Source organism: Acipenser ruthenus, chromosome 45 (genome assembly GCF_902713425.1).
Source record: "Acipenser ruthenus chromosome 45, fAciRut3.2 maternal haplotype, whole genome shotgun sequence".
In the NCBI taxonomy this organism is placed as follows: Eukaryota; Metazoa; Chordata; class Actinopteri; order Acipenseriformes; family Acipenseridae; genus Acipenser; species Acipenser ruthenus.
Genome location: NC_081233.1, coordinates 3114654 through 3186742, shown reverse-complemented (window position 1 = coordinate 3186742; position 72089 = coordinate 3114654). Strand labels below are relative to the sequence as shown.

At 40.5% G+C, this 72089-nt stretch overlaps 5 non-coding genes and 1 pseudogene across 5 annotated transcripts; 1 reads left to right on the top strand and 5 right to left on the bottom strand.

Moving 5' to 3' along the window:
• Nucleotides 1-40745: 40745 nt before the first annotated feature.
• Nucleotides 40746-40818, bottom strand: trnar-ucg (transfer RNA arginine (anticodon UCG)). The gene has a single exon. It is a non-coding gene; the product is annotated as a tRNA-Arg (tRNA).
• A 2126-nt stretch (nucleotides 40819-42944) lies between these two features.
• On the bottom strand, nucleotides 42945-43017 carry trnar-ucg (transfer RNA arginine (anticodon UCG)). Its single transcript has one exon. It is a non-coding gene; the product is annotated as a tRNA-Arg (tRNA).
• A 970-nt stretch (nucleotides 43018-43987) lies between these two features.
• On the bottom strand, nucleotides 43988-44060 carry trnar-ucg (transfer RNA arginine (anticodon UCG)). The gene has a single exon. It is a non-coding gene; the product is annotated as a tRNA-Arg (tRNA).
• Nucleotides 44061-46188: 2128 nt separating this feature from the next.
• On the bottom strand, nucleotides 46189-46261 carry trnar-ucg (transfer RNA arginine (anticodon UCG)). The gene has a single exon. It is a non-coding gene; the product is annotated as a tRNA-Arg (tRNA).
• Nucleotides 46262-46701: 440 nt separating this feature from the next.
• On the bottom strand, nucleotides 46702-46774 carry trnar-ucg (transfer RNA arginine (anticodon UCG)). Its single transcript has one exon. It is a non-coding gene; the product is annotated as a tRNA-Arg (tRNA).
• A 5099-nt stretch (nucleotides 46775-51873) lies between these two features.
• LOC131720948 (U2 spliceosomal RNA) lies at nucleotides 51874-51971 on the top strand (annotated as a pseudogene).
• Nucleotides 51972-72089: the final 20118 nt, after the last annotated feature.

Here is a 72089-nt window from a genome sequence, read left to right as displayed (position 1 = left end):
ACCATGTACGGAATTAAAATGAATGGACTATAGAATAGTCTTTTTTTTGTAACAATTTAATTGGTTTAAAAGCAAACAAGATTATCCATAAACGGGAGACGATTATCCAGTGCGGGACGACGAGGAGGAGGAGAAGGACCCAGAACTCACGCTGGAGGAGCTCACCCAGGCGGCTAAGGCCATGAACACCGGTAAGATGCCAGGTCCAGATGGCATCCCAGGTGAGTATTACCATCTTTTTTGGGACACGCTAAAAGTCCATTTAGCGGAGGGCTACAGAGCGGTCTACTGTGAGAAGCGGTTGGGCCCTTCTATGCGGGAGAGTGTAATTACTCTCCTTCATAAGAAAGGGGAAGTTAAAGATTTACGGAATTGGCGCCCAATCAGCCTCCTTCGCGTGGACTACAAGATCCTAGCCAAAGCTCTGATGCTACGGCTACAAGTACACCTCCCTTTGGTCATTGGCCCCGACCAGGCTTGTGGGAGGTCCATCACCGATATTTTAATGTTAACAAGGGACATTCTGGCTTATTCTAGAGAACGGAACCATCCCCTCTGCCTGTTCAACCTTGACCAGGAGAAGGCATTTGTTAGGGTAAGCCATGAATATATGTACAAAGTGATGGACCAGATGAAATTCGCTCCTGGACTTAGGGAGTGGGTTAAAACTATTTATACCAACATTAGTACCCGAGCCTTGGTGAACAGACACCTGACTGGTAAAATACCTATCCGGTCAGGGGTCAGACAGGGTTGCCCACTATCCCCACTGCTATATGTTGTGTGCATTGAACCCCTCCTGCAGGCAATTCGTAGGGATACCAATATAACTGGTTTCCAGCTGCCTGGATCCAAAGGGGTCCAGGTCAAAACAACAGCATATATGGACAATGTGTCACTATTTTGCACCAACACATCGTTGGTATCTCGGATTAGTAATATCCAAAGGAATGCAAAGGAATGGCGGAGAATGCAGCAAAGCCCCCGGGACCTCATCTGAGGAACACTATTTGCTTATTGAAGAAGGAAGGAACGCCTTGAGGAAGGATTTCGTCAAGCAAGTGCTGAGAAGGATAAAGGTGGACCTCGACAAAGTGTTCTGTCTGCAGGACTTTCAGGCAAGAGGAATTTTTGATTTAACTTTTAAATCAGAAGAATATTGTAGGGATGTTTGGCAATGTTTTAGGACTAATGAAAAGAAGCAGCCTTTTTTGGATTTTGTTTTTGAAGTGCTTTTTAGGCAAGAAGTTAGGGTGGTGAATGTGCTTATGTACAACCCGTTTGTGCCTGCAGAAGATGTGTCTACTTTTTTGGGACAATATGTCAATGTGGTCAGGCCGCCAGAGAAATCTTTGGACGAGTTCGGGATGTGGAACGGGACTTGGAGAGTGTGGGCGAGGTTCCGCCCTAGTGAAAAGGGGTATGAGGGGGTGAGGCATCCGCCTTCCTCCTTCTCGATAGGATCGAATAGAGGCTATTTGTTTTATTTTGGACAGCCTGAAGTTTGCAGGAAATGCAATGAGATGGGGCACAAGGCTGAAGATTGTAAGGACTGTTTTTGCAGGAACTGTAACCAAAAGGGACATAACACGAAAGAATGCAAAGAAAAGAGATTTGTGTGGGAGTGCTAACCATTTGTTCTATAAGTGTCCACACAGGGCCAAAAGCTATGCTGGGGCTGCTGGTGTAGGGAGCAGTGAGGAGGGCAGCAGTGATGAGGAGGACAGCAGTGATGGAGTGGTCAGCATGACAGCAATCCCTGAGATTAACTACAAAACCACTCGAGTCAGCATGACAGCAATCCCTGAGAGTAACTACAACACCACTCAAGTCAGCATGACAGCAATCCATGAGATTAACTACAAAACCATTCGAGTCAGCCAGCATGTGTGTGTGTGTGTGTGTTTTTGTGTGTAGGGGAATGTTAAAGCCAAAATAACTCATTTCTGTACAAAGTTCAAGGCTGCAGACAGTGAAATTAGCCTAACAATTAGAATTGTTTTTTTCCCTTGTACTATGATGATACTAGAATTGATGCTGTTTTGAAGGCAAAGGGTGGTCACACCAAATATTGATTTGATGTAGATTTTTCTTCTGTTCACTCACTTTGCATTTTGTTAATTGATAAATATAAACTATTAACATGTCTATTTTTGAAAGCATTCTTACTTTAAAGCATTTTTTCACACCTGCCTAAAACTTTTGCACAGTACTGTATATTGAAGTGCTTGATGTCTATGGGCAGACCTAGTCTGTCAATTTGCTTGAATTGTACTTCTCCTGAGATCTCAGAATAAACACAGCTTGATTGAAATCTCCACTTCTGACCTCGTCTTTAATCCCTACAGGTGCTAAATTCAATAAAGATGCAATATTATTAAAGATATAAGGATGCAAACAGAGGTGATGTCACAATCCATGGAACACAATTACATCAATAGGAATTTGCCTTCGACCAACTTTAAACAAAAACAAATGGTTGTCATGCCATCAAAAACCTAAACCTACAGTAAGCCTCATGGTGATATCTTTATGACATCATTGTGACATCATATGAGACAACATTCTATGCATCCTAGCTACAACATTGTAATGTTAATCATCCGCAACAGTTTCGTTTCACTTGAAGGTCACTTTTATATTTATTTTGTAACATCTCATATTATTATTACTATTATTTATACTAAGAATTATTATTTTAAACGTATTTTATTGATAGAAAACGCATTGTTGTGAGAGAAATCTCGTCCCTGGACTGTTGAGTTTTTCTATTTTCTCAATGGATTCCAAAGGAGACAGCTCTCCACACTATGTGGCAAAGGGACCGTTATCTGCCCTCCATTCAGTGCTGGTCAGGACAGTAATTGAGGTATGTTCAGTGCTGGTTAGGACAGTAATTGAGGTATGTTCAGTGCTGGTCAGGACAGTAATTGAGGTATGTTCAGTGCTGGTTAGGACAGTAATTGAGGTATGTTCAGTGCTGGTCAGGACAGTAATTGAGGTATGTTCAGTGCTGGTTAGGACAGTAATTGAGGTATGTTCAGTGCTGGTTAGGACAGTAATTGAGGTATGTTCAGTGCTGGTTAGGACAGTAATTGAGGTATGTTCAGTACTGGTTAGGACAGTAATTGAGGTATGTTCTGTGCTGGTTAGGACAGTAATTGAGGTATGTTCAGTGCTGGTTAGGACAGTAATTGAGGTATGTTCAGTGCTGGTTAGGACAGTTAACCACACCCTAATCCATGTGCATGCATTTCCTTGAATCCCTACTGCGTTCAGTTTGAGAATTAATCTTTTATGCGGGACTTTGTCGAAAGCTTTCTGGAAATCTAAATAGACCATGTCGTATGCTTTGCAGTTATCCATTTTCAATGTTGCATCCTCAAAAAAGTCAAGTAGGTTAGTTAGACATGACCTCCCTTTCCTAAAACCATGCTGACTGTCTCCCAGGATATTGTTACCATATAGGTAATTTTCCATTTTGGATCTTATTATAGTTTTCATAAATTTACATACAATAGAAGTCAGGCTTACTGGTCTGTAGTTACCTGGTTTTGTCTCCCTTTTTGTGGATCGGTATTATGTTTGCTATTTTCCAGTCTGTCGGTACAACCCCTGTGTCAAGAGACTGTTGCATGATCTTGGTTAGCGGTTTGTAAATAACTTCTTTCATTTCTTTGAATACTATTGGGAGGATCTCATCTGGCCCAGGGGATTTGTTTATTTTAAGAGCTCCTAGTCCCTTTAACACCTCTGCCTCTGTTATGCTAAAGTTATTTAAAATTGGATAGGAACAGGTCGACATGTGGGGCATGTTGTCCGTGTCCTCCTTTGTAAAAACCTGTGAAAAGTAATCATTTAATATATTTGCTATTTTTTTTTCTTCATCTATGATTTTGCCATTTGTGTCTCTTAGACATTTAACCTCCTCTTTGAATGTTCTCTTGCTGTTATAATATTGGAAAAACATTTTGGAATTGGTTTTAGCCCCCTTAGCAATGTTGATTTCTATCTCTCTCTTGGCAATTCTAACTTCCTTTTTGACTTGTGTTTGCAGTTCCAAGTACTCTTTCTGTGTGCTTTGTTTTTGGTCCCTTTTAAACGCTCTGTAAAGAGCCTTTTTTCACTGAATATTTTTTTTAATTGATCTATTAAACCATTTTGGCCATTTTGTTTTAGATTTAGATTTGTCTACTTTTGGGATGTAATTGTTTTGTGCCTCTAGTACTACATTTTTAAAAAACAGCCATCCTTTTTCTGTGGATGTTTTCTCTATTTTACTCCAATCTACTTCTATTAGTCTCTGTTTCATTCCTTCATAGTTTGCTTTTCTAAAATTGTAAACCTTAGCTTTAGTCATTACTTTTGGGGTTTTAAAAAATATTTCAAATGAGACCACGTTTGCCAATGGCTCTCTGACCTCTGTTTTAGTTATTCTGTCTTCATTATTTGAAAAGACTAAATCAAGGCATGCCTCCCCTCTAGTCGGTGCCTTGACAAATTGCGTTAGGAAGCAGTCATTTGTCATTTCCACCATTTCAATTTCGTCCGTCGTGCCCCCCATCAGGTTTTCCCATTTTATACGGGGGAAGTTGAAATCCCCCATTAGTATGGATTCTCCTTTCCGACACGCATTTCGAATGTCATTGTACAACAGATTATTTTGCTCAGCGTCTGAATTTGGCGGTCTATAGCATGCTTCTATTATTATGCCCTTTGAATTTGTGTCCATTATTCTGACCCATATTGATTCTGCATTGTTTTCTTTGTCCTGATTTAACACCGGGGTTCAAGGCTATTTCTTATGTATAGCGCTACCCCTCCGCCTCTTCTGTCCTGCCTGTCTTTCTATACAGTGTGTACCCACTAATATTATATTCGTCTCCATCACTCTCAGACAACCAAGTTTCTGTAACACCTATCACATCGTAGTTACTTGTTAGTGCAGTAGCTTCAAGTTCTACATTTTGTTTCTGAGACTTCTAGCATTAAGATAAATACATTTAATAGTGGTCTTACCTGAGTTGTTGCCCTTGTTTTGATATGGTCTCCCTTCTGTTTTTTTGTTTTCTCCCCCCTTCCTTTCTAGTTTAAATGCTTCTGGACCCCCTGAAGGATCCTTTCTCCGAGTAGATTGGTTCCCTTTCTGTTTAAGTGCAGTCCGTCCCACCTGTATAGATAGTCCTTGTTGTAGAAAGTGCTCCAATGTTCAAAAAAGGTGAAGCCTTCCTGTGTGCACCACGATTTCAGCCATGCATTTTGATTTTGTATTTCCAGCTGTCCATATGGTCCTTTGCAAGGCGCCGGCAGTATCCCAGAAAATACCACAGTTTTGGTCTTGTCTTTTAATTTCCTTCCTAGCTCTCTGAATTTGTTTTGCAGGGATCTTGGCCTGTCTCTACCAATGTTGTTTGTACCAATGTGGACGACTACTACCGGGTCATCACCTGTTCGTTGCAGGAGCCTGTCCACATTCTCAGTGATGTGCTTGACTGAGGATCCTGGAAGGCAGCACACTGTTGTAGTAAGGGGGTCCAAACTGCAAACTGAACTTGCTGTGTTTCTCAGTATGGAGTCCCAAACAATCATGACCTCCCTTCTTTTTGCTGCCTGGTCAGCACTGTTTATAGGGTCCTGGGTATTGTTTCTTTCATTCTCTTGATGTTGGTTTTGGTCCTCAAGCTCCTGTTGCTGTCTCATTTCCTCCAGCTCCTTTTCTAGCAGGCTTAATCGCTGAAGCAAGTCCTGGATCGTGCAGCACTTTACACAAACTTGGTTGAGCTCTGTTGGGTTTTCTCGGATTTCCCACATCATGCAGTTGTCACAGATTACTGGCTTGAAGACCTTTTTTTTTTTTTAGTTTAGTGTAGCTTCTGCAACTGTCAACCTGCTTTCAACCTGCTTTCAAACTGCGCTGTACTTGTCCACGACTGTACTTCTCCCACGATGTCGCTTCCACACGCTGTCGCTGGGAAGTCTGCCTGCAATCATTGTTTTGATATGGTTTACTGTCATTTGTTTTTTAACTCAACTGTAATAATTAATAATCATTTATTAAAATGATAGAGCGCTTTTCAACGAATCACAAAGTTGTACAATAGCAAACAGCACTTAAAAGTCGTATTTTAAGTCAGAATAAAAACAAAAGCACAACAAAACAAACACAAGCATTAAAAACAACAGACAATAAGAAACATTTAAAAAGCCAGAAGGGATGTTAAAGTATTAATAGAAGGAGCCTTGTAAATTGTTGCATTAAGTGCTTTGAAACACTATACTATTATTATTATTATTATTTTTATTTCTTAGCAGACGCCCTTATCCAGGGCGACTTACAATTGTTACAAGATATCACATTTTTTTTACATACAATTACCCATTTATACAGTTGGGTTTTTACTGAAGCAATCTAGGTAAAGTACCTTGCTCAAGGGTACAACAGCAGTGTCCCCCACTGGGGATTGAACTCACAACCCTCCGGTCAAGAGTCCAGAGCCCTAACCACTACTCCACACTGCTGCACTATCAAAGGATCTATCAAAGTAAACCTTATTGGCTGGTTTCCCAGACCCCAATTAGCACTAATCCGGGACTACTCAATGTTAGTTTAGGTTGGGAAGTCCAAGATTAGTGCTAGTCGGGGTTTGTGAAACCAGCCCTATGTTTAATAGCCATTTTTCAGTAAATGTTTTCCATTACCAGTACCTGATTACCTGATTTAGTTACCTATTCAAATGTAAAAGTAACCTGAAATATCCAACATTGTACAAGCCAAAACCACTCGAGTCAGCATGACAGTGATCCCTGAGATTAACTACAAAACCACTCGACTCAGTCAGTTTGACAGCAATCCCTGAGATTAACTACAAAACCACTCGAGTCAGTATGACAGCGATCCCTGAGATTAACTACAAAACCACTCGAGTCAGTCAGCATGTGTGTGTGTTTGTTTGAGTATGGGGAATGTTAAAGCCAAAATAACTAATTTCTGTACAAAGTTCAAGGATGCAGACAGTGAAATTAGCCTAACAATTAGAATTGTTTTTTTCCCTTGTACTATATATATATATATATATATATTGAAGTGCTTGATGTCTATGGGCAGACCAACTCTGTCAATTTGCTTGAATTGTACTTCTCCTGAGATCTCAGAATAAACACAGCTTGATTGAAATCTCCACTTCTGACCTCGTCTTTAATCCCTACAGGTGCTCTATTCAATAAAGATGCAATATTATTAAAGATATAAGGATGCAAACAGAGGTGATGTCACAATCCATGGAACACAATTACATCAATAGGAATTTGCCTTAGATCAACTTTAAACAAAAACAAATGGTTGTCATGCCATCAAAAACCTAAACCTACAGTAAGCCTCATGGTGATATCTTTATGACATCATTGTGACATCATATGAGACAACATTCTATGCATCCTAGCTACAACATTGTAATGTTAATCATCCGCAACAGTTTCGTTTCACTTGAAGGTCACTTTTATATTTATTTTGTAGAATCTCATATTATTATTACTATTATTTATACTAAGAATTATTATTTTAAACGTATTTTATTGATAGAAAACGCATTGTTGTGAGAGAAATCTCGTCCCTGGACTGTTGAGTTTTTCTATTTTCTCAATGGATTCCAAAGGAGACAGCTCTCCACACTATGTGGCAAAGGGACCGTTATCTGCCCTCCATTCAGTGCTGGTTAGGACAGTAATTGAGGTATGTTCAGAGCTGGTTAGGACAGTAATTGAGGTATGTTCAGTGCTGGTTAGGACAGTAATTGAGGTATGTTCAGTGCTGGTTAGGACAGTAATTGAGGTATGTTCAATGCTGGTCAGGACAGTAATTGAGGTATGTTCAGTGCTGTAGTACTTCTTTAGTTAAGGGGGGGGGGGGGATTTAAGTATGGACAGAGGTAGTAGGAGGGTATGGAAAGCTATAGAAAGTTGTACTGATGTAATAATACTGATGTATTTTATAATTGTTTGCTTAATTCTATTATAATTCATTGTATTACATTGCCATTGTTTTATTGTTACTGCAATCATTGTTTTTATATGGTAATTGATTTTACCGTCATTTGTTTTTTAACTCAACTGTAATAATTAATAATCATTTATTAAAATGATAGAGCGCTTTTCAACGAATCACAAAGTTGTACAATAGCAAACAGCACTTAAAAGTCGTGTTTTAAGTCAGAATAAAAACAAAAGCACAACAAAACAAACACAAGCATTAAAAACAACAGACAATAAGAAACATTTAAAAAGCCAGAAGGGATGTTAAAGTATTAATAGAAGGAGCCTTGTAAATTGTTGCATTAAGTGCTTTGAAACACTATACTATCAAAGGATCTATAAAAGTAAACCTTATTGGCTGGTTTCCCAGACCCCAATTAGCACTAATCCGGGACTACTCAATGTTAGTTTAGGTTGGGAAGTCCAAGATTAGTGCTAGTCGGGGTTTGTGAAACCAGCCCTATGTTTCATAGCAATTTTTCAGTAAATGTTTTCCATTACCAGTACCTGATTACCTGATTTAGTTACCTATTCAAATGTAAAAGTAACCTGAAATATCCAACATTGTACTAGCCAAAACCACTCGAGTCAGTATGACAGCGATCCCTGAGATTAACTACAAAACCACTCGAGTCAGTCAGCATGTGTGTGTGTTTGTTTGAGTGTGGGGAATGTTAAAGCCAAAATAACTCATTTCTGTACAAAGTTCAAGGCTGCAGACAGTGAAATTAGCCTAACAATTGGAATTGTTTTTTCCCTTGTACTATATATATATATATTTAAGAGCTTGATGTCTATGGGCAGACCTACTCTGTCAATTTAATTCTATTATAATTCATTGTATTACATTGCCATTGTTTTATTGTTACTGCAATCATTGTTTTTATATGGTAATTGATTTTTACCGTCATTTGTTTTTGAACTCAACTGTAATAATTAATAATCATTTATTAAAATGATAGAGCGCTTTTCAACGAATCACAAAGTTGTACAACAGCAAACAGAACTTAAAAGTCGTGTTTTAAGTCAGAATAAAAACAAAAGCACAACAAAACAAACACAAGCATTAAAAACAACAGACAATAAGAAACATTTAAAAAGCCAGAAGGGATGTTAAAGTATTAATAGAAGGAGCCTTGTAAATTGTTGCATTAAGTGCTTTGAAACACTATACTATCAAAGGATCTATCAAAGTAAACCTTATTGGCTGGTTTCCCAGACCCCAATTAGCACTAATCCTGGACTACTCAATGTTAGTTTAGGTTGGGAAGTCCAAGATTAGTGCTAGTCGGGGTTTGTGAAACCAGCCCTATGTTTCATAGCCATTTTTCAGTAAATGTTTTCCATTACCAGTACCTGATTACCTGATTTAGTTACCTATTCAAATGTAAAAGTAACCTGAAATATCCAACATTGTACTAGCCAAAACCAACTAGGCTAAGGTTGTATCTAGGATTCCATTGAAGGATAAGCTTGGCTCTTGAGCTGGAGTTAGAAAGGGTTGGAACTGACCCGCTGTTGACATATGGTAATATCTGTTATATCGTCATACTTTCTGTTGCTCATCCTAACAAAGTCTCTTGCAGTGCAGCGAAAATGATTGTACTTCCTGGGCCAATTGGATTTTAGCGTAAAAAGGCCAAACGTAAGACCTCTAAATAAGTCCGCTGCACAAAGCAAAACCTTGCAGGTCTCACGTAAGACTGGGCTTAAACTGCTGTTGCTAAGTAACGAAGACCAGTCTTGGTTTTTTGAGGTTGAATTGAAAAATAAACATGGCTGCTGGTGTAACTCGTATTGGAAATTACTTAAAATTAAGGGAAAAAAGGAAAACACTGCTGGCTAAATTGATATATTTTTGGGGGGAAATGTCTTGTTTGCAATGCAATTGTGGCAAGTGAAGAAATTGAATAGAGGATGCACGTTATTAGCAACAGGTACATTAAAAATGAGTCACTATACTGTAGTCTCTTCTTTGGCAACCACATGTTGAAACAGATGCTGTATGACAGACTCAGACAGCAGTTCAGCTTGTTCCCTCCATTTAAGCCTGCTGAGGAGGAGGTTTACATAATTACTTCAATTTAAGCCCAGGTTGAAAATAAGACTTTTTGTGCAACAGGTCTTATTTATTTTGGTCTTAAATATTTATTAAGTTGAAGCCCAGAAAGTGGTCTTAAAATATTTTAATAGCTTTTGTGCAACCGGGCCCCTTCTCCTAATCTTACAAAGCTAAGTGATGGTTCGATTCTGCGTGAGGCACGCAGAGTCTCTGTGACCTGGAACACTCCTTATGTTACTGGTTTGTAAAACTGCTGTCTAAAAGAGCAAGATTTATCAAGAGTTTTATTCCTACTTCAATTAACCTAAATAAATAATATAAAGAGAGAGAGAGTTATATATAAATAGAGAGAGATTTTTTGATTGCTTTGTATTCTTAATGTTATTTATGTATTCTTTTTAATGAGCTGTGAGGAAAAGCTAACTAACTTCAATGGTGATTCTCTGATTGTGTCCAGCGCTGATTCTCTGATTGTGTACAGCGCTGATTCTCTGATTGTGTACAGCGCTGATTCTCTGATTGTGTACAGTGTTGATTCTCTGATTGTGTACAGCCCTGATTCTCTGATTGTGTCCAGCGCTGATTCTCTGATTGTGTACAGCGCTGATTCTCTGATTGTGTACAGCCCTGATTCTCTGATTGTGTCCAGCGCTGATTCTCTGAGTGTGTACAGCGCTGATTCTCTGATTGTGTACAGCCCTGATTCTCTGATTGTGTACAGTGCTGATTCTCTGATTGTGTACAGCGTTGATTCTGATTGTGTCCAGCACTGATTCTCTGATTGTGTACAGCCCTGATTCTCTGATTGTGTACAGCGCTGATTCTCTGATTGTGTACAGCGCTGATTCTCTGATTGTGCACAGCGCTGATTCTCTGATTGAGTACAGCGCTGATTCTCTGATTGTGCACAGCGCTGATTCTCTGATTGCTGCTGATCACTGCTGAAGCAGCCTCAGATTTGAGAAGGTTTACAATGCTCTGTTCTCTGTTTTGTTTTAGTTTGTTGGGACCCTGCCTGCTGAATGGAGACCAGGACCTGATTTCTTTGGGGTTCCCTGGGAACCTGTGATGGTTACCTTCCTGATAGGATACATTTCCTTCCTTGTGGTGCTATGGAGGACTGTGCTCGCAGTGAGTAAAGAAACTGAATTCAGTTTGACAGAAGGGGTTCTCATGGTGATTCCTCATTTAACTAATGATACGATTCCAAAAAAAAAAAGGATTCAGACAACTACTGAAAATATCCCCAAGTGGTCTTGCTAATTTTTTTATTGGGTTAAAATCCAAGATGAGACACTGAGCAAGTTACTTTACCTCGATTGCTTCAGTAAAAGTTGAAATGATTGTATATTGTACTCTAAATTGTACTGTAATTCTTTGAATGTGCATATTTTGTAACAACTGTAAGTTGCCCTGGGTAAGGGGGAATTGTTATGTAAAATAACTCATTGTAAATTGCTTTAGTAACAAAATAGATTATTATAATTATTCAATTAACATATATGAATGTATCAGCAAAGACCGTATTTCTTACAAAAACAGTTGACAGAAAAATGAGTCATATTTTCCTTTATGTATTTATTTCAGATCAAAAGGCCAATGTACCAACGTAAGTGTTATTACAATAGTGTGAAGCAATAGGATTCAGGGTTCTTTGTTCTGTGTTTTTTTTTTTTTTTAAATAAACAATTGTATGTATTTATCTAATGGAAAAACAATGTACATTTTAAAATGATTTATTTAATGTCTATGTCTTGCTTGCAGTACTGAAATGGCTGTCAGCAAGTTATATTTTCTTGTTATTTCTGGTTTATTTTAGTGACAGAAATACAGCTTCACCAAAAAATTAGACAGCTGTCAGATGAAATTTGCCAAGCTGCTGGTCATTTATCAGATTTAAAACACACGGTAAGCACAGGATGGACTGTAAAGTGAAGGGCAGTAAGAGAAAAAGATTCACAATAATTAAACTGGTTAACCCTTTGAGGCACAGTAGCTTACATTTTTGTGATATAACTTAAAAAAAAATACAGCAAACTGTTGTAATTTCAGAAATGTTCAATGCTTCCCTACTCTAAACATTATTTCACATAAGAAACAAAACTCTGAAAAAAAGCGAACCTGTAACAGATATTGGATGATTTTGCATACATGCAAGAAAACACAGATTCTGCTAAACTTAGCAACTGTGAGGTCACTTATTTTGTCTGTTTCCAATTTTGTCCACTAGAGGGCACCACCAACACATACTAAACAATGGTTACAGCAAGAAATCACACTACATTTTCAGGAAAAAAAAAGAAGAATCTGTAGTTTCATAATTAAACCACTGCGGCTCAAAGAGCTAAAACCTCAATTATCCAAACACCTCTCTTATCCGAGCAATCCGATGGTAACCCGTCTAGCTGTCTGCAGTGCCTTTTTCTGACCAGCAAGAATGTGTGTGTGTTTAAAGGTAATGGATTTGGGTTTCTACATTTTGTTAGAAAGAGTTGGGAAAGTGCAACACTCAACTCACTGTGTCTGCTCACATATTCTAAACGGCTCACACATTTTAACAGTGGGTGCGTTAAGTAAGTGAGCCGCTCAGAAAGAACACTGATCTGATTTGAAATTGACTTAATGCTCTGCTACACGAAAGCGCTGAGCGATGTTTAAAATGGCGAATAACAATTCTTTACTCGTTTGTATTTCTGAGGTTATGGTAGATGAAATAGCCCTGAGTTTGGCGCTCTGTTTGGACTAAACCTCATATCTGGCTATCTGGTGTTTAATACCAACATTGCAGGACTGATCCAAAAACGAACAATAATCCCATACAGAAAGAAAATACATTTTCAATATATCTGTAAATATATGGATCATTGTAACAGGGCGAGGAGCCCTGTACATTTAAATGTGTTTTCATTTTCGTTATTGTGCATTGTCATGTTGTATTATGATTTTCTATAGGTATTTATTTATTTAAAAAGATGGCGTGTTTGCGTGCGTGCATGTGTGTACATTCTGGCAGAGGCGAGCTTTGGCAGCTCCTCTGCCTGTAATTCAAAAACTCGTGCAGAATGCAGCTATGGGATAATCAGCTGATTGGTAGCTGGTTAATCCCCCGGCTGAGTATATAAAAACCTGCAGCTCGCTGCGCTGGGGTGGGTGTTCAGAGTGAGAGCTATATTTAAAAGGAAAAGGATCAGTGAAGGCAGTTGCTCAGCCTGACCTTAGCGTTTGTTTGCGTTCGAGATTTATTTTTGTTGAAAACTTTTCTTTTGTGTTTTTTGTTTAAATATTTATTTTTATTATTGTTTGAATAAATGGCACCGCAGTGTCTTTTGCCCTGCAGTACTACTGCCTCGGTTCTGTGTCCTGCATTCTGGCCTGACGTCACCACTCGCCAGCCTGTCACAATCATATATGTTTCATATATATATATATATATATATATATATATATATATATATATATATATATATATATATATATGTATTTGATATATTTAAATATGTTTCATATATGGAAAATGTAGGAACAATGTATGCATTATAAAGCTATATATTTTAAATATATTAAATATATTTCCTTTCCATATGGGATATTAATGGCACCAGTAATAATAATTATAAAACAGCTCTAAATTTTGAAAAATGAAATAAAATGATAAAAACAGCCATTTGTACCATCTTATGTATTCACTTTATGAAGTCATACCAATTCATCATCGGTGACTTCAGTGTCAATTAGTCAACTCTTCCTATCGCCTCCACTTGTTTCCTGCAGGTGTCCGTTCCATCCACTCACTCTGATCTCTGATGAGAAATGCTCAGGAGCGCCCTGAGCGGCTCAGTGACAGCAGAACTGAGCAAACTGTTAAAGTGATTATTTTACTGAGCTGCTTTGAGGAGCTCACCTACATCACACACTCACTGTTCATGTGTTGCCTGCATGACCAACACCACTCAGTGTACCCTGCCAAAGTGACCAAGTCAAAAAAAATACCCAAACAAACGTGAATGAGTCTGAATGAAAATAAACCTAAACCAAGAACTCTACTAATGAACTGTATTGTTCTGATTAGATTCAGGAACATGGCAAACATCTGAAAGAAACTGAAGAGGCAACACAGTCTTCTACACGTGAAAACAAGAACCTGCAGGTAGGACATGAAGAATAATGGACAGCTCATTAGACGCCAGTGCACACATACCTGTTATTACCCTGTTATTACAATGTTATTACTGCGTAATAGTATGGTAATAACCCAAATTAATTGGATAAATGCCAGTTTCATTGGAACTACCAAGTGTTATTACTACTGCTGGAATAAGTATGTAATTAAAGGGGAACGTTTTTGTGTTTGTGTTACATGTTCCCATATGTTTAAGTTGGTTGTGTGTATTGTTTTTATTCATTTCTTCTGATATCCTGACCACTATTGAATTGCAGTCTCTGGTGCTCTGTTCGGAAGAACTCTTCAGAAAAACTTTAGAACTACATTTCCCATCACCCCCCTCATCCATACATGAGCATGAGAATGAAGATCTTCTGAAGGGTACATGTGAAGTCATCTTGGAAATAGAGCAAAGTGGACTGCAATTGAATAGTGCAGAAAAGTGGTCAGGATGTCAAAAAATAAAAACAATACACACACACCTTACTTAAACAGTTGTAGCAACATGTGGGAACACGTAACACACACACACACACACACACACACACACACACACACACACACACACACGAAAAACCTTGAGTTCCCCCTGAAATGCTGTGGAATTGGAGCACTGTTTGAATCTTTCTGTTTTGTCCTTCACCTAAAAGGGCATGTGTGAATATCTACAGCGTGTGAACGAATCCGCAGAGGAACAGCTCAGAGCCTCACAGTCTGCCCTAGAGCAGCACAAGACAAAGCGGGCCAATCAAGAACAACTGGTAAGTTTGATCAGTTAACAAGTTTACTGCCTAGCAATGTAGTTTCTATTCACTTACTCCGATATTAACATAAAGATGACACCTTGTTTCTTAGTTTCACTGTATCCTCTTTTATTTTGAATAGATTTCTGAGATTCAAACATCCATTCACAGATGCGAGAAAATCTTTGAATCATGGAATGCAGAACCATTGAAGGTATGACTGGTGTTATTCTGTTGCCCAGTTAAAACCCAGGGAATTGTGCACAGAAAAAAGCAAAATTATGCAAAATTATCCAAAATTAAATGTATGTTTTTTGTATTTTTTTTTACAAATTAAACGCAACGCTATGTAAGCCTTCTTTAGAAATATATGCAGGCATGTTGTGTGTGTGTATATATATATATATATATATATATATATATATATATATATATATATATATATATATATATATATATATATATGCATACTAGCACATATAGTACATCGTATCACAGTATCTACTGTGGTGCTCTATCTTGGAGTCAATGGGAGCTGCAGTGGTTAGACATGGTCTCCATCGCTCAATGTTCCCTTAATTGAACAAGAGTGACATAACACTTACTGGAAAAGCAACAAAAAACACATTAAAGGCATTAAATCTCCAACGCTACACTCATATTGCATATATCTAAGTTGGTTTGATGTTATCTAGAACAAGATAATTTGGAATACTAGCTATTTAAAAGATTTGATCTAGTTTTGTATCCGTATGTAAACTATACCATTTCTTGGATATGAAACCAATTTAGGAAGCAGGAGTTTGGGAAAAGGACAATCTTGAAGAGGCTGAATTCCGGGCTAAGCTGCAGTGGACTCTGGAAGAGAATGAAAGATTAAACCACGAGAAGGAGGAGGCAAGTAGAACTCTTGTATTCTGTACAAGAGAACACACCTGTATATGTGTAGAGCACTGGACTGCTCTGTGCTGGAACACAATGTTTAACACTGAAGGATTCTTGTTTTCTAGCTACTGAAAGAGGTGAAAGACGGGGAGAAACAACGCAGTAAGCTTACTGAGGAAATGAAAATGCTCCAAAAGATTTCCAAAGATATGGCAGATTCCATAGCCTGCAAAGACTGTGACATTGAGGTACACCACTGCTTAATATAATATATAAAAACAAAAGACTACTTCTTAAGTGACCTGCTGACAAAGCTGAAAAAGACAAACTCGTCAAATCACACTTTAATTCAATGTAAATGACTCATTTATGAAAACTGTGTACGACTTTGACTGCTTACAATCTACAGGCTTTATATGACCAGATAAGCAAGCTGGGAGGGCTGAAGGCAGATGCTCAGTGTGAGACTGTGACGATTCAGGAAGGAAATGTCAATGGTGAGACTCCAGGTGCAGTGTAATCCCCGAGCAATGCAGCAGATAACTGAATATTTAAGGGGGTGGGGGCTAGAGTAGTGGTGCTAAACTGGCCCTTAAGATCTAGTCCATCTAGTCCAGTGCAAGGATTTTACTCCATACTCTCTTTTCTAATTCTAATTCACTGAACCTGTTGATTAATATTTAATCCGTATTAGTTGCTTTTAAACCACCTAAAAGTGCTAAATACGGTTTGTGTCCACACTACCGAGCGTTTAATGCCGTCCTCGAGAACCAGACTTGAGACTACCTCAGGAGGTGGTTTACAGTCCGGTTCTAAATAAGGTTGCATCAGTTAGTGCGTATTATCATATGTCTGGACGTTGTAATACCGATCTACGTATTGTGTATCCTCCAATATCCCAGAATCCTCAGTTTACGTGTGTTGCATGGCTATTGCAAATATTTACATTTCTTAAATGATTTTGCGTGACGTTGAAAGCAGTTTGTTTATGAAAGATGGTTAATAATTGCATAGAAGACGGTCGTGGGTCCTGCATGATACAGCAATATTTTTTGTAACTTTTGAGAAACGGAGTTAATGTAGTGTGAGAGACAGATCATTTGAAATGTGTATAATTAAAGTATTAAGTTATAAACATGTAATGATATGGAGATAGACTGGAGAAATGTTTCATTTCCGTGTAGGCTATAACTAAAAATACCTCTTTGCATTATTTTTTTTTTTTTGTGTTATGGAAAAAATGATGCCTCGATGGTAAAAAAAAAATAAAATGAAATAAGTGAAATAGTCTTAAGATGTTTCATGCAAACAGGCACTGCCTTAGGGGAACTGGGTGTAAACTCTGGTGTGAGGTGGCGAGCTGTTGCTGTTAACATCAGAACATTGTAGGAAGCAGGTTTTAGGTCAAATAAACGTTAATTAACTTGTAAAATAAATGTTATTTAAATAAATTACATATAATAGGCCCTACTGCCATATGTGACTGCATTTTTTCAGGAAAGTCAGAAGCACAATTTGTTCTACTAGCATAAAATCCACATTTTCTTGTTTGCAAACACTAGCTAGTGCATGGTGGGATAGTGTATTAAGTCCTATTAGCCACTGCACTGCTAGAAATGAAACCACACTATTTTAATAATGTGTGAATGCATTAATACTGACTAAAGAGAAAGGGGTATTTCAGTGCGGGCACTCTGAGCTAGACTAATCAGAACGGTTTTGAGTTGGGTTCTCGAGATCGGTTTTGTAGTGTGGACCTGATTAGAATAAAGAGCAGGACTGGTATGGATGTCGAGGGCCAGAGCTGAGTACCACCAAACTGGAGTTTGAACAAACACATTTACTCTTTCAGAGAATCAAATGAAGAAGACAGGTAAACAGATCAACATCGTTTCACAGGTAAGTCTAATTCATTCAAATTCATTCTAGTCCATTTGAATTAACTGGCTTTTGTAATTAAATAGCTATCCTTTTTTTAAGCATTTGAAGGTGATTATTTTTTATGCTGCTTTTATTAAATTGCTCTGCAATTTTGCACTATTAATAGTTTCTTAGCAGACGTTCTTATCCAGGGAGACTTGCAATTATTACAAGATATCACATCATTTTTTACATAGAATTAGGCATTTCTACAATTTTCTTTTTTAACTGGAGCAATCTGGTTAAAGTACCTTTCTCAAGGTTACAGCAGCAGTGTGTCCCCCACCTGGAATTAAACCCTCCAGTCAGATTCCACAGTCCTAACCACTACTCCACACTGCTGCCCACTATTGAGATACATTATACATGTGCTGGGCAAAAACGAAATAAACTACACTAAGCATGCATTAAATAGGGTGGTAAAGACATGTTTTCTGAATGTGTATGATGTACCTCTCCATTCATTTTAATCTAGATCCAAATCACAGCAAAGGCAGAAGAACGAGACAGAAATCTGGCCAAACCAGCAGATGAAGAGAAAGCCAGACGTGAGATGGAAGGTACATGTCCTGTTCGCTTTCTTGCTTCTCTAATAATGAACTCCCTCCCAGTTATTACATTAGAATTACACTGGGGATCTGTGTTACAGAGAAAAGAAGAAACCTGGAGCACAGAAACCTCAAGACTGCCCAACACAAACTGGAGATACTGAGGGATCTGTATGAGCAAACATGGAACACTCTCCGACAGTGAGTATTCATGCTGCTGGGAGGGGCTACAGAGGAGACTCAACTGCCATTTTATGGACATCTGAAGTTGTGAAGCACTAAAGGAGACTTGAGATCAATGACAAATGTTTCAGCTCCAAGTCGATTTCAAGAGAGTCTTAAGAGTTGAACTTCACCTTGTTAAAGGGGAAATAAAGTTGTTTTGTGTGTGTTACTGTACATGTTCTCATGTGTTGCTACAACTGTTAAAGTAAGATGTGTGTATTGTTTTTTGACATCCTGACCAATTTTTGACACTATTAAATTGTAGTCTACAGTGCTCTGTTTCCAAAATGGCTTCACATGTACCCTTCAGAAGAACTTCAGAACTACATTTCCCATCACCCCCCATCACACATACAGCAGACGATGAAGGGTACATGTGTCTTGGAAACAGGGCACTGTAGACTGCAATTTAATAGTGTCAAAAAGTGGTCAGGTTGTCAAAAAAAAAAACTACTGTGGAGTATTGGGGGTGTTACCGCATATACTCTGCAGGTCAAAGGACAAAGGGCTTAGTAAGGTTGTGAGGGCGGGGTTTCAGTTAGTAATATGACGGTTTGTAATGGAGCTGGTGACACATGTGGGATGTTAATAAAGTCATAAAGAAAGAGTTCAACAAATAAATACCTCTGGCGTGAACAGTTTACAAATACACACACCTTACTTACAGAGCTGTGGGGAACTTGATTTCCCCTTTAATGAATTCAACTGTTTTGAGTGGTTAATAGCTGTGGATAACAAGTCTAAAATCTTTCAGAAAACTCCTTCAGGAAGAGCACAGGCATGGAGAAAAGGAGGAGAGACTGTTTGAAGGCAATGGAAATCCAGTACAGGCAAACAAGGAACTAAAGATTTACAAGGAAAGATTGCACAAAATCCAGGAGAAACTAAAGAATACACAGTATTCCTATGCATACCAGGTAGGGCAGAATATCAGATCTGAGCAGCTGTGGACTGCTATTAACCTTCCTGCTGCCTATCCCATGATTTCAACTTGCTGCACAGGTTGGTCAAAATCTGCCGATCCCCCCTGTGCAGAATAGTGTGGAATGCTCTGTGCATTTGCAAACTTTATTTAGCTTTTTAGTTTGCCTTTCTGCTGTTTTCAAAGAAATGAATGTTATAGTTTGTTTGGCAATCCGTCATGCCCTCCAACTAAATATTGGTTGTTTCAGCAGTATACGTATACCCTTTAATGGAAAAAATCTGTATACAGCACATGGGATTGCACTGCACACAGCACTGTATATACCTATATATCTTGCAATGAGAAAGCACCACGTTTGAAACTGCAATACACAAATGATGTTGTACAGTTTACGTGCAGTCATTGTTATGGAAAGTAGAATCATCTTTGTGTACAGTGTTACTATACTGCATGTTAAAATATAGCACTATGTGTTAATCATTGAACCTGTAAGAAATACAGATATACTGTAAACATGTATCATGTCAACAACAGAAACTATTGTTTTGAAAACTGTCCAAAATGTTTACCTGGGGGCTAAGAATGAAAAATCTGAATTAGAGAGAATCTTTATGTGTTACATGTCCCCATACGTTGCTACTGTTTAAGTAAAGTGTGTGTATTTTTAATTTGTTTTACATCCTGACCACCTTTTACATTATTAAATTTCGGTCTACATGCTCTGTTTCCAAGATGGCTTCACATGTACCTTTCAGAAGAACGTCAGAACTACATTTCCCATCACCCCCATCATTCATACATGAGCAAGAGGATGATGGGAACTATAGTTCTGACATTCTTCTGAAGGGTACTTGTGAAGCCATCTTGGAAACGAAGCACAGTGTAGTGCAATTTAATAGTGTAAAAAAGTGGTCAGGATGTCGAAAAAATAAAAACACACAACTTACTTAAACAATTGTAGCAGAATATGGGAACAAGTAACACACACACACACACACACACACACACACACACACACACAAACTACTTGAGATCCCCTTTGAATTGCAAAGTTCACATCTATGTTTTCGATGCCCTGACAGAAATGAATCTTCTCTCTTATAGAATCTGTCTTGTGAGAAGGCAGTGCATGAGAAATGGGTAAGTGTTTTGTGACTCCTCCATTTCACAGAACAGTGCTGATCTCTTTAAGCAGAGTTGCTTCCTAATGCTACCCTCTATCCCTCTCTGTATTGTCACAGCTTCAGAAACGAGCTGCTGAACGGGCTCTGCAAGTGCAGAAGGATGAAAATGCAAACCTTCGACAAAAGTGCGTCCGCCCTGAATTACATTTTGTATCATTTTACATTGTCCATTAAGGTTCCGTGGCTGAAATAGTTTCCTATTTTTCAGACTAGTCGAGGCTCACATCAGGCTTGGGAATGTGCAAAGAGCTTCTGCAATTCGATTGACCCCCACCCACCGAGTGACACAGAGCCTCCCCCAGCACAGCAGTGAGAGCTGTTTTTATTATTGTATTAATATGTACACATACTGCCTGTTGATTAAGAACTGCTGTATATCTTTTTCATTGCACACTACCGGTGGAAATGCAATGCATATTATGAATTGAATGGTTAAGTGGTGTGCACAATGTCTTTAATTCTATAAGTCAGGCCATGTTTTCATTCATTATTTCATACATGTATTTTATAAAAATTTAAGAATACAGTAAATGATCTCAAAATGTATCCCATCATCATGTGTCAGAGGAATGCAAAGCTAATCTGGGTGCCCCACATAATATGTAAATTTATTAGAATTCAACAGCTACAGTATATACAGAGCTTGAGGTCATCGTTCCTTTTGGTTCTTGGCAGATTATAGTTAAGGAGAATCTTTTTTTTTTCCCCCTCAGAGTGACTGCTTTTATTACTCTTTGGAATATAGAATTATTGAATGTTATCACTGCTAATCTTACAAGTTTACAAACTTCAGAAAGGTCTTTAAATCAATAAAAAGATATGTTCAGTTAAGCCTAAGGAGGTACTGAGCTGCTCTGATTGTCTGTAAGGAACTATTTTATCTGCTTAAAGAGTTAACTAGTTCACTTTTATTGCTTTAATGGATTTGAATTCTATTCTTTGCCCAGGAGCCTGTGTCCAACCTCTGACTGCAAGTGAAACTCCATTGGATGATCCGGTAAAGTCAAGAGATTATTAGATACTTATGGGAATGACTTTGTGTGGTTACTCTTTCATTCTGTCAGTCTTTATTAACTTGTTCTTCTGACAAGGCTTTGAACAAACTGTCTATTATTCAATCTAGAAATTGCTGCACATCTTTCTGGAAATGAAGTTGCTTTGTTTGCAAGGGGATGCATGTTTTTGTGAACTGCAGTTATTGATGCTGATGAGTGCTTTGTGTTTCAGAAGAATGCAGCAGCTGGAATCCCATCATGAAGTCCAGGCACACTGATGGCAGGATCTTCCTGTTCTGCTTCTTCTAAGAAGAGATCTGCCCCCCGACCAATAAATGCATCTGCTTTTTCATCTGTGAGTGGAACTGCTGCTAAACCAATGAAGGAAGCTGCATTTCCTCCAAATAGACCTGGCATTCGACCAATGAATAGACCTACTGGTCAACCAACGAATGAATTCCTATCAATGAATAGACCTTTCCATCCACCAATGGATCGATCTGAAATTCAACCAATGAATAGACCTCCTTATCCACCACTAGACAGACATACCTATCCACCAATGAATAGACCTCCTTATCCACCACTAGACAGACACACCTATCCACCAATGACTAGACCTCCTTATCCACCACTAGACAGACACACCTATCCACCAATGAATAGACCTCCTTATCCACCACTAGACAGACACACCTATCCATCAATGAATAGACCTCCTTATCCACCACTAGACAGACACACCTATCCACCAATGAATAGACCTCCTTATCCACCACTAGACAGACACACCTATCCACCAATGAATAGACCTCCTTATCCACCACTAGACAGACACACCTATCCACCAATGAATAGACCTCCTTATCCACCACTAGACAGACACACCTATCCACCAATGAATAGACCTCCCCCTCCAACAGTAAATAGATCCACCTAACTAACCACTCAACCAGTGACTAGAATGCCCCCCTCCTTCAATGAACAGACCCACACCTCCATCTTTCTCTAATGAAGCTCTACAAGGACAGATCTCCGCACCAAAGAGCAGCTCTTCCACAGCACCACCATCGCCAGGCAGATCTACTCCCCCAATGTGTTACTGGAGACACGGCAGCAGCTCCAGTGACTGCTCCAATTCCTCCACTTTCTTTCATTTCCACCCATGAATTACTCTGCAGATCTTCAGGCTCTGTATTCAACCAAGCACACTCAAGAGCTTTGCAGTAGAGTCTGACATGTTTATCAATTGTAATAATCTTGTTTAAATGAATAAATATACCATACCACTTCCTGTGTCAGACTGTGCAAACCCTTCAGCAAATATTGCCTTTCAAATTTCACAGTAATCCTAACCACATGCCTGTGTCATAAATGATGGTAGTATAGTAGTAATAAGGAGTGACAGCTGGTGTGAATGAGTGGTTATGAAGGACTTTTGATGTATAATTCTACAAAGTTATAGAATATAAAGAAAGACATTCCAAGTTCAGAAAAAGTAACTGCGTAAACCTGTTCCCTAACTGTGTGTGTAAAGCATAAGGGCTGGCTTTTGAAAGTCAAATTTCATCACATTTGGAAGTATTTGTGTAATACATTTCTATGTTTCCTTCAAATTATTCAATAATGTTCTGTAAGTGTCAGTATTTGGTTTTTACTACTGTTATAATAATAATATTGATCATTTAAAAGAACATATGGTATATGTTATTTCCATTTGACTTTCCAAACATTATCCATCTTGTACTGATGGGAAGCTCGTCAATCACAGTTAGGAGCATAACAAGTAGAAGGGAGTCAACATCATCAGTGAGGTGAGGTACAAAGCGAGCCCATTTATTTATTCGGTTTGTAGTAGGAATGAGACCATACATAGTCAGGTCACATGGCTCCTTTCTCTAACATACATATTAGAAGATTGGATTTTAGCTTTAGCAACTAAACCAGGAGGTACTGTATTAGAGTCTCCCGAAGGCACCTGGCTCTCCCTGCACGCGTCTCCCAACAGTATAAAAATGTATTAAGGAGTGACGATGTCATCAGACTACAGGATAGATGAACAGACAGTTCACAATTTAAAAATAAGAAAGATTTGTTTATTTCATACACATAACTAACTATTTATCGGCTAATCTGAAAAATCAATGAAAAACAATTATTTCAAAGAATTAGATAAAACAATGGTGGAGTGATTCAAAAACAAATAAACAGTACTGTACACTGGTGACTTGAAGTCCGGTATATTTAGTATTCCAAGTTATCGGTTTTCTTTTTCCAGCTCTTTACCTCCCTTTAAACATTAATTAACAGTTATTAAGTCAATAAATGGTATATTTGATAAGTGAAATGTTATTTAAATTAGCAGGAGAAAATGAACGCAATGAAATTCAGCAATGATTAGACTGAGCCCGAATGAAATGCAGGTCCGGAATCAGGCAAGATCAATGCATGTCCTTTTTAACTCAATCAAAACATAGAAGGGTAAATTGAACCAATGTCCTTTGGTAATTAAATATTGATTAAGAAAGTGAATCAGCTCAAATTATGTTTATAGGGACATCACAGGGTTATCAAAAATAAAAAAAGCAAAACGCGGAACACTAAGTATACTAGATGTGTTTTTCTATGTGTTTCTGTTTAATCCAGATCATCCTCCCCCATATTACTCTGAATAATGGAGAGTTGACTAGAATTGCTGCTTAACAATCCAAAGCAGAGACTACTAACCTGCACAGGGGCGCTGAGAGTTTGCACAGATCCTGTACTGGACACGGTCTCTGGATCCAAGTTCAAATCTGGAAGGGGATTCAAGAGAGATTTTGTGATGACAGGAACAATAGATTTGTTGTGTGTTTTAATAAAGGCCAACACATGCGGGACATCAGTAATTTCAATCACAGATTCTAATCTAGAAACCCACTATTCCACTCAAAACAACACAAACAATTGTATTTTTGTTATCCATATTAACCCTTCAGCTATGGCTGTACTGTAATTGCATGTGATCTAATGCATCACTATATAGGCAGGACGGAGGAAACTAGTAAGAACACTATAGACACCATTTCTAGTATATCTGAAGAGGATGAATATATAAGGAGAGGCTTAAAAAAGGTGAAAAAAACTTCATATTTCATAAAATTAAAAAGTCTCTTTTCATAACACCAATTTGTTTTCCATGTGGCAGGACTTTTATCAAGTGAGATGCTGGCTTGGTTTAAAATGTCATGACTTATCTTCTACTGTCATGACTTATTTAAGGTGGTATGGCTGACTTACAATTTTAGATAGTTTTGGTTTATATTTAATTTAACAATTCCTGCTTTGAAACTTCATGTTGTATTTGATTGTTTTTGTATAATTTGTTATATTGTTATTCAAACATAAACTAAACAGAAACCAAAACTATCAAAAATAGTAATCCAGCTGTACCACCTTAAATAAGTCATGACAGTAGACAAATGTCCTGAAAGTTTCCCCGCATGTAAATCAAGTCATTGTTTCATGGGGCTTCATCACCAGGCTGGATTCAGAACTTCCACCCTGAGACTGCTGATAGTTCACACATTACCCTTGCTTGTAGAACAGCAGGCTTGATAGAGAAATAGAATAATAATAATAACATGATGATGTGAGCAGCAGGCACCTGGCTCCAGCTGGTATCCTTCGTTGTGGAAACTGCCCTCCAGCTGCACACAGGGAAGAGTCTGCAGAGCGGGGAAAAAAAATATCACAATGGATTCCAGCATCGCTGTTCATTAATGGAGTGGAAACATTCAAGTGTACCATTCGAGGCTTGTGGTTTATTGGGAAATCTGTCCTGAGTGAAATAAAAGCTGTATAGCACAACCTATTGTTCAGGATCCTCTTTATACAAATCTTTACATACAACATGTAAATATGGTACTTAAAATATTAACATAACACTACTTGTTAATTACTACCTGTCAAAATGTAACTTCTAAAAACAAAATCCATTTCATAAACAATCAATAATTTGACTATAAAGGTAACTAGCCTTGGGCTGCATTCTTATCCAATGTATGCTGATGTTTGAAAACGTGACAGGAAATATTACCCCACTTCCCTGCTCACTGAGTGAACACTGAGTGCTCTCTCTCACCTCCCTCCTATCGACTCCTTTTCACAACTCTCCGTAGACTCTGCTACCTCCACCCTCTTCTGCTCACTCATCTCCTCCCTCGACTCCCTCTGTCCCCTCACCTCCCGACCTGCTCGCCCCTCCCCTCCCAATCCCTGGCTCTCCTCTGCGCTCCGCTCGGCAAGAATCACACTGCGATCTGCTGAAAAGCAATGGAAGAGAACCAAACTCCCTGCTGCCCTAGACCTTTACCGCACTCTCCTCTCCTCCTTCTCCTCTACTCTCTCCACTGCTAAATGTGCTTCTTTCCAATCTGTAATCCAAGCCTCCACTAACAACCCACGTAAACTATTCTCTACCTTCTCCTCCCTCCTAAACCCTCCCCCCTCCTCCTCCCTCCTCTATCTCCCCTGATGACTTTGCCTCCTTCTTCTCTTCTAAAATCTCAGATATCCGCAAACTCTTTAACACCTCTCCCTCCCCCGCACCCCCTCCTGCTCCAATCCCTACACCCACTACATCCCCTACTAACTCACCCTCCTTCTCCACCTTCTTGCCCCTCTCAGACTCTGACCTCTCCTCCCTGCTCCAGGGTCACAAACCCACCACGTGTGCCTTGGACCCCCTCCCCACTCACCTCTTTCAAGCTGCTGCTCCTGCTCTACTCCCCTTCATCTCCTCCCTCCTCAACACCTCTCTACTTTCGGTATCTTTCCCTCTGCCTTCAAAAAAGCCTCTATCACTCCCATCCTCAAAAACTATCATCTCTTGCTGACCTGGGGATCTCAGGCACTGCTCTGGCCTGGTTCTCCTCCTACCTCTCCAACCGCACTTACCAGGTAACCTGGCGTGGAGCAACCTCCACACCTCACCCTCCCTTAACTGGAGTCCCCCAAGGGTCAGTCTTGGGTCCTTTCCTGTTCTCTCTCTACACCCGCTCCCTGGCCCCCCTCATCGCATCCTATAGTTTCTAATACCATTTCTATGCTGATGATGCTCAGATTTTCCTCTCCTTCCCCACCTCTGACTCCACCATCTCCTCCCGTATCTCTACCTGTCTGTCTGCTATTTCCTCCTGGATGCACTCGCATCACCTCAAACTCAACCTCTCTAAATCTGACCTCCTTTTCTTTCCCTCCTCCTCCCCCTCCTCTGATCTCTCTATCTCTGTTCCTCTGGAATCTACCACACTCTCTCCCTCTTCCTCCGCTAAGAACCTTGGAGTCACCCTGGACCCTTGCCTCTCTTATTCCCAGCACATCTCCACTCTGGCACGCACTTGCCGATTCTTCCTGAGCAACATCCGAAGAATCCGACCCTTCCTCACCAACTATGCTACCCAGCTCCTGGTCCAGGCCCTGGTACTCTCCCGCCTAGACTACTGCAACTCCCTCCTGGCTGGCCTCCCTGCGTCCGCCACCCGTCCGCTCCAGCTCATCCAGAACTCTGCTGCCCACCTGGTGTTCTCTCTGCCTCGCTTCGCCCACGCTACTCCACTACTCCGCTCGCTCCACTGGCTCCCGATCACCACTCGCATCCAGTTCAAGACTCTTGTACTAGCCTAAAGATGCCTTGACCAGACTGCACCCAGCTACCTCCAGACCCTCATCTCTCCCTACACCCCCACTCGACCTCTCCGCTCCGCCTGCACTAGAAGACTGGCTCTACCTCCGCTACGCTCCCCTGCCTCCAGAGCCCACTCCTTCTCCACCCTCGCTCCGCAGTGGTGGAATGACCTTCTTACAGATGTCAGGACTGCCCAGTCCCTGACCACATTTCGGCGCCTCCTTAAGACTCACCTCTTCAAACAGCACCTGTAGAACTCCTCTGTTGTATCCTGGGACACTATCACCCTTCATTTAAATGTGCTTTATTTTGCTCTTATCTGCCCCCTTTTTACTGCATTTAATCCTGTACTTCAGAATACTGTAATCTGCCAAGTGTTTAACCTGTAGTATTTTGTACTTAATCATATCCTGATGTAACTATCACTATTTAATCATATCCTGATGTAACTATCACTATTATCTGCTGTATTATTGAATTGTGGTTTGTCATACTTGAACAAAAATTATTGTATTTCTTGCTCTTATTGTATTACTTGTATTGTAACACTTGAAATGTATTTGCTTGCGATTGTAAGTCGCCCTGGATAAGGGCGTCTGCTAAGAAATAAATAAATAATAATAATAATAACACTCCATGCCAGCCAAAGAAAGAAAGGAATGAATTATTTCATAGCAGTTAGCCTTATATGTACTGTATATATGTACTGTATATATCTATATCTATATATATATATATATATATATCTATATATATATATATATATATATATATATATATATATATATATATATATATATATATATATTAGTTTAGATAACGTGACAGTAGGTGTGTAAGTCTCTAGATGAAAAGAGCTCTGGTCCTTGGGATGGAGCATACCAAAGATACTCTATGCCAGTAGTACTGATTGTGTAGACTCCTATTGTATTAAGTGCCGTTCTACACTTGTGTGGAATGTTAGCAAAAACTTTAACTAAGAGCAAGTACAAAATACAGGACATTATTCAATTTAGGGACAGTTCAAGTAAGGGCAGATAATAATACGGCGGTAGTTACATCAGGGTTAGTCATGAGTGCAGTGAAAACAGGCACCAAGTAAGGTAGATATATTTCACGGTAAAGACAAATTGAAGAGCAGGATTAAAAACAGACATAACAAGGAGCAATAGTGGGGAGCAGCAAGGTCAGGAGCAGATACGATAAAGCCAGTTAAAGCGCATTTAAGGCAGGGTGTCACATTGTCCAGAAGGTTAGAGTTGAGGTTTTACAAGTGCTGTCTGAATAGGAGTGTCTTGATGATTAGTTTCCTGGCATCAGGGATCCCTTACTGTATCCATGCATTGCCAATCTGAGTAGAGTGCTGTGTGCTCTGTGAACACACCCCGTCACTGTGAATCTACTCTTCCACTCACCGCTAGAATCTCACCCGGGACATCCTGACTGCAACACATACTATCATTGTTTATTCATTTCTAAGCAGATGCCCTTATCCAGGGTGACTTACATTTGTTACAATTATATCACATTATGTTTTACATACAATTCACCATTTATACAGCTGGGTTTTACTGGAGCGATCTAGGTAAAGTACCTTGCTCAAGGGTACAGCAGCAGTGTCTCCCAACTGGGATTGAAGAGTCCAGAGCCCTAACCACTACTCCACACTGCTGCCCAGCAAATAACAAAAATAAATTAATCCACAGAGTTCCATTCCATTCCCTTAATCCCTTACACATGCAGTCTCATTCCTGGGGATGCCTGCTGCCATGCACAAAGGGATTAGATATTTGCCAAGGTTTCTTCTATAAAAGTTGTTTAATAAACTATATAGCAGGGGTCTCCAACCCTGGTCTTGGAGAGCCCTGATCCAGCAGGTTTTATAGATAACCAATAAATCATCAATTTATAAACACCTGGAACTATTTTGTTGTGATCAATTAAGCAGGTGATTTGTGAAATAAACAATTAGAGGGTCATGTTGAGCTGCAGCCTAACCCAGCAGACACAGGGTGCAAGGCAGGACTACACCCTGGATGGGATGCCAGTCCATCACAGGGCACCACACACACACACTGGTGCGATTTAGAGTGAACAGCATGTCTTTGGACTGTGGGAGGAAACCGAGGTACCTGGAGAAAACCCACGTGAACACGGGGACAGAACATGCAAACTCCAAACAGACAGACCCCTAGGCTGGAATTGAACCCAGGACCCTGGCGCTGTGAGGCAGAAACACTAACCACCACGCCACCGTGCCGCCCCCGTGTGTTCCAGTGTTTTGAAATTGGTGATTTAGGGAGACCTACAAAACATACTGGATAGGGGCTCTCCATGACCAGGATTGGAGACCACTGCTATATAGCATAGGAGTGTCTTTGCATGAGCTTTGGGTGGGCAACTCCAGAGGGGCCGTCACATTGGCCCTGACATCGCCCTGCAGTGACCCCTGCTGGCCAGGAACTCAAGAGCAGAGGTCAGTGAGGCGGCTCCCCGACATCCACTCTCAAGTTCCTTAATGAATAAGGGAGCTGGCTTGGCTGGTGGATTCGGAGGACACCCACAGAAACACAACTGGGAAGAAAATTGAGGGATAAAAAAAACTAAAAATAATCAGGCACTCAATATTTAAAAAATAGCACCAGCAATTCAATAGTGTAATTTATAGTTGTAGTTGTGTGAAACCAATTAGACACTCACCTTTCATGCAACTCAAATTCTACCTGCAGGTCTTCATTGGACTGTAAAATAGACAGGACATCTACATTAGAGGGGCACTGGCTATTCTGTAAACATAAAGGAAGACAGGTTTATTGTATGAATGTACATTCAAGCACACTGGTATACTGATAGACTGCTAATCATTGGTCTTTCTTATTAATACAATGAATGCACCTGTTTTTGGGAGCACAGCAGTTGCTGTATCCGGAGATAGCCTTTTATTGAAGACGTGATCGTTGTTTTGTTTTTGTAATGTAAACTACTCAGCCTGGCCAGGCCGTACCTCTTCTTTAAGAGTAAAGGTGCACTTCTCTGGAGTCAACCCTCCCACGTCACACAGAACAGAGGCGTGGCAGTCATCTTTGAGGGCGTCTTCGTCACACAGGCTGAGCTCCAGCACATTCTAATGGGAGGAGAGGATGAGGATGCTTTGTTTCCTTCAGTACAAACACAGTGAAGTGTAATAAAGCACAGTGGAAGCATACTGGAAAGCATAGGTAAGCACCGGAATGAATAGCAAGGCACAGTGAGGTATATCATTGAACATGGAAAAACACAGCAAACTATAGTACATGCAGAACATAACCAAGGGAAAAGTACACATGTATATTGGTGCTACATAGAATTAAAATAAAATAGTGCAAGTATGTCATAATATAATGACAGTTATCTCATAACAACAAAAGTAAAAACTACTTGAAAGATACTTGCAGTATCTCAAAATAACAACATAATTATCTCATGAAAACGGAAGCCTTTACTTCCGTTTTTGTGAGATAACTGTGCCATTATTTCAAGAAATACATATTAAAGTCTATATTACAATTGTTTTGAAGACCTTGTCTCAGTGCTGCAACTCAAGCACATGTGTCCTCTGAAGCGAGTTCTGTCACCCGACCTCCTTTTTTCAAACGGCAAGCCAACAGTGAAGTCAACCAGAGCTATTGCGTCGGAGGAAACGCAGTTCTGCAGACAACTCAGCTAACTCGCAGGCGCCCGGCCACCACAGGAGTCGCGAGTGCGCTTTGAGGTAAGGATTACCCAGCCGACTCAAACCCTCCCTACCCGTGCCGCGCTTGGATAATTGTGCACCGCCCCCAGGGAACTCCCCAGAGTTGTTTTTTTAAGCTATATTTCAGTCCTCAACCGCAAGAGGCTGAGAGCCACCTCACGAAACAATCACCCCACTGTGTTATATTAATCATCTCAATTAGGCATTCTATTACTACAAAGTATGTGCATTGACAGGTTGATTAACAGAGCGGACGTAGTATTAACAGATGTAGTTGAATAAAATGCGGTTTCCTTTTGCATTGATCTGGTTTATAGACAGTTTTTCAGAAACAGAAAGTTTTAACAGTTTGTTTATTGTGTCAACTGTGCTGTGCTCCTCTTGTGCTCGGTATATTAATTCTGCGACTATTACATGTTTGATGGACTCTCTACATCTTTGAAACCACTGTAACATATTTACAAGTCCCTTGTCATGCGTCACAATACAGAGTTGAGATTTTAAAGCATATCTTTCCTATCTTCAGCCATTTCTAGAGCTCCAACCTTTAATGAGTTAAGGAGTAAGGATAGTCGACCCACAAACTATATGTGTTCCTGGTAAATTAAAGCATTTAAATACATTTATTTACACATTCTCAGAAATATTTTTAAATAAACTGTATAACTAACACAGAGATGCATGATTAAATAATTGTAAACCGCTACACGTACACCTCTCTGTTAATCAACCTGCCAATACGTGTACTTAGCGGTAACAGAATGACTAACTGAGATGGGATGATTGTTAATGATTGCACAATCAGTTGCTGAATGAGTAGGCTATATCAGCATCTTGTGGCTGGAGGACTGAAATACAGTTTAAAAAACCAAATCGCGAAAAACGCATGGCTCTAAATAACGACACTCCCCCAATTATGCACCAATATGCTTCTGTAGAAAAGGTGAAACTGCAAAAATACCAGAATTAACTTTTATAAGGGGTGATGCAGAAAGAGACTTCTTTGAAAACTACAGACAGGCAAACTAAAAGGCAAACTAAACTTTGCAAATGCACAGAGCACTGCACGACTATTGAGACGGGATCAGCAAATTTTGCCCAACATGTGCTGCAAGTCGAAATTGCAGGATAAGCAGCTGAAAGGTTAAAAACAAACTAAGCACTAAAACAACATCCTGCTGCAACATGGACCGAAGCAGCAGACACCCCAGACCATGTCTTCCGATAGCGCCTCTGCAGCGGAGTCCGCGGCTCACCTTGACTCCGCTGCAGAGGCGCTATCGGAAGACATGGTCCCAGACAGGGTCCCTGCTGTTAGGCACAGCGTGAGTGCGCTGGGGCTGGCGGGAGGCTGTGGGGAGGTAAGCCTGCACATAGCAATCCGACTTCAACACTGTGGAGCAACAAACAGCATGCAAGACAGCTTGGAATGTCCTTGTACAATGTGTTAAGCAAACCCACTCACCAGAATTTACAACAAAAACATTGGTAAAGTAGTAGGACAGAACGTGTACAAAAAGGATTGCGCAAGCTGGGGTCCACCACAGGGCGAGGTGGAACACAGCACCGATACTGCTGTACAAAAGAGCCTTTGTTTGGAGCATATCAGGCTTATGTCTTACGACATCTACAGCCCAGACCCCATGCACGCTACAGTACTTTAAAAGCAAAATGTATAACTTAACACACATTTTAAATATATTACAAATCTATTACACATGTATGCAAAACACATTACTGAATACTATTGGGAAGCAATTCTTTTTTTTTTTGCATGTGTTACTGTGGCAATGTGCCCCGCCCCTGTCTGCTTATTATGTGTTGTATGTTGCGTGCGTGTGTTAAATGTTGGTGTATAGTCATTGGTACACGGGATATAAACGGGTCTGTGTTTCACATGTATTAAAAAGTGTAGATTTGCATTTAGGCACGAGGAGGGCACAAATCACTTCACGTGCTGGTTAAATGTAATATGTGAGCACGGGGTTGCACAGAATTAATTCACGTGCTGGGATTCAAGTGAATAATTAATTAGTAATTGAATCCCAGCACAACAGTATATATAGATGCACGTTTCTTTCAGTCGGGGTTGGGTGTTCGGTGAGTGGAGAACGGGAGAGAGAGAGAATGAGAAAATAAAACAAAGTAAGAACTAAATTAGAAGTGTTTTCACTCACCGTGTTTGTTCGTCTGGGTCTATTTTGTTGTGATCAATTAAGCAGGTGATTTGTGAAATGAACAATTAGAGGGTCATGTTGAGCCGCAGCCTAACCCAGCAGACACAGGGTGCAAGGCAGGACTACACCCTGGATGGGACGCCAGTCCATCACAGGGCACCACACACACAGAGGTGCGATTTAGAGTGAATAGCATGTCTTTGGACTGTGGGAGGAAACCCATGTGAACACGGGGAGAGAACATGCAAACTCCAAACAGACAGACCCCTAGGCTGGAATTGAACCCAGGACCCTGGTGCTGTGAGGCAGGAACACTAACCACCACGCCACCGTGCCGCCCCCATGTGTTCCAGTGTTTTGAAATTGGTGATTTAGGGAGACCTACAAAACATACTGGATAGGGGCTCTCCATGACCAGGATTGGAGACCACTGCTATATAGCATAGGAGTGTCTTTGCATGAGCTTTGGGTGGGCAACTCCAGAGGGGCCATCACATTGGCCCTGACATCGCCCTGCAGTGACCCCTGCTGGCCAGGAACTCAAGAGCAGAGGTCAGTGAGGCGGCTCCCCGACATCCACTCTCAAGTTCCTTAGTGAATAAGGGAGCTGGCTTGGCTGGAGGAATCGGAGGACACCCACAGAAACACAACTGGGAAGAAAATTGAGGGATAAAAAAAACTAAAAATAATCAGTCACTCAATATTTAAAAAATAGCACCAGCAATTCAATAGTGTAATTTATAGTTGTAGTTGTGTGAAACCAATTAGACACTCACCTTTCATGCAACTCAAATTCTACCTGCAGCTCTTCATTGAACTGCAAAACAGACAGGACATCTACATTAGAGGGGCACTGGCTATTCTGTAAACATAAAGGAAGACAGGCTTATTGTATGAATGTACATTCAAGCACACTGGTATACTGATAGACTGCTAATCATTGGTCTTTCTTATTAATACAATGAATGCACCTGTTTTTGGGAGCACAGCAGTTGCTGTATCCGGAGATAGCCTTTTATTGAAGACGTGATCGTTGTTTTGTTTTTGTAATGTAAACTACTCAGCCTGGCCAGGCCGTACCTCTTCTTTGAGAGTAAAGGTGCACTTCTCAGATTGTCCTGGAGTCAACCCTCCCACGTCACACAGAACAGAGGCGTGGCAGTCATCTTTGAGGGCGTCTTCGTCACACAGGCTGAGCTCCAGCACATTCTAATGGGAGGAGAGGATGAGGATGCTTTGTTTCCTTCAGTACAAACACAGTGAAGTGTAATAAAGCACAGTGGAAGCATACTGGAAAGCATAGGTAAGCACCGGAATGAATAGCAAGGCACAGTGAGGTATATCATTGAACATGGAAAAACACAGCAAACTATAGTACATGCAGAACATAACCAAGGGAAAAGTACACATGTATATTGGTGCTACATAGAATTAAAATAAAATAGTGCAAGTATGTCATAATATAATGACAGTTATCTCATAACAACAAAAGTAAAAACTACTTGAAAGATACTTGCAGTATCTCAAAATAACAACATAATTATCTCATGAAAACGGAAGCCTTTACTTCCGTTTTTGTGAGATAACTGTGCCATTATTTCAAGAAATACATTTTAAAGTCTATATTACAATTGTTTTGAAGACCTTGTCTCAGTGCTGCAACTCAAGCACATGTGTCCTCTGAAGCGAGTTCTGTCACCCGACCTCCTTTTTTCAAACGGCAAGCCAACAGTGAAGTCAACCAGAGCTATTGCGTCGGAGGAAACGCAGTTCTGCAGACAACTCAGCTAACTCGCAGGCGCCCGGCCACCACAGGAGTCGCTAGTGCGCGTTGAGGCAAGGATTACCCAGCTGACTCAAACCCTCCCTACCCGAGCCGCGCTTGGATAATTGTGCACCGCCCCCAGGGAACTCCCCAGAGTTGTTTTTTTAAGCTATATTTCAGTCCTCAACCGCAAGAGGCTGAGAGCCACCTCACGAAACAATCACCCCACTGTGTTATATAAATCATCTCAATTAGGCATTCTATTACTACAAAGTATGTGCATTGACAGGTTGATTAACAGAGCGGACCTAGTATTAACAGATGTAGTTGAATAAAATGTGGTTTCCTTTTGCATTGATCTGGTTTATAGACAGTTTTTCAGAAACAGAAAGTTTTAACAGTTTGTTTATTGTGTCAACTGTGCTGTGCTCCTCTTGTGCTCGGTATATTAATTCTGCGACTATTACATGTTTGATGGACTCTCTACATCTTTGAAACCACTGTAACATATTTACTAGTCCCTTGTCATGCGTCACAATACAGAGTTGAGATTTTAAAGCATATCTTTCCTATCTTCAGCCATTTCTAGAGCCCCAACCTTTAATGAGTTAAGGAGTAAGGATAGTCGACCCACAAACTATATGTGTTCCTGGTAAATTAAAGCATTTAAATACATTTATTTACACATTCTCAGAAATATTTTTAAATAAACTGTATAACTAACACAGAGATGCATGATTAAATAAATGTAAACCGCTACACGTACACCTCTCTGTTAATCAACCTGCCAATACGTGTTCTTAGTGGTAACAGAATGACTAACTGAGATGGGATGATTGTTAATGATTGCACAATCAGTTGCTGAATGAGTAGGCTATATCAGCATCTTGTGGCTGGAGGACTGAAATACAGTTTAAAAAACCAAATCGCGAAAAACGCATGGCTCTAGTAATAACGACACTCCCCCAATTATGGACCAATATGCTTCTGTAGAAAAGGTGAAACTGCAAAAATACCAGAATTAACTTTTATAAGGGGTGATGCAGAAAGAGACTTCTTTGAAAACAGCAGACAGGCAAACTAAAAGGCAAACTAAACTTTGCAAATGCACAGAGCACTGCACGACTATTGAGACGGGATCGGCAAATTTTGCCCAACATGTGCTGCAAGTCGAAATTGCAGGAAAAGCAGCTGAATGGTTAAAAACAAACTAAGCACTAAAACAACATCCTGCTGCAACATGGACCGAAGCAGCAGACACCCCAGACCATGTCTTCCGATAGCGCCTCTGCAGCGGAGTCCGCGCCTCACCTTGACTCCGCTGCAGAGGCGCTATCGGAAGACATGGTCCCAGACAGGGTCCCTGCTGATAGGCACAGTGTGAGTGCGCTGGGGCTGGCGGGAGGCTGTGGGGAGGTAAGCCTGCACATAGCAATCCGACTTCGACACTGTGGAGCAACAAACAGCATGCAAGACAGCTTGGAATGTCCTTGTACAATGTGTTAAGCAAACCCACTCACCAGCATTTACAACAAAAACATTGGTAAAGCAGTAGGACAGAACGTGTACAAAAAGGATTGCGCAAGCTGGGGTCCACCACAGGGCGAGGTGAAACACAGCACCGATACTGCTGTACAAAAGAGCCTTTGTTTGGAGCGTATCAGGCTTATGTCTTACGACATCTTCAGCCCAGACCCCATGCATGCTATAGTACTTTAAAAGCAAAATGTATAACTTAACACACATTTTAAATATATTACAAATCTATTACACATGTATGCAAAACACATTACTGAATACTATTGGGAAGCAATTCTTTTTTTTTTTTGCGTGTGTTACATGTTCTCATATGTTGCTGCAGCTGTTTAAGTAAGGTGTGTGCACACTATTCAATTGCAGTCTGCAGTGCTCTGTTTGTTTCCAAGATGGCTTCAGAAGACCTTGACTGCAATTTAATAGTGTACAAAAATAAAATAAAAACAAAACACAAACCTTACTTGGACAGTTGTCACATATGGGAGCATGTACCACACACACAAAAACAACTTGAATTCCCTTTTAAACCCAATCATTGAGTCAAGTAACTTAGTAAGGAGCTTGTGTAAAACAAAACCCAGAAGACCCTATAACTTCCCAGGACCAGGGTTGGCTACCCTAGAGTTAGATATTTAAATATTGGAAGTTGCTCTGTGAACGCTCATGTAAATCATCTGTAGACTGTTGTGTGCATGATCACTGTGTATCAAAGAACCAGGCACTGTGTACATGGACACAATTCAAAGCTGAGCGTGATGTACACAGCCAAGAAATAATGAACTTTTAAGTAATAAGAATTTGTTACTTGTGATGAACACTTTTTCCATCAGAACCATTTGATGAAACCTATGAAGGCAGGAATTAAATGTTAGCTGCGTGGTTCAGGGGGTGTGGGGCTGGGGGCTTCTAATTTTCTGATATCCTGTTAATTAGTATATATTTTCTATTTAAGCCCTGATCACTTGCACCTTTGCTGTCTAGTGTTTTTCTTTTTCTAGTAAACGCTCAGGCCCAGTCATTTCGTGCTCCACCGCTAATCTCTACACTTCATTGCCTCGCTCACTGCAGGTCATTTCTCTCACAGCGCTGCCAAGATATTATCAATCATTTTCCTACCTGCTCACGAGATCTTTCTTTTCACTCAGCTTCTCTTTTCGGCTTCAAGAGCTCCAACGTTACTCTTTCCTGTTCCACCCGGTCTCCACCTCAGCAACAGCGCCGTCCAAACCGCAGCTTCATTACTCAACCTGCAACTTTATCAGAAAGACTGGTCCTCCGCTAAACGTTCAAGGTCCTTCGACAAGACATCGACATTCCCTTACTTTAGCTCTATTATTAAATCCACCACGAAGCTTTGTCTGCGGAATCTCTCGTTACTCCTCCCCCGCTCCCACACAGCCAGCTCAATTTACCATCAAAAGATCCTGCCCTGGACCTCCATGAGCTACGTTCAACGTTTGAAAGACGTATCCAGCCCATTACAAACTCCATTTCAACCAGTGGCGGTGTCATGGCAAAATCTGCCTCTTCCCCCCTCTCCCCCGCCCGAGTCATGTGACATATTAACGTACGAGTCACGTGGCGATTAGGTTTCGTGATGTGAAGAGAGGACAGGGTGAAACATCTCGGCGTTTTACTTACTGAACGTTACGTTTGCTTTTTTTATTGGCATTTATTCGTATTATATTTATTTTTTATATTTATCAATGTTTTTTTTGCATCATAAATGGTTGTATTTTATTTGCTTGCGCTTCACGTGATTACATAAGAGCATTTGCAGTAAATATAAAACACATTAAATATTGTTTAGTAAGAGTTATTTCCTAATTGCTTATGCCTCAAAAGTATAGAAAATGGCTATTATTCCCCACAAACTTGGGGACCAGCACAGTGATATTTTTAAATTTACCTATTTTCCAGAACATTCCAGAAAGATTCAGTGCTGAGTAAACTTGGAGTGACTTCTAGAACTTTCTAGAACTTTCCAGTAATATAAATAGTAGTATAAATACAGGGGCCTTAAGCCCACCAGGTCAGTTTAGTTCCAGCTGCCTAAGTGGATACATATCTGGATACTACCCCAACCAAAAAGAAATCAACGACTTGATTAGAGATCTTGGTCTCACCAAGTCCAATGCCGAGCTTTTGACGTCTAGGCTCAAGCAGTGGAACTTGTTGGATGAAAGTGTGCAAGTCGCAGATCAGAGGAAGCGTCACCAACCTTTTTCCAGCTTCTTCACCTGTCAAGATGGGCTCTGCTTCTGCCACAATGTGACCAGTCTGTTCGAGGCCTGTATCGGAATCGCCTGTAACCAGAATGAGTGGCGCCTCTAAATTGACAGCTCATCCAGGAGCCTCAAAGCCGTGCTGCTCCATAATGGTAACAAGTACCCGTCTCTTCCCCTGGCTCACTCGGTGCACCTCAAAGAGGATTACAACAGCATTAAGACCTTACTGGACGCCTTGAAGTATGATGAGTACGGCTGGGAGGTCATACTCGGCAGACGCCGTCTGGATGCAAGCACAGTGCTGACATGTCATTTCCTAAAATTATATTAAGCGAGGTTTGGGGTAAATATAGAAAGAAAAAAGGGAGTCTATATTTGAGCACTAGTACAACAAGACCATGTACGGAATTAAAATGAATGGACTATAGAATAGTCTTTTTTTTGTAACAATTTAATTGGTTTAAAAGCAAACAAGATTATCCATAAACTAATGTTAACAGAAAATAAATGTAAAAAGAGAATTTCGACAAAAGCTGCCGGGAAGCACTGTCGCTGCTGATTGCTTGTTTCTACGCGCTTTGAAAAGGGAGTCTCCCCTTCCAGAATATCACTTACAATGTGCACCATCAAAAATAAAAATAAAGTTTCTAAAGAAAATGATTTGAGAAAGCTAAAACACCACACGAACATTAGTCATATGACACTTTCTGTATTGGCTTGCTCGCTCGCAATGGGCTGCTGGTCCGCGGCGGTGCAGTACTGAGCGCTGGTTTAACATGTTACAGGTGTTACACACCAGCGCCAGGAGGCACTGAACGCTTTTCACCTCCAGCGACAGTGTGTCACTGATGCTGGCATGCGTATCGGACAGTGTGTCACTGACGCTGGCATGCGTATCGGACAGTGCGTCACTGACGCTGGCATGCGTATCGGACAGTGCGTCACTGACGCTCGCATGCGTATAGGACAGCGTGTTACTGACGCTGGCATGCGTATCGGACAGTGCGTCACTGACGCTGGCATGCGTATCGGACAGTGTGTCACTGACGCTGGCATGTGTATCGGACAGTGTGTCACTAACGCTGGCATGCGTATCGGACAGTGTGTCACTGACGCTCGCATGCGTATTGGGTGGTTGCGCTGCATGCTGTGGCTCTAGCCTGTCTGGCGAGGTAGGCAAAGTGATGATCAAAACTCAGATGTGCTTTCATTGCACACGAACATCTCGGCCGGTTTTGTCTATACAGCTGTTTATTGCACAGAATGGGAAATGAATGGTCTGTTCGGTGGGTTTTCTCAATAGTGTGATGTTTTTTCCCACTTAGGTGTATTCTGTGTATTATTTTCATATTCTGTGCTGTTTAGGAATGCCGTGCTCCGTGCGGTTTTGTCTATACAGCTGTTTATTGCACAAAATGGGCAGTTAAAGGTCGGTTCGTGGGTTTTTTTTTTCAATAGTGTTATGTTGTATTATGTGTATAATTTTCGTTGTCTTTGCACCTTCGGAACCCAGTGTTCCGGGAGCTTTTGGGTGATAAAAAGAGGGTTCTGGCCCGGAACGGGTAAATGACAGCTAGTTATTAATCGGTTTTTAAAATATTCTCCTCATATGTCTCTAAATGTTTTATGCTGTTTTTTAAAGCAATTGAATTCATAAAACTACCGTTCTGGGCCGTTCTATCTCGTTCCGGTGTTTACCCCATCACCATCATATCTCAGTATCCCCGGGTTCAATATTGTCTAAAGAGATTTTTATTTTTTAGCCAGTGTCATCTGTCATTTGGTAATTTTAAAAATAACCTAATAAAATAAATAACACATGCCTCGAATACAGGCATGTTTTCAATGTAGTTGGAAAGTAGTATAAGGTCATTAATTCTGTGGATTTTATAAGCAATGTTCTGTGTTTTCGTTGATCTGCGCTGTATGCTGTGGCTCGAGTCTGAGTTTTTATAAAAAGTCGACCACGAAGGGACTCGAACCCTCAATCTTCTGATTCGAAGTCAGACGCCTTATCCATTAGGCCACACGGTCTTTCATGCGTGTCATTTGATACTTAACTCTACAATGAGTGTGTCCTGTTTCATCATCGGAATTTCAACAATACAAATGAATGTGTTCATTTGTTTTATGTTCTATTAATTTCTGTAGGATACTTTATGCCAAATAAAAATATCAATAAATAAATACATACATACATAAATAGATACATCATTGAATAAATACAGACGTGCTCAAATTTGTTGGTACCCCTCCACAAAAAACAAAGAATGCACAATTTTCTCTGAAATAACTTGAAACTGACAAAAGTAATTGGCATCCACCATTGTTTATTCCATATTTAATAGAAATCAGACTTTGCTTTTGATTTTTTATTCAACATAATATTGTAAATAATAAAACAAATGAGCATGGCATGGACAAAAATGATGGGACCGCTAACCTAATATTTTGTTGCACAACCTTTAGAGGCAATCACTAAAATCAAACGTTTTCTGTAGCTCTCAATGAGACTTCTGCACCTGTTAACAGATAGTTTGGCCCATTCTTCCTGAGCAAACTGCTCCAGCTGTCTCAGGTTTGATGGGTGCCTTCTCCAGACTGCAAGTTTCAGCTCTCCATAGATGTTCGATAGGATTCAGATCAGGACTCATAGAAGGCCACTTCAGAATAGTCCAATGTTTTGTCCTTATCCATTCTTGGGTGCTTTTAGCTGTGTGTTTTGGGTCATTATCCTGTTGGAGGACCCATGACCTGCGACTAAGACAGAGCTTTCTGACACTGGGCAGTACGTTTCGCTCCAGAATGCCTCGATAGTCTTGAGATTTCATTGTGCCCTGCACAGATTCAAGGCACCCTATGCCAGGCGCAGCAAAGCAGCCCCAAAACATAACCGAGCCTCCTCCATGTTTCACTGTAGGTATGGTGTTCTTTTCTTTGAAAGTTTCATTTTTTCGTCTGTGAAAATAGAGCTGATGTGACTTGCCAAAAAGCTCCAGTTTTGACTCATCTGTCCAAAGGACATTCTCCCAGAAGGATTGTGGCTTGTCAATATGCATTTTAGCAAATTCCAGTCTGGCTTTTTTATGTTTTTCTTTCAAAAGTGGAGTCCTCCTGGGTCTTCTTCCATGGAGCCCACTTTCGCTCAAAAAGCGACGGATGGTGCGATCAGAAACTGACGTACCTTCACCTTGGAGTTCAGCTTGTATCTCTTTGGCAGTTATCCTTGGTTCTTTTTCTACCATTGGCACTATCCTTCTGTTCACTCTGGGGTCGATTTTCCTCTTGCGGCCGCACCCAGGGAGGTTGGCTACAGTTCCATGGACCTTAAACTTTTTAATAATATTTGCAACTGTTGTCACAGGAACATCAAGCCGCTTGGAGATGGTCTTGTAGCCTTTACCTTTACCATGCTTGTCTATTATTTTCTTTCTGATCTCCTCAGACAACTCTCTCCTTTGCTTTCTCTGCCCATGTTCAGTGTGGTGCACACAATGATACCAAACAGCACAGTGACTACTTTTCTCCATTTAAATAGGCTGAATGACTGATTACAAGATTGGAGACATGTGTGATACTAATTAAAGAAACTAATTAGTTTGAAATATCACTATAATCCAATTATTTATTAGCTTTTCTAAGGGGTACCAACAAATGTGCCAGGCCATTTTAGAATATCTTTGTAGAATAAGCAATAATTCATCTCTTTTCATAGCTTCTTTGCTTTATTCTATGACATACCAAAGGCATGTAAGTATACATGATAAAATAGCTTTTAATTTCATCACGTTTCAGGAGGAATGAAGCATTATTTCAATGAGCTGTAAGGGTACCAACAAATTTGAGCACGTCTGTACATAAACTAATAAATACCCTTCAACGAAGTGCTCCATTATCGTATCTCAGTATCCCCGCTTCATATGGTGTTCAATATTGTCTAAAGAGATTTTTTTTTCTTTTCGCTAGTGTCATCTGTCATTCGGTAATTTTAAAACTAATTGAATGAAATAAATAACACATGCCTCGACTACAGGCATGTTTTCAATGTAGTTGGAAAGTAGTATAAGGTCGTTAATTCTGTGGATTTTATAAGCAACGTTCTGAGTTTTCGTTGATCTGCGCTGTATGCTGTGGCTCGAGCCTGACTTTTTATAAAAAGTCGACCACGAAGGGACTCGAACCCTCAATCTTCTGATTCGAAGTCAGACGCCTTATCCATTAGGCCACACGGCCTTTCATGCTTATCATGTGATGCGGTCAATTGGTTTGTCATTACCAAGCATTGCACTGTACACTATATGGTTTGCATGTCCATCACCCTGGTAATAAGCTTCAGATATGAATCCATTTTGATCTGTACAGCACACATCACATTTTAGTCTACAGAAACATGTGCAGTGATTTAAATGATCATATCTCAGTATCCCTGCTTGATCCGGTGTTCAATATTGTCTAAAGAGATTTTTATTTTTTAGCCAGTGTCGTCTGTCATTTGGTAATTTTAAAAATAACTTTATGAAATAAATAACACATTTTCTCAATAGTGTGATGTTTTTTCCCACTTAGGTGTATTCTGTGTATTATTTTCATATTCTGTGCAGTTTAGGAACGCCGTGCTCCGTGCGGTTTTGTCTATACAGCTGTTTATTGCACAAAATGGGCAGTTAAAGGTCGGTTCGGTGTTTTTTTTTTTCAATAGTGTTATGTTGTATTATGTGTATAATTTTCGTCGTCTTTGCACCTTCGGAACCCAGTGTTCCGGGAGCTTTTGGGTGATAAAAAGAGGGTTCTGGCCCGGAACGGGTAAATGACAGCTAGTTATTAATCAGTTTTTAAAATATTCTCCTCATATGTCTCTAAATTTTTTATGCTGTTTTTTAAAGCAATTGAATTCATAAAACTACCGTTCTGGGCCTTTCTATGTCGTTCCGGTGTTTACCCCATCACCATTATCATATCTCAGTATCCCCGGGTTCAATATTGTCTAAAGAGATTTTTATTTTTTAGCCAGTGTCATCTGTCATTTGGTAATTTTAAAAATAACAATAAAATAAATAACACATGCCTCGACTACAGGCATGTTTTCAATGTAGTTGGAAAGTAGTATAAGGTCGTTAATTCTGTGGATTTTATAAGCAACGTTCTGTGTTTTCGTTGATCTGCGCTGTATGCTGTGGCTCGAGCCTGAGTTTTTATAAAAAGTTGACCACGAAGGGACTCGAACCCTCAATCTTCTGATTCGAAGTCAGACGCCTTATCCATTAGGCCATGCGGTCTTTCATGCGTGTCTTCTGATACTTAACTCTACAATGAGTGTGTCCTGTTTCATCATCGGAATTTCAACAATACAAATGAATGTGTTCATTTGTTTTATGTTCTATTAATTTCTGTAGGATACTTTATGCCAAATAAAAATATCAATAAATAAATACATACATACATAAATAGATACATCATTGAATAAATACAGACGTGCTCAAATTTGTTGGTACCCCTCCACAAAAAACAAAGAATGCACAATTTTCTCTGAAATAACTTGAAACTGACAAAAGTAATTGGCATCCACCATTGTTTATTCCATATTTAATAGAAATCAGACTTTGCTTTTGATTTTTTATTCAACATAATATTGTAAATAATAAAACAAATGAGCATGGCATGGACAAAAATGATGGGACCGCTAACCTAATATTTTGTTGCACAACCTTTAGAGGCAATCACTGAAATCAAACGTTTTCTGTAGCTCTTAATGAGACTTCTGCACCTGTTAACAGATAGTTTGGCCCATTCGTCCTGAGCAAACAGCTCCAGCTGTCTCAGGTTTGATGGGTGCCTTCTCCAGACTGCAAGTTTCAGCTCTCCATAGATGTTCGATAGGATTCAGATCAGGACTCATAGAAGGCCACTTCAGAATAGTCCAATGTTTTGTCCTTATCCATTCTTGGGTGCTTTTAGCTGTGTGTTTTGGGTCATTATCCTGTTGGAGGACCCATGACCTGCGACTGAGACAGAGCTTTCTGACACTGGGCAGTACGTTTCGCTCCAGAATGCCTCGATAGTCTTGAGATTTCATTGTGCCCTGCACAGATTCAAGGCACCCTGTGCCAGGCGCAGCAAAGCAGCCCCAAAACATAACCGAGCCTCCTCCATGTTTCACTGTAGGTATGGTGTTCTTTTCTTTGAAAGTTTCATTTTTTCGTCTGTGAAAATAGAGCTGATGTGACTTGCCAAAAAGCTCCAGTTTTGACTCATCTGTCCAAAGGACATTCTCCCAGAAGGATTGTGGCTTGTCAATATGCATTTTAGCAAATTCCAGTCTGGCTTTTTTATGTTTTTCTTTCAAAAGTGGAGTCCTCCTGGGTCTTCTTCCATGGAGCCCACTTTCGCTCAAAAAGCGACGGATGGTGCGATCAGAAACTGACGTACCTTCACCTTGGAGTTCAGATTGTATCTCTTTGGCAGTTATCCTTGGTTCTTTTTCTACCATTGGCACTATCCTTCTGTTCACTCTGGGGTCGATTTTCCTCTTGCGGCCGCACCCAGGGAGGTTGGCTACAGTTCCATGGACCTTAAACTTTTTAATAATATTTGCAACTGTTGTCACAGGAACATCAAGCCGCTTGGAGATGGTCTTGTAGCCTTTACCTTTACCATGCTTGTCTATTATTTTCTTTCTGATCTCCTCCGACAACTCTCTCCTTTGCTTTCTCTGGTCCATGTTCAGTGTGGTGCACACAATGATACCAAACAGCACAGTGACTACTTTTCTCCATTTAAATAGGCTGAATGACTGATTACAAGATTGGAGACATGTGTGATACTAATTAAAGAAACTAATTAGTTTGAAATATCACTATAATCCAATTATTTATTATCTTTTCTAAGGGGTACCAACAAATGTGTCCAGGCCATTTTAGAATATCTTTGTAGAATAAGCAATAATTCATCTCTTTTCACAGCTTCTTTGCTTTATTCTATGACATACCAAAGGCATGTAAGTATACATGATAAAATAGCTTTTAATTTCATCACTTTTCAGGAGGAATGAAGCATTATTTCAATGAGCTGTAAGGGTACCAACAAATTTGAGCACGTCTGTACATAAACTAATAAATACCCTTCAACGGAGTGCTCCATTATCGTATCTCAGTATCCCTGCTTCATATGGTGTTCAATACTGTCTAAAGAGATTTTTTTTTCTTTTCGCTAGTGTCATCTGTCATTTGGTAATTTTAAAACTAATTGAATGAAATAAATAACACATGCCTCGACTACAGGCATGTTTTCAATGTAGTTGGAAAGTAGTATAAGGTCGTTAATTCTGTGGATTTTATAAGCAACGTTCTGTGTTTTCGTTGATCTGCGCTGTATGCTGTGGCTCGAGCCTGACTTTTTATAAAAAGTCGACCACGAAGGGACTCGAACCCTCAATCTTCTGATTCGAAGTCAGACGCCTTATCCATTAGGCCACACGGTCTTTCGTGCTTATCACGTGATGCGGTCAATTGGTTTTTCATTACCAAGCATTGCACTGTACACTATATATGGTTTGCATGTCCATCACCCTGGTAATAAGCTTCAGATATGAATCAATTTTGATCTGTACAGCACACATCACATTTTAGTCTACAGAAACATGTGCAGTGATTTAAATGATCATATCTCAGTATCCCTGCTTGATCCGGTGTGCAATATTGTCTAAAGAGATTTTTATTTTTTAGCCAGTGTCATCTGTCATTTGGTAATTTTAAAAATAACAATAAAATAAATAACACATGCCTCGACTACAGGCATGTTTTCAATGTAGTTGGAAAGTAGTATAAGGTTGTTAATTCTGTGGATTTTATAAGCAACGTTCTGTGTTTTCGTTGATCTGCGCTGTATGCTGTGGCTCGAGCCTGAGTTTTTATAAAAAGTCGACCACGAAGGGACTTGAACCCTCAATCTTCTGATTCGAAGTCAGACGCCTTATCCATTAGGCCACACGGTCTTTCATGTGTGTCATCTGATACTTAACTCTACAATGAGTGTGTCCTGTTTCATCATCGGAATTTCAACAATACAAATGAATGTGTTCATTTGTTTTATGTTCTATTAATTTCTGTAGGATACTTTATGCCAAATAAAAATATCAATAAATAAATACATACATACATAAATAGATACATCATTAAATAAATACAGACGTGCTCAAATTTGTTGGTACCCCTCCACAAAAAACAAAGAATGCACAATTTTCTCTGAAATAACTTGAAACTGACCAAAGTAATTGGCATCCACCATTGTTTATTCCATATTTAATAGAAATCAGACTTTGCTTTTGATTTTTTATTCAACATAATATTGTAAATAATAAAACAAATGAGCATGGCATGGATAAAAATGATGGGACCGCTAACCTAATATTTTGTTGCACAACCTTTAGAGGCAATCACTGCAATCAAACGTTTTCTGTAGCTCTCAATGAGACTTCTGCACCTGTTAACAGATAGTTTGGCCCACTCTTCCTGAGCAAACTGCTCCAGCTGTCTCAGGTTTGATGGGTGCCTTCTCCAGACTGCAAGTTTCAGCTCTTTCCATAGATGTTCGACAGGATTCAGATCAGGACTCATAGAAGGCCACTTCAGAATAGTCCAATGTTTTGTCCTTATCCATTCTTGGGTGCTTTTAGCTGTGTGTTTTGGGTCATTATCCTGTTGGAGGACCCATGACCTGCGACTGAGACAGAGCTTTCTGACACTGGGCAGTACGTTTCGCTCCAGAATGCCTTGATAGTCTTGAGATTTCATTGTGCCCTGCACAGATTCAAGGTACCCTGTGCCAGGCGCAGCAAAGCAGCCCCAAAACATAACCGAGCCTCCTCCATGTTTCACTGTAGGTATGGTGTTCTTTTCTTTGAAAGCTTCATTTTTTTCGTCTGTGAACATAGAGCTGATGTGACTTGCCAAAAAGCTCCAGTTTTGACTCATCTGTCCAAAGGACATTCTCCCAGAAGGATTGTGGCTTGTCAATATGCATTTTAGCAAATTCCAGTCTGGCTTTTTTATGTTTTTCTTTCAAAAGTGGAGTCCTCCTGGGTCTTCTTCCATGGAGCCCACTTTCGCTCAAAAAGCGACGGATGGTGCGATCAGAAACTGACGTACCTTCACCTTGGAGTTCAGCTTGTATCTCTTTGGCAGTTATCCTTGGTTCTTTTTCTACCATTGGCACTATCCTTCTGTTCACTCTGGGGTCGATTTTCCTCTTGCGGCCGCACCCAGGGAGGTTGGCTACAGTTCCATGGACCTTAAACTTTTTAATAATATTTGCAACTGTTGTCACAGGAACATCAAGCCGCTTGGAGATGGTCTTGTAGCCTTTACCTTTACCATGCTTGTCTATTATTTTCTTTCTGATCTCCTCAGACAACTCTCTCCTTTGCTTTCTCTGGTCCATGTTCAGTGTGGTGCACACAATGATACCAAACAGCACAGTGACTACTTTTCTCCATTTAAATAGGCTGAATGACTGATTACAAGATTGGAGACATGTGTGATACTAATTAAAGAAACTAATTAGTTTGAAATATCACTATAATCCAATTATTTATTATCTTTTCTAAGGGGTACCAACAAATGTGTCCAGGCCATTTTAGAATATATTTGTAGAATAAGCAATAATTCATCTCTTTTCACAGCTTCTTTGCTTTATTCTATGACATACCAAAGGCATGTAAGTATACATGATAAAATAGCTTTTAATTTCCTCACTTTTCAGGAGGAATGAAGCATTATTTCAATGAGCTGTAAGGGTACCAACAAATTTGAGCACGTCTGTACATAAACTAATAAATACCCTTCAACGGAGTGCTCCATTATCGTATCTCAGTATCCCCGCTTCATATGGTGTTCAATATTGTCTAAAGAGATTTTTTTTTCTTTTCGCTAGTGTCATCTGTCATTTGGTAATTTTAAAAATAATTGAATGAAATTATTCCCCACAAACTTTGCTTTTGTGACCAGGGCAGTGATATTTTGAAATTTACCTATTTCCAATGAGAAAATGGGCGAATTTGTGTCTTTTCGTTCACACAAAGTCAGAAAAAAACAACATATGAATCCAAATTAACATGTATTTATACTAAAGTAATACAAAAATGACTACAAAAGATTTAGAAGTGAGTAGTTTTTCGAGATTTACGATTATACTGTAAATCACTTTCACGAATCAGCCCCCAAATGTAGTCTTCCATCATGTCTAAAGGGCTATAATAGGACTGGAAAACACCACATAAATATTAAGAATAAAGAGAGAAAAAGTTCAAATTTAATATTAAAAATTAACAAATGATAATAACTATTCAATTAACAAAAAACAACTCAAGCAATAGCCCTAGCTCCAGCAGTTCTATCAATCCTAATCCTAGCTCCAGCAGTTACACTAACCCTAACCCTAACCCTAGCTCCAGCAGTTACACCAACCCTAACCCTGACCGTCCAGCAACTGGTGTTTCCATATCTCTCAATATTCCAGCAAAATGAGAATTAACACAAGGATAATATCCAGTTCAGTATGTAGAGCAATGTAGAACTCATCAAGCCTGGACAACAAGTAGACAATGATATAACAGTAATTCAAAATGTTGTGAGAGTGGGGGAACTTGGTCAGCAGTGGCAATTCTCCCCCATTCTCACTGCAAACTTAAGCATTTACTTAAATTCTGGGTCTTGTCATGTAGCTCAAAGGTGATTCTGGTCGTGTAGCACAATTCTAACTATGGTCACGTAGTTTAATTCTGGGTCTCGTCATGTAGCTCAGTTCTAACTATGGTCATGTAGCTTAATTCTGTCTCTGGTCATGTAGCTCAATGGTGACTCTGGTCGTGTAGCTCAATTCTAACTATGGTCATGTAGCTTAATTCTGGGTCTCGTCATGGTGACTCTGGTCATGAAGCAAGACAAGGTGATCAGGGGGCTTGCTATCCCTGGGGGCGGAGGAGCTGAGGTAAAGGTTCTATTATATGTGGATGATGTGAATGTGTTGTGTGTGAATGAACATGCAATTAAGAAAGCTTTGTTTCAGTGTGAATGTTTTTGTACGGCCTCTGGGTCCAAACTGAACCGGGGGAAGTCAGAATGCATGTATTTTGGAGAGTGGGAGAGTGTGCCTGAGGTTGGGTTATGTGTGAAAACTGAAAGTTTTAGGTGTGAAAATTGGTGCCACAGGATCTGGTCACAGCAATTGGGTGGACGTCACGAAGAGGGTCGGGCAGAAGCTGGGTCTCTGGGGGCTGAGGTCCTTGTCTCTGGAGGGGAAGGTGCTGGTGGTGAAGGCTGTGATCCTTCCTCTGCTGCTATATGTGGGGGTGGTCTTTCCACCCACTAGGTCTGTGATTGCCTGTTTGAAGAGACAGATTTTTCTTTTTTTCTGGGGGTCCAAGTGGGAGCGGCTGAAGAGGGAGGTAGTATGCAGGGGAGTAGAGAAGGGGGGTAAAGGGCTACCTGACCTGTAATTGTTTTTATTTATACACAGTTTTAGTAGACACTTGGAAATGGTATTAAGCAATAGATGTAAAGGGGCGCTGTTTGTTAGATTTTTTCTGGGTTTATACTTAAGATTTCTAGGAATATTAAAGATTCCATTGACTGTGCCCACTGCATTTGATATGCCATTCATTTATGTTGTGTTTAAAAAGTTTTTAAAGAAGAGACAGCTGGAGAATATTGATAAAGATTTGTTTTTAAAACCTAAAAAATATTTAGATTTTGTTCAGGGGAGGGAGGATACGTGCCCTTTGAGGGAATCCCTAGGAGACCCTGGTAAGGCGTGGAGGAATGCTGCCCATCCTGTCCTGATGAACCGACATAAAGACCTGGCCTGGCAAGTAGTTCACGAAATATTACCGGTGAGAGCGGTCATGTACGCTCGAGGCATGGGGAAGTCCCCTAGATGCCCTTTTCAGGGCTGTGGGGCTGAAGAGACATCGCGTCACCTGCTGTGGGAGTGTGAGGCTGCCAGACGGCTGTGGAAGAAGGCAACCCCCTTGTTGGCTGTGTTGATGGAGGAGATCCCTGTGGGGGAGCAGCTGGTTCGGTACGGGCCAAAGAAGAAACAGAAAGGATCATGGCAGCTCTGGTGTGTGGTGAACTGTTTTAAAGAGGCTCTATAGAGCTAGGAACTTGCTTGTTTTATCAAAGGAGCTGAGTTGTCATGAGACCTACGAAATGGGCCTAAGGCTGTGCAAGACTATGTGTCCAGGGATGTTAACAGGAGGGGTCGTGAAGAAACTGAGAAGGTCTGGCAGTTGAAGAGATGGCCGGGCGGTGCTGGTGTCAGTGCCAGGTTGGAGTGTCTGGGTTCGTTGAGGCAGGATGAGGATGTTATTAAGGGCATGCGCTCCTCTGCACAAATGACGGAGTCTGTTTGTAATGTGTCTGCTTTGTTGTATTTTATGTAAAGATCTGTGTGTATTGTGATTTGTTTTTCAAGTATTTGTATCATTATTGTTTTTGTGATTATTGTGAATGATTTGTTACTATATTTGACTGAACCAATATTAGAATTAAAAAAAAAAAATCTGTTCTTATCAGTTTAATATCTGATACGTCCCTGTAGCAGGGCAGGGCCCTGCCTGTAAATAATATTATGTGGTGATTTGGTGGTGGTTGGCAGGGATGGGGTTAATTTCCTAATTGAATAATTGATAATTAGGCTCCAGCCACATGGTATAAAAAAGGGGGACATCCTTTGTTTGGTAGAGGTGTTTTGGGTGAGTGGTTGTTTGTTTGTGCTGTGTGTATTTTTGAAAAAAAAGAAGTGTATTGAAGGCTAATGCCCAGCCTACCTTTTTGTATTTTGTTTAAACCGTTTGTTTTGGCCCTTGTGCCAGTTATTTTGTAATTGTGTTATTGCGAAAGTTCTGTTTTGTTTAACTGTTTTATTTTTGCTCTGTGAGCAGTGTTTTGTTTGACTTTTTGATTTCCCTTTTGTTTATTAAACAGCGCAGAAGGCCGTTAACTGCAGTTTCCTTGCCTCTGAGTCTCTTTGCCTGCCAATAACATCTGGGCCCACGACGCTACCCTGTTACAGTCCCCCATAGGGGGACCCGTCTATATTAAATTGATTTTTGGAAGCAGGAGATGGAACCGGGGCTTGCTCCGTCCACTCCACGCATCGACCCGGTATTGAAGTACCTCCGGGAACGGTGCACAAGAAAGGTTGAAAAAGAGAGAGAAAGAGAAAGAGAGAGAGAGAGAGAGAGAGAGAGAGAGAGAGAGAGAGAGAGAGAGAGAGTGCCAGCCAGCATCTCCCTTTTTCTGGGTTGTATTTTTCCCCGCTCTTTTTGTTCGTTTTTTTTTTGTTCCAAATAAGGCAGGCAGGCAGGCAGGCAGGCCAGTGTACCCAGAAGGCCTTGCGCTTGTGGGAGGAGGAGGATGAGCGCAGCGGTAAAGCAGAAACGCAGCTGTTTAGTGGTGCAAGGAGCCCTCGCTTTCAAGGCGGCACCAGCAGCAGCAGCAGCAAAGCGCCCCTTTGCCGGGACCGAACGGCACTTGTGTTTTGGGTAGAGTTCCCTGTTTTGTTTTGTTTTGTTTGGCCTTTCCGCCGGGTAGAGAAGGCCTTTGGGCCGGCCGGAAGAGCTGGGCTCCAAGTAAAGCCACACTCTGGTTTCTCTTCAGTTCGAGTAAATCTTTCGCCTTTTACTAAAGATTTCTGGAGGACATGGGAATACCCCTGGACGCGGTAAGCCAGAAGTCGGCTAACAGCTCCAATTCAACAGACGGTAACAGCCAAAGAAGGCTGTCTGTCATAACCACCCCATCTCCAGGACAAAACTGACCCACACGTTCCGAGGGGCCCTGAGCAAGTTCCACCAGACTTACCTTGTGGGGAGTTTATAGCCCAAAAAACTCCACGTACTGTGAATACAAAGACGGTGCCTTCTTGGACGAGGCAGCAGTGAGTACCTTCTCAGGGGTGATGGGAGTTGCAAATAAGCCCAAGCCCCCTCGAAGCAAGCGTAGAGCTAAGAGTAGGAAGAGTGTCCCGACCTCCCAATCATAGTCACTATGGGGTGGACGCAGCGACTCCTTTTCTTGTTAGCTAGCCTGATGGCCCTGATATGTGTGTCTGTTAATGTCAGGAGCATCAGGGAGACACAAAAAAGATTTGATGTACTAAACTATCTAGCTAACTTGAAAGCAGATATCATCTTTCTGCAGGAGTGTGGTATTTCGTCGAGCCCTGATTATAGGGACCTGAAGGAGAGTTGGACCCTGAGGGACTCCTTCTGGTCTGGCTCCAACATAGCCAGAGCCGACGGGGTAGGTATCCTGTTTAAAAACCCATTTATTACCTCCCGCAGCAGCAGGGAGGTAGAACCTGGTAGAATTCTGAGCGTGGATGTGACATACAACAACACTCCCCTCAGCCTGGTCAATGTCTACGCACCCACTAACCAAAACGAAAGAGTTCAATTTTTTTCCTCAGCTGCGTCAACTCCTGCTGGGGAACCTACCCGCCATCGTGTCGGGCGACTTCAATTGTGCTCTAAGGGACGTAGACCGGAGCAGGCCACGCAACGACCGCTCTAGTAGTTTTGTCCTCCGTAATATCTGATTTCTCCCTGTGTGATGCAGGTAAGGACCTGGTGCCTCCCTTTACCTTGGTGAGCTCATCTGGGACCTCCTTCTCCCATATAGATCTCGTCCTGCATACCAGCTCCCTTGCGAAGACGGCAGTAGACACCCAGGCCGTCTTCTTCTCTGATCATAGGCTCCTGCAGGTAACATTGCAGGTCCCTCAGACCTCCCAGATGGGGTCAGGGGTCAGGAAATTAAACACTTCCTTACTCGACGACCCCTCCATAGCTGCAGCCTATAAGAGCAGGCTTGTTGAGTGGACCACTTTGCGTGACCTATTCAACTCCCCTATAGAGTGGTGGGAGATGGTCAAAATCAGAACTAAGGGTTATTTCATAGCAGCAGGCAAGAGGAAAGCAAAAGAAAGGAGGGCCAAATATAAACACCTGAATGCTGCCCTCCAGCGTCTGAGCCTGCTTCAGCTTCGGGGGTTCCCTGTAAGCGACGAGATAGCCCAGACCAAGCTAGATCTTTCAGTGCTTTGTAGGGAGGAACAACGAAAGGTCATGCACAATGCAAAAGTGCAAAAAATGGAGGAAGACGAAAAGTGTACCTGCTTCTTCTTCCAGAAAACGAGGGAGAAGCGGCACTTGATGTCCTCCATGCTTGACAGCAGTGGGAGGATAGTAGAGGATAGTGAGGGAGTTAAGAAAGTGGTAGAGAACTTCTATAGGGACTGTGGTAAGGATGACTGGTGCAGTGCAAAAAGAGTATAATGTCCAGGCTGCCGTTTCCCAATAATAACAATATTTTATATGTTCAAAAAGTAATACAAAAACGAAATAATAATAAGCCCCGCTACCAATCGATGGTATTGGGGCAAAATAACAAAAAGGTTAAAAGTCTAAAAAGTAAACAAAAAGACACGCCGTTAGCCACAATCCTCCGTGCACGAAACTGTGCTCTTTTCCTCCGGGGATCGTGGTGCGTGCGCTGTGCGGTGTTGTGCTGTGTGGTGAGGGGCGTGCTCTTGGGTGAATGCTGGCTCTCCGGCTACAGCCTCCCGTTCTCCTGCTCCTCTACTAAAACACAAACAGACACGTAACACAAAGGTAAACAAAACACTAGCTCCGGCTGGTCGTTCTCACTTTCTCAGCGCAAGGGGAGGTTTTGACGTAGCTGCTTCCCCTTTGTACCCAGCAAACTCCTCCCTGCAGTCAACGCGTCGCCCTGGTTTCTCCAATAAAGGGCTGCCCCGCAGCTGACTGCAATAGAATCGTCCTGAGTACTTGCAGCTACGCGCCCCTCCTAATATGGTCACCTTCCGGTTTCCACCTACCACCGAGGTGGTGGATCTAGGAGGCAGCGTACCTTCCCCCTTACAGAGCGCCCTTTCTAATCGGGAGGGAGATTTACAGCATCGATCCTTTCTCTCTCTATCATAGGGACCTATATAACATCAAAGCTACAGATGACACCCTGATAGAGTGGTTCCTGAGCCAGTTGGAGCCTGACTCAGTGCGGGACGAGGAGGAGGAGGAGGAGAAGGACCCAGAACTCACGTTGGAGGAGCTCACCCAGGCGGCTAAGGCCATGAACACCGGTAAGATGCCAGGTCCAGATGGCATCCCAGGTGAGTATTACCATCTTTTTTGGGACACGCTACAAGTCCATTTAGCGGAGGTCTACAGAGCGGTCTACAGGGAGAAGCGGTTGGGTCCTTCTATGCGGGAGAGTGTAATTACTCTCCTTCATAAGAAAGGGGAAGTTAAAGATCTACGGAATTGGCGCCCAATCAGCCTCCTTTACGTGGACTACAAGATACTAGCCAAAGCTCTGATGCTCCGGCTACAAGTACACCTCCCTTTGGTCATTGGCCCCGACCAGGCTTGTGGGAGGTCCATAACTGATATTTTAATGTTAACAAGGGACATTCTGGCTTATTCTAGAGAACAGAACCATCCCCTCTGCCTGTTCAACCTTGTCCAGGAGAAGGCATTTGTTAGGGTAAGCCATGAATATATGTACAAAGTGATGGACCAGATGAAATTCGCTCCTGGACTTAGGGAGTGGGTTATAACTATTTATACCAACATTAGTACCCGAGTCTTGGTGAACAGACACCTGACTGGTAAAATATCTATCCAGTCAGGGGTCAGACAGGGTTGCCCACTATCCCCACTGCTATATGTCGTGTGCATTGAACCCCTCCTGCAGGCAATTCGTAGGGATACCAATATAACTGGTTTCCAGCTGCCTGGATCCAAAGGGGTCCAGGTCAAAACAACAGCATATATGGACGATGTGTCACTATTTTGCACCAACACATCGTCGGTACCTCGGATTAGTAATATCCTTGAGAAGTACTGCACGGCGACCGGGGCAGTGATTAATAAGCCCAAGAGCGAAGTCTACGTGTCTACAAATTGGCAGGTAGATAGGGAACTGTCGGACATGTACCCAGTCAAAAAGGACAAAATCAAGATTCTGGGCCTCATTTTCGAGAACAATAGCTCGGGGGCCCAGAGCTGGACGGTGGCCATTATGTAGGAAAAATCTTTCCCACAGACAGGACCACCAAAAAAGTGGTGGACCGCATTATCCACTGCTTTATCTGGGGCAGCAAGATGGAGAGGGTAAAGGGAGCCACCATGAGCAAAGCCGACAAGAAGGGAGGTAAGGGGGTCCCGGACGTTGTGCAGCTCACCCGAGTGCAGGGGCTCACGCAAACTATCAAGAACATCCAGGCCCTGGACAGGAAGGTATGTTACATGAATCATTTCTATTTTGCCACCTGTCTCAGGGCCTTGGGCCACTGCACTATTGACAACACCGTGCTGTACTCCTGGGACCCCCCATTGTATTATAGAACTTTAAGGGACACTATATATAAATTGGGCTTAGATAAAGCAAAACTGGCATCCTGGGAATACAAGGCTGTAACTAAATATCTGCCGGTTCCCAGGAAATTGAAAAAGTAGCTACTTTCTCCCTCGCCCAAAGCCAAAAAATCTGGGAGAATGTGTCTCACAGCTGCCTCAGTTATGTCCAGAAGGATATAGCATGGAACACCGTCCACAGTTCACTCCCCACTCGAGCGTTCATGTTCAGGAGGGGACTAGCCCAAGTAGAAACATGCCCCTATGCAAAGTGCCGCAAGAGAGAAACACCAGTCCATATCTTCTGGGAGTGTGATGTGGCTGGTAGTGTCTGTCTCTCTGTCTCTGTCTTCCTAAACAGGTTTGCTGACACAACCAAGATGACCGCTGAGACTGTGCTCTATGGTCCTGCGGGAGGAATCGCTACCAGCACAGCTAAGTGCGTTTGGCGTGTCATCAATGTTGTCAAGCAGATCCTGTGGGAAGGCCGTAACGTCTGTGTCTATCACAAGCAGGAGCTAGACACTATCACCACGACCAGAAGGGCACAAACTCTTATCAAGGACTTTGTAATTCTGGACATCCGGACCCTCGGGAAGGACAAGGCCTGCGTGGAGTGGAGGATCGCCGGACTTCAGGACGTGAAGATGGAATGAAGGAAAAAACTGGAACCGCTAGCTCCTAGGAGCGGGACTACGGGGCACCGCTAAGCCTTTTATTTATTTTGTCATGCCAGCATTCCGCCCTTTTTAGCTGGCATGAACGTTTTTGAACGGTGCCCTGGTTTTATGTAGTCTTTTTGTTTCAGTTTTATGGATTTTAATTTGATTTGGTTTTGTTTATGTATCTAAAAGATTTTTAATGTTAACCATTAAAAGTTACATTTTGAGTGTTTTAAAATTTTAGAATTTTAACTCACTGTTTTATACACTGTCCCCTTTCCCTGTTTTATTTCTATAGTTTTATTGTTCTGTTTTATGTTCACTTTTGAACTTTTTTAGAGAGCACTCCCCGGCCCTCACAAGCACTGTTTTTTTATAGATGGTTCTTTTTTTCCAGTCACTTTTAAAGCAGCACAGGTTTTTTTCATGTTGATTTTAATCTGTGTCTGTTTTAACCATGTACAAATCACGATTGTCTTGGTGCTTTTAAATGTATTTTAAATGCTTTTAAAACAAAATGTATGTCTGTATGCATGAATGTCATCTTTAAAAGAAATGTGAAATGAATGAAATGAATGGGTGTAAATGGAAAAAAATGATAAAATCTCAATAAAAGTGTATTTTACTAAAGATTTCCGTGGAGAGGAGCATTTATGAGTTCAATGCAATTTTTGGCTAGCCTTGCCCCTCGGGGTGGGGCTCGACATGGGTTTAAAAGCAGAACGAGCACAGCGGCGGCGGCGGCGGCTGTGTTAATAATTGGAGCCTGGCACCTTTTTTTTCTTTTTCTTTTTCCCATTTTTCCCCTCAGTCCAAGAAGCAAGTACCCCGGCAGCTCCGGCGGGCAGCCGCGCCCGGGGCGTTTGGGCAAAACCATTGTGGGCATCGCTTCTCGGCCTCTTGGCTCAGATCTTTGTATGTGGCCTGACCGCAGCTTTGATTTTCAAGGGGAAGAGAAGGCAAAGGAATGGCGGAGAATGAAGAAGGAAGGAATGCCAGAAATGTTGAGGAAGGATTTCGTCAAGCAAGTGCTGAGAAGGATAAAGGTGGACCTCGACAAAGTGTTCTGTCTGCAGGACTTTCAGGCAAGAGGAATTTTTTATTTAACTTTTAAATCAGAAGAATATTGTAGGGATGTTTGGCAATGTTTTAGGACTAATGAAAAGAAGCAGCCTTTTTTGGATTTTGTTTTTGAAGCGCTTTTTAGGCAAGAAGTTAGGGTGGTGAATGTGCTTATGTACAACCCGTTTGTGCCTGCAGAAGATGTGTCTACTTTTTTGGGACAATAGGTTAATGTGGTCAGGCCGCCAGAGAAATCTTTGGATGTGGAACGAGACTTGGAGAGTGTGGGCGAGGTTCCGCCCTAGTGAAAAGGGGTATGAGGGGGTGAGGCATCCGCCTTCCTTCTTCTCGATAGGATCGAATAGAGGCTATTTGTTTTATTTTGGACAGCCTGAAGTTTGCAGGAAATGCAATGAGATGGAGCACAAGGTTGAAGATTGTAAGGACTGTTTTTGCAGAAACTGTAACCAAAAGGGACATAACACGAAAGAATGCAAAGAAAAGAGATTTGTGTGGGAGTGCTAACCATTTGTTCTATAAGTGTCAACACAGGGCCAAAAGCTATGCTTGGGCTGCTGGTGTAGGGAGCAGTGAGGAGGGCAGCAGTGATGAGGAGGACAGCAGTGATGGAGTGGTCAGCATGACAGCAATCCCTGAGATTAACTACAAAACCACTCGAGTCAGTATGACAGCAATCCCTGAGATTAACTACAAAACCACTCGAGTCAGTATGACAGCGATCCCTGAGATTAACTACAAAACCACTCGAGTCAGTATGACAGCAATCCCTGAGATTAACTACAAAACCACTCGAGTCAGCATGACAGTGATCCCTGAGATTAACTACAAAACCACTCGAGTCAGTCAGCATGACAGCAATCCCTGAGATTAACTACAAAACCACTCGAGTCAGTCAGCATGTGTGTGTGTTTGTTTGAGTGTGGGGAATGTTAAAGCCAAAATAACTCATTTCTGTACAAAGTTCAAGGCTGCAGACAGTGAAATTAGCCTAACAGTTGGAATTGTTTTTTTCCCTTGTACTATATATATACAGTACTGTGCAAAAGTTTTAGGCAGGTGTGAAAAAATGCTGTAAAGTAAGAATGCTTTCAAAAATAGACATGTTAATAGATTATATTTATCAATTAACTAAATGCAAAGTGAGTGAACAGAAGAAAAATCCATATTTGGTGTGCCTTCAAAACAGCATCAATTCTTCTAGGTACACTTGCACAAAGTCAGGGATTTTGTAGGCATATAGTCAGGTGTATGATTAAACAATTATACCAAACAGGTGCTAATGATCATCAATTCAATATGTAGGTTGAAACACAATCATTAACTGAAACAGAAACAGCTGTGTAGGAGGAATAAAACTGGATGAGGAACATCCAAACTCAGCTAACAAGGTGAGGTTGCTGAAGACAGTTTACTGTCAAAAGTCATACACCATGGCAAGACTGAGCACATGGCAAGACTGAGCACAGCAACAAGACACAAGACACAATACTGCATCAGCAAGGTCTCTCCCAGGCAGAAATTTCAAGGCAGACAGGTGTTTCCAGATGTGCTGTCCAAGCTCTTTTGAAGAAGCACAAAGAAACGGGCAACGCTGAGGACTGTAGACGCAGTGGTCGGCCAAGGAAACTTACTGCAGCAGATGAAAGACACATCATGCTTACTTACCTTCGCAATCGGAAGAGGTACAGCAGTGCCATCAGCTCAGAATTGGCAGAAAACAGTGGGACCCTGGTACACCCATCTACTGTCCGGAGAAGTCTGGTCAGAAGTGGCCTTCATGGAAGACTTGCGGCCAAAAAGCCATACCTCCGACGTGGAAACAAGGCCAAGAGACTCAACTATGCACGAAAACACAGGAACTGGGGTGCAGAAAAATGGCAGCAGGTGCTCTGGACTGATGAGTCAAAATTTGAAATATTTGGCTGTACCAGAAGGCAGTTTGTTCGCCGAAGGGCTGGAGAGCGGTACACGAATGAGTGTCTGCAGGCAACAGTGAAGCATGGTGGAGGTTCCTTGCAAGTTTGGGGCTGCATTTCTGCAAATGGAGTTGGGGATTTGGTCAGAATTAATGGTCTCCTCAATGCTGAGAAGTACAGGCAGATACTTATCCATCATGCAATACCATCAGGGAGGCATCTGATTGGCCCCAAATTTATTCTGCAGCATGACAACGACCCCAAACATACAGCGAAAGCCATAAAGAACTATCTTCAGCGTAAAGAAGAACAAGGAGTCCTGGATGTGATGGTATGGCCCCCACAGAGCCCTGATCTCAACATCATCGAGTCTGTCTGGGATTACATGAAGAGAGAGAAGCAACTGAGGCTGCCTAAATCCACAGAAGAACTGTGGTTAGTTCTCCAAGATGTTTGGGCCAACCTACCTGCCGAGTTCCTTCAAAAACTGTGTGCAAGTGTACCTAGAAGAATTGATGCTGTTTTGAAGGCAAAGGGTGGTCACACCAAATATTGATTTGATGTAGATTTTTCTTCTGTTCACTCACTTTGCATTTTGTTAATTGATGAATATAAACTTTTAACATGTCAATTTTTGAAAGCATTCTTACTTTACAGCATTTTTTCACACCTGCCTAAAACTTTTGCACAGTACTGTATATTGAAGTGCTTGATGTCTATGGGCAGACCTAGTCTGTCAATTTGCTTGAATTGTACTTCTCCTGAGATCTCAGAATAAACACAGCTTGATTGAAATCTCCACTTCTGACCTCGTCTTTAATCCCTACAGGTGCTATATTCAATAAAGATGCAATATTATTAAAGATATAAGGATGCAAACAGAGGTGATGTCACAATCCATGGAACACAATTACATCAATAGGAATTTGCCTTCGATCTACTTTAAACAAAAACAAATGGTTGTCATGCCATCAAAAACCTAAACCTACAGTAAGCCTCATGGTGATATCTTTATGACATCATTGTGACATCATATGAGACAACATTCTATGCATCCTAGCTACAACATTGTAATGTTAATCATCCGCAACAGTTTCGTTTCACTTGAAGGTCACTTTTATATTTATTTTGTAGAATCTCATATTATTATTACTATTATTTATACTAAGAATTATTATTTTAAACGTATTTTATTGATAGAAAACGCATTGTTGTGAGAGAAATCTCATCCCTGGACTGTTGAGTTTTTCTATTTTCTCAATGGATTCCAAAGGAGACAGCTCTCCACACTATGTGGCAAAGGGACCGTTATCTGCCCTCCATTCAGTGCTGGTCAGGACAGTAATTGAGGTATGTTCAGTGCTGGTTAGGACAGTAATTGAGGTATGTTCAGTGCTGGTCAGGACAGTAATTGAGGTATGTTCAGTGCTGGTCAGGACAGTAATTGAGGTATGTTCTGTGCTGGTTAGGACAGTAATTGAGGTATGTTCAGTGCTGGTTAGGACAGTAATTGAGGTATGTTCAGTGCTGGTTAGGACAGTAATTGAGGTATGTTCAGTGCTGATTAGGACAGTAATTGAGGTATGTTCAGTGCTGGTTAGGACAGTAATTGAGGTATGTTCAGTGCTGGTTAGGACAGTAATTGAGGTATGTTCAGTGCTGGTTAGGACAGTAATTGAGGTATGTTCAGTGCTGGTTAGGACAGTAATTGAGGTATGTTCAGTGCTGTAGTACTTCTTTAGTTAAGGGGGGGGGATTTAAGTATGGACAGAGGTAGTAGGAGGGTTTGGAAAGCTATAGAAAGTTGTACTGATGTACTAATACTGATGGATTTTATAATTGTTTGCTTAATTCTATTATAATTCATTGTATTACATTGCCATTGTTTTATTGTTACTGCAATCATTGTTTTTATATGGTAATTGATTTTTACCGTCATTTGTTTTTGAACTCAACTGTAATAATTAATAATCATTTATTAAAATGATAGAGCGCTTTTCAACGAATCACAAAGTTGTACAATAGCAAACAGCACTTAAAAGTCGTGTTTTAAGTCAGAATAAAAACAAAAGCACAACGAAACAAACACAAGCATTAAAAACAACAGACAATAAGAAACATTTAAAAAGCCAGAAGGGATGTTAAAGTATTAATAGAAGGAGCCTTGTAAATTGTTGCATTAAGTGCTTTGAAACACTATACTATCAAAGGATCTATAAAAGTAAACCTTATTGTCTGGTTTCCCAGACCCCAATTAGCACTAATCCTGGACTACTCAATGTTAGTTAAGGTTGGGAAGTCCAAAATTAGTGCTAGTCGGGGTTTGTGAAACCAACCCTATGTTTCATAGCCATTTTTCAGTAAATGTTTTCCATTACCAGTACCTGATTACCTGATTTAGTTACCTATTCAAATGTAAAAGTAACCTGAAATATCCAACATTGTACTAGCCAAAACCAACTAGGCTAAGGTTGTATCTAGGATTCCATTGAAGGATAAGCTTGGCTCTTGAGCTGGAGTTAGAAAGGGTTGGAACTGATCCACTGTTGACATATGGTAATATCTGTTATATCGTCATACTTTCTGTTGCTCATCCTAACAAAGTCTCTTGCAGTGCAGCGAAAATGATTGTACTTCCTGGGCCAATTGTATTTTAGCGTAAAAAGGCCTAACGTAAGACCTCTAAATAAGTCCGCTGCACAAAGCAAAACCTTGCAGGTCTCACGTAAGACTGGGCTTAAACTGCTGTTGCTAAGTAACGAAGACCAGTCTTGGTTTTTTGAGGTTGAATTGAAAAATAAACATGGCTGCTGGTGTAACTCGTATTGGAAATTACTTAAAATTAAGGGAAAAAAGGAAAACACTGCTGGCTAAATTGGTATATTTTTGGGGGGAAATGTCTTGTTTGCAATGCAATTGTGGCAAGTGAAGAAATTGAATAGAGGATGCACGTTATTAGCAACAGGTACATTAAAAATGAGTCACTATACTGTAGTCTCTTCTTTGGCAACCACATGTTGAAACAGATGCTGTATGACAGACTCAGATAGCAGTTCAGCTTGTTCCCTCCATTTAAGCCTGCTGAGGAGGAGGTTTACATAATTACTTCAATTTAAGTCCAGGTTGAAAATAAGACTTTTTGTGCAACAGGTCTTATTTATTTTGGTCTTAAATATTTATTAAGTTGAAGCCCAGAAAGTGGTCTTAAAATATTTTAATAGCTTTTGTGCAACCGGGCCCCTTCTCCTAATCTTACAAAGCTAAGTGATGGTTCGATTCTGCGTGAGGCACGCAGAGTCTCTGTGACCTGGAACACTCCTTATGTTACTGGTTTGTAAAACTGCTGTCTATAAGAGCAAGATTTATCAAGAGTTTTATTCCTACTTCTATTAACCTAAATAAATAATATAAAGAGAGAGAGAGAGTTATATATAAAGAGAGAGAGAGAGAGAGATTTTTTGATTGCTTTGTATTCTTAATGTTATTTATGTATTCTTTTTAATGAGCTGTGAGGAAAAGCTAACTAACTTCAATGGTGATTCTCTGATTGTGTACAACGCTGATTCTCTGATTGTGTACAGCACTGATTCTCTGATTGTGTCCAGCGCTGATTCTCTGAGTGTGTACAGCGCTGATTCTCTGATTGTGTACAGCGCTGATTCTCTGATTGTGTACAGCCCTGATTCTCTGATTGAGTACAGCGCTGATTCTCTGATTGTGCACAGCGCTGATTCTCTGATTGAGTACAGCGCTGATTCTCTGATTGAGTACAGCGCTGATACTCTGATTGTGTACAGCCCTGATTCTCTGATTGTGTCCAGCGCTGATTCTCTGAGTGTGTACAGCGCTGATTCTCTGATTGTGTCCAGCGCTGATTCTCTGATTGTGTACAGCCCTGATTCTCTGATTGAGTACAGCGCTGATTCTCTGATTGTGTCCAGCGCTGATTCTCTGATTGTGCACAGCGCTGATTCTCTGATTGAGTACAGCCCTGATTCTCTGATTGCTGCTGATCACTGCTGAAGCAGCCTCAGATTTGAGAAGGTTTACAATGCTCTGTTCTCTGTTTTGTTTTAGTTTGTTGGGACCCTGCCTGCTGAATGGAGACCAGGACCTGATTTCTTTGGGTTTCCCTGGGAACCTGTGATGGTTACCTTCCTGATGGGATACATTTCCTTCCTTGTGGTGCTATGGAGGACTGTGCTCGCAGTGAGTAAAGAAACTGAATTCAGTTTGACAGAAGGGGTTCTCATGGTGATTCCTCATTTAACTAATGATACGATTCCAAAAAAAAAAAGGATTCAGACAACTACTGAAAATATCCCCAAGTGGTCTTGCTAATTTTTGTTTTGGGTTAAAATCCAAGATGAGACACTGAGCAAGTTACTTTACCTCGATTGCTTCAGTAAAAGTTGAAATGATTGTATATTGTACTCTAAATTGTACTGTAATTCTTTAAATGTGCATATTTTGTAACAACTGTAAGTTGCCCTGGGTAAGGGGGAATCGTCATGTAAAATAACTCATTGTAAATTGCTTTAGTAACCAAATAGATTATTATAATTATTCAATTAACATGTATGAATGTATCAGCAAAGACCGTATTTCTTACAAAAACAGCTGACAGAAAAATGAGTCATATTTTCCTTTATGTATTTATTTCAGATCAAAAGGCCAATGTACCAACGTAAGTGTTATTACAATAGTGTGAAGCAATAGGATTCAGGGTTCTTTGTTCTGTTTTTTTTTTTTTTTTTTAAAATAAACAATTGTATGTATATATCTAATGGAAAAACAATGTACATTTTAAAATGATTTATTTAATGTCTATGTCTTGCTTGCTGTACTGAAATGGCTGTCAGCAAGTTATATGTTCTTGTTATTTCTGGTTTATTTTAGTGACAGTAACACAGCTTCACCAAAAAATTAGACAGCTGTCAGATGAAATTTGCCAAGCTGCTGGTCATTTATCAGATTTAAAACACACGGTAAGCACAGGATGGACTTTGTAAAGTGAAGGGCAGTAAGAGAAAAAGATTCACAATAATTAAACTGGTTAACCCTTTGAGGCACAGTAGCTTACATTTTTGTGATATAACTTAAAAAAAAATACAGCAAACTGTTGTAATTTCAGAAATGTTCAATGCTTCCCTACTCTAAACATTATTTCACATAAGAAACAAAACTCTGAAAAAAAGCGAACCTGTAACAGATATTGGATGATTTTGCATACATGCAAGAAAACACAGATTCTGCTAAATTTAGCAACTGTGAGGTCACTTATTTTGTCTGTTTCCAATTTTGTCCACTAGAGGGCACCACCAACACATACTAAACAATGGTTACAGCAAGAAATCACACTACATTTTCAGGAAAAAAAAATGAAGAATCTGTAGTTTCATAATTAAACCACTGCGGCTCAAAGAGCTAAAACCTCAATTATCCAAACACCTCTCTTATCCGAGCAATCCGCTGGTAACCCGTCTAGCTGTCTGCAGTGCCTTTTTCTGACCAGCAAGAATGTGTGTGTGTTTAAAGGTAATGGCTTTGGGTTCCTATATTTTGTTAGAAAGAGTTGGGAAAGTGCAACACTCAACTCACTGTGTCTGCTCACATATTCTAAACGGCTCACACATTTTAACAGTGGGTGCGTTAAGTAAGTGAGCCGCTCAGAAAGAACACTGATCTGATTTGAAATTGACTTAATGCTCTGCTACACGAAAGCGCTGAGCGATGTTTAAAATGGCGAATAACAATTCTTTACTCGTTTGTATTTCTGAGGTTATGGTAGATGAAATAGCCCTGAGTTTGGCGCTCTGTTTGGACTAAACCTCATATCTGGCTATCTGGTGTTTAATACCAACATTGCAGGACTGATCCAAAAACGAACAATAATCCCATAGAGAAAGAAAATATATTTTCAATATATCTGTAAATATATATGGATCATTGTAACAGGGCGAGGAGCCCTGTACATTTAAATGTGTTTTCATTTTCGTTATTGTGCATTGTCATGTTGTATTATGATTTTGTATAAGTATTTATTTATTTAAAAAGACGGCGTGTGTGCTTGCGTGCATGTGTGTACATTCTGGCAGAGGCGAGCTTTGGCAGCTCCTCTGCCTGTAATTCAAAAACTCGTGCAGAATGCAGCTATGGGATAATCAGCTGATTGGTAGCTGGTTAATCCCCCGGCTGAGTATATAAAAACCTGCAGCTCGCTGCGCTGGGGTGGGTGTTCAGAGTGAGAGCTATATTTAAAAGGAAGAACGGATAAGGATCAGTGAAGGCAGTTGCTCAGCCTGACCTTAGCGTTTGTTTGCATTCGAGATTTATTTTTGTTGAAACCTTTTCTTTTGTGTTTTTGGTTTAAATATTTATTTGTATTATTGTTTGAATAAATGGTGTCGCAGTGTCTTTTGCCCTGCAGTACTACTGCCTCGGTTCTGTGTCCTGCATTCTGGCCTGACGTCACCACTCGCCAGCCTGTCACAATCATATATGTTTCATATATATATATATGTATGTATTTGATATATTTAAATATGTTTCATATATGGAAAATGTAGGAACAATGTATGCATTGTAAAGCTATATATTTTAAATATATTAAATATATTTCCTTTCCGTATGGGATATAAATGGCACCAGTAATAATAATTATAAAACAGCTCTAAATTTTGAAAAATGAAATAAAATGATAAAAATTTGAAAACAGCCATTTGTTCCATCTTATGTATTAACTTTATGAAGTCATACCAATTCATCATCGGTGACTTCAGTGTCAATTAGTCAACTCTTCCTATCGCCTCCACTTGTTTCCTGCAGGTGTCCGTTCCATCCACTCACTCTGATCTCTGATGAGAAATGCTCAGGAGCGCCCGAGCGGCTCAGTGACAGCAGAACTGAGCAAACCGTTAAAGTGATTATTTTACTGAGCTGCTTTGAGGAGCTCACCTACATCACACACTCACTGTTCATGTGTTGCCTGCATGACCAACACCACTCAGTGTACCCTGCCAAAGTGACCAAGTCAAAAAAAATACCCAAACAAACGTGAATGAGTCTGAATGAAAATAAACCTAAACCAAGAACTCTACTAATGAACTGTATTGTTCTGATTAGATTCAGGAACATGGCAAACATCTGAAAGAAACTGAAGAGGCAACACAGTCTTCTACACGTGAAAACAAGAACCTGCAGGTAGGACATGAAGAATAATGGACAGCTCATTAGACGCCAGTGCACACATACCCGTTATTACCGTGTTATTACTGCGTAATAGTATGGTAATAACCCAAATTAATTGGATAAATGCCAGTTTCATTGGAACTACCAAGTATTATTACTATTGCTGGAATAAGTATGTAATTAAAGGGGAACGTTTTTGTGTTTGTGTTACATGTTCCCATATGTTTAAGTTGGTTGTGTGTATTGTTTTTATTCATTTCTTCTGATATCCTGACCACTATTGAATTGCAGTCCCTGGTGCTCTGTTCAGAAGAACTCTTCAGAAAAACTTTAGAACTACATTTCCCATCACCCCCCTCATCCATACATGAGCATGAGAATGAAGATCTTCTGAAGGGTACATGTGAAGTCATCTTGGAAATAGAGCAAAGTGGACTGCAATTGAATAGTGCAGAAAAGTGGTCAGGATGTCAAAAAATAAAAACAATACACACACACCTTACTTTAACAGTTGTAGCAACATGTGGGAACACGTAACACACACACACACACACACACACACACACACACACACACACACACGAAAAACCTTGAGTTCCCCCTGAAATGCTGTGGAATTGGAGCACTGTTTGAATCTTTCTATTTTGTCCTTCACCTAAAAGGGCATGTGTGAATATCTACAGCGTGTGAACGAATCCGCAGAGGAACAGCTCAGAGCCTCACAGTCTGCCCTAGAGCAACACAAGACAAAGCGGGCCAATCAAGAACAACTGGTAAGTTTGATCAGTTAACAAGTTTACTGCCTAGCAATGTAGTTTCTATTCACTTACTCCGATATTAACATAAAGATGACACCTTGTTTCTTAGTTTCACTGTATCCTCTTTTATTTTGAATAGATTTCTGAGATTCAAACATCCATTCAGAGCTGCGAGAAGATCTTTGAATCATGGAATGCAGAACCATTGAAGGTATGACTGGTGTTATTCTGTTGCCCAGTTAAAACCCAGGGAATTGTGCACAGAAAAAAGAGAAATTATGCAAAATTATCCAAAATTAAATGTATGTTTTTTGTTTTCAAATTAAATTAAACGCAACTCTATGTAAGCCTTCTTTAGAAATATATGCAGGCATGTTGTGTGTGTGTATATATATATATATGCATAATAACACATATAGTACATTGTATCACAGTATCTACTGTGGTGCTCTATCATTCCTTGGACAAAAATGAAAAAAGTGACCCAGCAGGACTGCATACAGGTGGTAGAGTACAATTGGCCAAGCGGCGCTCAAGTGTGGAGGGTTTCAGTCGACAGAGTAATCCTTGTCTCATCACTACACACCAGAGACTCCTGTGGTAACTGGGCACCTGCGAGCCGGCTGTTTTTCAACCAGAACTGCATTTCCTTCGACCCGATAGATAAGGTTGACTTCACGGTGAAAGAAAGAGTGAAAGAAAGCGGATGGCCTGACAGCTTGAAGCACGTTTCGGTGGACGCATGTGCTTGTTATCGCCTCTCACTTGGAGTCAATGGGAGCTGCAGTGGTTAGACATGGTCTCCATCGCTCAATGTTCCCTTAATTGAACAAGAGTGACATAACACTTACTGGAAAAGCAACAAAAAACACATTAAAGGCATTAAATCTCCAACGCTACACTCAAATTGCATATATCTAAGTTGGTTTGATGTTATCTAGAACAAGATAATTTGGTATACTAGCTATTTAAAAGATTTGATCTAGTTTTGTATCCGTATGTAAACTATACCATTTCTTGGATATGAAACCAATTTAGGAAGCAGGAGTTTTGGAAAAGGACAGTCTTGAAGAGGCTGAATTCCGGGCTAAGCTGCAGTGGACTTTGGAAGAGAATGAAAGATTAAACCACGAGAAGGAAGAGGCAAGTAGAACTCTTGTATTCTGTACAAGAGAACACACCTGTATATGTGTAGAGCACTGGACTGCTCTGTGCTGGAACACAATGTTTAACACTGAAGGATTCTTGTTTTCTAGCTACTGAAAGAGGTGAAAGACGGGGAGAAACAACGCAGTAAGCTTACGGAGGAAATGAAAATGCTCCAAAAGATTTCCAAAGATATGGCAGATTCCATAGCCTGCAAAGACTGTGACATTGAGGTACACCACTGCTTAATATAATATATAAAAACAAAAGACTACTTCTTAAGTGACCTGCTGACAAAGCTGAAAAAGACAAACTCGTCAAATCACACTCGAGTGCTCCGCCAGTCAGCAGCCAGACTAAAAGGGGCAGTATTGCTGGAAAGAGAGAATGTTCCTGTATACGTAGTTCAGAAACAAAAAGTACATCCTCCAAATTTCTCTTCTTTGAAAATCGAAATCGCCGTAAATTCAGGCCGATACTGTAACTTATTTATTAAATGTTACTTATTTATTTCACTTAAAATAGAGCATTGCCACTCCTTTCTGTTCACTAGTTATAGTATTTTTTTTTTAATCTCAAATGGTTTTAATTCAATGTAAATGACTCATTTATGAAAACTGTGTATGACTTTGACTGCTTACAATCTACAGGCTTTATATGAGCAGATAAGCAAGCTGGGAGGGCTGAAGGCAGATGCTCAGTGTGAGACTGTGACGATTCAGGAAGGAAATGTCAATGGTGAGACTCCAGGTGCAGTGTAATCCCCGAGCAATGCAGCAGATAACTGAATATTTAAGGGGGTGGGGGCTAGAGTAGTGGTGCTAAACTGGCCCTTAAGATCTAGTCCATCTAGTCCAGTGCAAGGATTTTACTCCATACTCTCTATTCTAATTCTAATTCACTGAACCTGTTGATTAATATTTAATCCGTATTAGTTGCTTTTAAACCACCTAAAAGTGCTAAATACGGTTTGTGTCCACACTACAGAGCGTTTAATGCCGTCCTCGAGAACCAGACTTGAGACTACCTCAGGAGGTGGTTTACAGTCCGGTTCTAAATAAGGTTGCATCAGTTAGTGCGTATTATCATATGTCTGGACGTTGTAATACTGATCTACGTATTGTGTATCCTCCAATATCCCAGAATCCTCAGTTTAAGTGTGGCGCATGGCTATTGCAAATATTTACAATTCTTAAATGATTTCGCGCAAGAAGTTCACAATGTGACGTTGAACGCAGTTTGTTTATGAAAGATGGTTAATAATTTCATAGAAGACGGTCGTGGGTCCTGCATGATACAGCAATATTTTTTTTAACTTTTGAGGAACTGAGTTAATGTAGTGTGAGAGACAGATCATTTGAAATGTGTATAATTAAAGTATTAAGTTATAAACATATAATGATATGGAGATAGACTGGAGAAATGTTTCATTTCCGTGTAGGCTATAACTAAAAATACCTCTTTGCATTTTTTTTTTTTTTTTGCGTTATGGAAAAAACAATGCCTCGATGGTAAAAAAATAAATAAAGTGAAATAAGAGAAATAGTCTTAAGATGTTTCATGCAAACAGGCACTGCCTTAGGGGAACTGGGTGTAAACTCCGGTGTCAGGTGGCGAGCTGTGACTGTTAACATCAGAACATTGTAGGAAGCAGGTTTTAGGTCAAATAAATGTTAATTAACTTGTAAAATAAACGTTATTTAAATAAATTACATATAATAGGACCTACTGCCATATGTGACTGCATTTTTTCAGGAAAGTCAGAAGCACAATTTGTTCTACTAGCATAAAATCCACATTTCTTGTTTGCAAACACTAGCTAGTGCATGGTGGGATAGTGTATTAAGTCCTATTAGCCATTGCACTGCTAGAAATGAAACCACACTATTTTAATAATGTGTGAATGCATTAATACTGACTAAAGAGAAAGGGGTATTTCAGTGTGGGCACTCTGAGCTAGACTAATCAGAACGGTTTTGAGTTGGGTTCTCGAGATCGGTTTTGTAGTGTGGACCTGATTAGAATAAAGAGCAGGACTGGTATGGATGTCGAGGGCCAGAGCTGAGTACCACCAAACTGGAGTTTGAACAAACACATTTACTCTTTCAGAGAATCAAATGAAGAAGACAGTTAAACAGATCAACATCGTTTCACAGGTAAGTCTAATTCATTCAAATTCATTCTAGTCCATTTGAATTAACTGGCTTTTGTAATTAAATAGCTATCCTTTTTTTAAGCATTTGAAGGTGATTATTTTTTATGCTGCTTTTATTAAATTGCTCTGCAATTTTCCACTATTAATAGATTCTTAGCAGACATTCTTATCCAGGGAGACTTACAATTATTACAAGATATCCCATCATTTTTTACATATAATTAGGCATTTCTAGAATTTTCTTTTTTAACTGGAGCAATCTGGTTAAAGTACCTTTCTTAAAGTTACAGCAGCAGTGTGTCCCCCACCTGGAATTAAACCCTCCAGTCAGATTCCACAGTCCTAACCACTACTCCACACTGCTGCCCACTATTGAGATACATTATACATGTGCTGGGCAAAAACGAAATAAACTACACTAAGCATGCATTAAATAGGGTGGTAAAGACGTGTTTTCTGAATGTGTACGATGTACCTCTCCATTCATTTAAATCTAGATCCAAATCACAGCAAAGGCAGAAGAACGAGACAGAAATCTGGCCAAACCAGCAGATGAAGAGAAAGCCAGACGTGAGATGGAAGGTACATGTCCTGTTCGCTTTCTTGCTTCTCTAATAATGAACTCCCTCCCAGTTATTACATTAGAATTACACTGGGGATCTGTGTTACAGAGAAAAGAAGAAACCTGGAGCACAGAAACCTCAAGACTGCCCAACACAAACTGGAGATACTGAGGGATCTGTATGAGCAAACATGGAACACTCTCCGACAGTGAGTATTCATGCTGCTGGGAGGGGCTACAGAGGAGACTCAACTGCCATTTTATGGACATCTGAAGTTGTGAAGCACTAAAGGAGACTTGAGATCAATGACAAATGTTTCAGCTCCAAGTCGATTTCAATAGAGTCTTAAGAGTTGAACTTCACCTTGTTAAAGGGGAAATAAAGTTGTTTTGTG